General features: G+C 38.6%; 4 protein-coding genes across 4 annotated transcripts in view; 2 read left to right on the top strand and 2 right to left on the bottom strand.

Moving 5' to 3' along the window:
* Positions 1-22,250: 22,250 nt before the first annotated feature.
* LOC139738759 (acetylcholinesterase-like) lies at positions 22,251-30,868 on the top strand. The gene is made up of 10 exons (XM_071649400.1): positions 22,251-22,385; positions 22,694-22,870; positions 24,309-24,468; positions 25,496-25,573; positions 26,169-26,287; positions 26,459-26,626; positions 27,149-27,600; positions 27,998-28,192; positions 29,813-29,994; positions 30,753-30,868. The coding sequence occupies exons 1-10, from the start codon at positions 22,251-22,253 to the stop codon at positions 30,866-30,868; spliced, it is 1,782 nt and encodes a 593-aa protein (XP_071505501.1).
* Positions 30,869-33,556: 2,688 nt separating this feature from the next.
* On the top strand, positions 33,557-46,305 carry LOC139738760 (cholinesterase-like). Its single transcript, XM_071649401.1, has 10 exons — positions 33,557-33,718; positions 38,075-38,260; positions 39,756-39,915; positions 40,721-40,798; positions 41,335-41,453; positions 41,680-41,847; positions 42,397-42,883; positions 44,994-45,135; positions 45,447-45,592; positions 46,283-46,305. Exons 1-10 carry the CDS (start codon positions 33,557-33,559, stop codon positions 46,303-46,305), a joined length of 1,671 nt encoding a protein of 556 aa, XP_071505502.1.
* Positions 46,306-53,897: 7,592 nt separating this feature from the next.
* Positions 53,898-55,954, bottom strand: LOC139738761 (uncharacterized). Its single transcript, XM_071649402.1, has 2 exons — positions 54,922-55,954; positions 53,898-54,010 (listed from the first exon to the last, which is right to left on the bottom strand). Exons 1-2 carry the CDS (start codon positions 55,952-55,954, stop codon positions 53,898-53,900), a joined length of 1,146 nt encoding a protein of 381 aa, XP_071505503.1.
* An 8,294-nt stretch (positions 55,955-64,248) lies between these two features.
* LOC139738769 (uncharacterized) overlaps positions 64,249-72,089 on the bottom strand; it is an 8,070-nt gene continuing 229 nt past the window's right edge. The window contains exons 1-3 of the mRNA XM_071649409.1: positions 71,661-72,089; positions 65,869-66,103; positions 64,249-64,396 (exon numbers count right to left, since the gene is read on the bottom strand). The exon at positions 71,661-72,089 is cut by the window's right edge and continues 229 nt beyond it. Coding sequence (XP_071505510.1) covers positions 64,249-64,396; positions 65,869-66,103; positions 71,661-72,089 — 812 coding nt within the window. The remainder of the gene's footprint in view (positions 64,397-65,868; positions 66,104-71,660) is intronic.

The raw sequence follows: 72,089 nt of genomic DNA on the forward strand, positions 1-72,089 counted from the left end.
GTGCATGTAATTTTAAGAAGGATTCGACGTTTATTTGATGAAAATTTGTTTTCAAATAACTGAGATATCCAAAAAAGTGATAATAATAAAAGACTATAGGCCACGTCTATAGGATCTCTTTGTTTCACCTTGTTTTGGATATCTCAGCCATTTCAAAACCGATTTTCATCAAAAACTTTGGATACCCCTTAGAGTTGCATATTTTTTGACATCTCATAGAGTGGTTTCTGAATATCTCGCAAAACGTTAAAAGCTAAAGCCTCACCTCGACCGAACTGTACACACCCTTTAATGCCCTTTGAAGGCCAAATCTAGTGAGAACAATTTCAATCCGCTCAAATTTAAGGTTCAATAAAGGCGCAATATATGCTGTTTGCAGCTGGTTTTGACATGCTTTTACACTAAAAAATAAATCTTTCGGATGATACTTAGTTTGCTCTCTGTTCAACCCTTAATCTTCTATGAACAACTATCATCAACAATACACGTCACACCAAGTACCCTTCACAACTATAACACAAGTTTGAATTCCATCAGTGGAAGTAAGGGAAATAAAAAAATAAAATAAAAGCAACACTGCTGAATGATTTGACAATTCGCACAACATCAGGCGCTACCACTTTGATGATCTTTTCATGAAGATATCTAAATAAGACTTAGACGATAAGCTTGAAATGCAATATTCATGAATATTATCAAACCTTTTGCCATTGATAAATCAAATTACCATAATTGCCGACCATCACGATACGTGTAATCAGCTGCGCTATTACCATTGTCATTATTGCTACGATAATGCGCTTTGATGTCACTGCAATCAGTGGCGTATCTAGGGGGGGGGGGGGGCAAGGGGGGCACGTGCCCCGGGCGCCACTCCTTGGGGGCGCAAAAAAACGAGAAAACGAAAAAAAAAAAGAAAAAAAAAGAAAGAAGAAGAAGAAGAAGAAGGGAAAAAAAAAAAAAACTTGCCCGGACGGGGGAGGAGGAGGGGGGGGGGGGGGGGGGAGGGAGAAGGGGGCAGAAAACCAAATCAAACAAGATAAAAACAAAACATGATGATGACACGGACAAATAACAATGTTTATTGTGTTATTGTGTTAACACAAGAATTCCGAATTCCATGTTTTGTAAGCTGAAATACAAAAATTTTCGGCTCGCTCGCTGCGCTCGCCCGCCAAAAATTAACAACAACAAAAAAAGAAAGAACAAAACGTGATGATGACGCAGAAATATACAAATGTCGACTCATTACTCGCGCATACAAATTTAGAGTATTTTTCAAGCCCTCAGTCTGTTGGTATGAATCGTTATCTATAAGGCCGTCACTGTATCTTGATTAGAATTGTAAGATTTAATAAGCAAAAAAGACAAGAATTCCATGTTTTGTAAGCTGAAATACAAAAATTTTCGTCTCGCTCGCTGCGCTCGCTAGCCAAAATTTATCAAAAAAAGAAGATAAGAACAAAACGTGATGATGACGCGGAAATAAATAAATTTAGACTTACTCGCGCATACTAATTTAGAGTATTTTTTCAAGTCCTTAGTTTGTTGTATAAATCGTTATCTCTAAAGCCGTCACTATATCTTGATTAGAATTGTAAGATTTAATAAACAAAAAACAACAAGAATTCCATGTTTTGTAAGCTGAAATGCACAAGTTTTCGGCTCGCTCGCTGCGCTCGCCCGCCAAAAATTAACAACAACAACAAAAAAGAACAAAACGTGATGATGACGCAGAAATATACAAATGTCGACTCATTACTCGCGCATACAAATTTAGAGTATTTTTCAAGTCCTCAGTTTGTTGGTATGAATCGTTATCTATAAGGCCGTCACTGTATCTTGATTAGAATTGTAAGATTTAATAAGCAAAAAAGACAAGAATTCCATGTTTTGTAAGCTGAAATACAAAAATTTTCGGCTCGCTCGCCAAAATTTATCAAAAAAAGAAGAAGATAAGAACAAAACGTGATGATGACGCGGAAATAAACAAATTTCGACTTACTCGCGCATACTAATTTAGAGTAATTTTTCAAGTCCTTAGTTTGTTGTATAAATCGTTATCTCTAAAGCCGTCACTATATCTTGATTAGAATTGTAAGATTTAATAAGCAAAAAACAACAAGAATTCCATGTTTTGTAAGCTGAAATACACAAGTTTTCGGCTCGCTCGCTGCGCTCGCTCGCCAAAATTTATCAAAAAAAAGATAAGAACAAAACGTAATGATGACGCAGAAATATACAAATTTCGGCTGACTCGCGCATATATACTAATTTAGAGTATTTTTTCAAGTCCTTAGTTTGTTGGTATAAATCGTTATCTATAAGGCCGTCACCATATCTAGATTAGAATTTTAAGATTTAATAAGAAAAAATGACATGAATTCCATGTTTTGTAAGCTGAAATACAAAAATTTTCGGCTCGCTCGCTGTGCTCGCTCGCCTAAATTTATCAAAAAAAGAAGACGATAAGAACAAAACGTAATGATGACGCGGAAATAAACAAATTTCGACTTACTCGCGCATACTAATTTAGAGTATTTTTTTCAAGTCCTTAGTTTGTTGTATAAATCGTTATCTCTAAAGCCGTCACCATATCTTGATTAGAATTGTAAGATTTAATAAGCAAAAAAACAACAAGAATTCCATGTTTTGTAAGCTGAAATACACAAGTTTTCGGCTCGCTCGCCAAAATTTATCCAAAAAAAAAAAGATAAGAACAAAACGTAATGATGACGCGGAAATATACAAATTTCGGCTGACTCGCGCATATATACTAATTTAGAGTATTTTTTCAAGTCCTTAGTTTGTTGGTATAAATCGTTATCTATAAGGCCGTCACTATATCTAGATTAGAATTGTAAGATTTAATAAGAAAAAAATGACATGAATTCCATGTTTTGTAAGCTGAAATACAAAAAATTTCGGCTCGCTCGCTGTGCTCGCTCGCCTAAATTTATAAAAAAAAAGAAGAAGATAAGAACAAAACGTAATGATGACGCAGAAGTATACAAATTTCGGCTGACTCGCGCATACTAATTTAGAGTATTTCTTCAAGTCCTTAGTTTGTTGGTATAAATCGTTATCTATAAGGCCGTCACTATATCTAGATTAGAATTTTAAGATTTAATAAGAAAAAATGACATGAATTCCATGTTTTGTAAGCTGAAATACAAAAATTTTCGGCTCGCTCACTGCGCTCGCTCGCCAAAATGTATCAAAATTTATTTCATTTAAATCACCCTCAAAAGACCCCTCTTAGGTGCTTGAAAAAGCATATCATGCGGACCTTTTTTTAAAGTCCCTAATATACCGGGATCGGGTTGGGGTTGAACACTTTTTCAGAAATTAGGGGCGCAATTTTCGCGCTTGCCCCGGGCGCCGTTTTCCCTAGATACGCCACTGACTGCAATGTAGACAATTTTATCATTTTAATGCCTCCGTTGCAAAAGAAATGCGAAGAATCGCTGAGTTTTAAAGCACCACATAGTAGGGCCTACTGATATTTTGATTCCAGACCCTGTAGGACATCATAATTCGTAATAACAATTTGCCCAAAGCCATTCAATCATGTGTCAAAGGTCCATAAGGACTTCAGAATATCACAGAGAGAGTGGTTCACGAAGACTCAAAGAAAAAGGCTTTGTCAAGTGGGTAAATTTTGCTTCTCTTCAACACAGATTGTTTCTCACGAGGCGTTTGCCTTGCTGCATCATAACCATGATCTTAAATTCATACAGTTTTTCAGATCGAAGGTCTTTGAGCCGCTGTCCATGGATCACGAACGCCATCCCTCTGCTTTTGCACGTTACACTTTACAAATTGACCCACTTTAATGACTTTGTTGAGTGGGATGAATTCCGTTCTGTAAACACACAACAAATAATGGGATAGGCAAGTATCTATCAGATTTCTTATACGTCACAACAGTAAGACATCAGCGAAAGGATTTAAAGATTAGGTCCCGATCGATGTACCGTATAGATAGGATCGTCCGTAATGTGTTCTTTACGCATGATTTGAATCGCGTGTCTGTGGCGTAAAATATGAACATCTTGCACCACCAGCAGCCTAGATATATGGTCTTCAGCAGCCACAAGAAAATATCAGCAATCCATCCATCACCAAGCTTCGGGACGACCACCATCAGCACCAAGGGTAAGCTGATGCTAACGAACGATATCATCGTGTACAGGGCGATTGTCTTGGTTCCGCTGAGGTCGAGCCTTCGTTGACCCCTGCTTGTCGTTCCTTCTGTCGAAGGGCGCCCCATACGTTTCGCGAAGCGACGTGCCAGGACCAAAAGCGACGTATTTATAACGGCGTTTACGATCCCTGAAGTACCCACGCTGGCGATAACGAAGCTAATTACCACTTTCTTGTACGAAGACAACAAGTCCTCTCCACCACTTCGGCAGAGAATGCCGGTGCTGACAAAAGGAAGTCGTCCTACAGGGAGAAAGAGCGAAGACGCAAGAAGGGCCCAAGCCGCTGCCGTCACTACGAACGAGCCAGCTTTTACGCGCGTCAGGTACGCGCGGTAAGTGAGAGCATAAAAGATGATGACAAATTTACTCAAACTTAGTCCACTCAGCAGGAACGATGAAAACACGAACGCAGCGACTACCCCTGATAGAAAGCACTGGCAAGTGGTGTCAAGTCGACCATAAATCGATGTCACCTCCCCTAGCGAAAATAATGCAACGCTCATGATCCCGCCAAAAATGTCGCATATGGCAATCGCTCGAAAGAAGATGATTTCGACAACATGAAACTCCATCATGGCACTCCTCTTGAGGGCGACGAGTATTAACAGGTTAAAGACTACGATCGGTATGATCTCAAATAAGAATGACGTTTTGAACAGATACCTGTCCAAGTGACTGGAATCATCTGCGGCACCTTCCAGACCAAGATCATTATACGAGTCCGTAGAGTGTGTCATGGTTTCCTTACGTTCTGCACCATGCGCGAGCCTCCTAGATACTGGCCGAATATAGAATGAAATATTTTGATTTTATTCAACTAGGGCAAAGAAGAGCGTTCGACATATCACAGATGCCCCCTGCATGCAACTACTTGATTATCACAGTTGATTTTCGTTTGTTTGTTTGTTTTGTGATTATCGAAGTGCCTTTTAGTAGTGGCTTCTTTAACGCTACAGCCTTATAATGCACAAGCAACGGTACATTTCTAGTCACTGACAAACAAATTAACCTGTACATGTACATACACCTTAGTACTAAGTATGCGTGAAAGAAATACGTGTATTATCAGTACTGTTCAAAGACATACACTTGTAAGTGGTAGGGCCTATATGCTCGTGGCAATGCCCACTATGAAAAGATTTGCGAGCACATGCCAGAATCCTCGATCTGTCTCGTAAACGCTATATCTATATCTATAAATCATATATATATATATATATATATATATATATATAATCATGTTACTCTCTTGGAGGAGTCTGCGCCTTTATAAATGTTTCAACAACAAAGATGTGGCGCTATACAAATGCCGTGGATCATCATATAACAACTGCAAAAACTTGTAGGCTCTGAAAATCTTGCTCTTGACAGAATAAGTTAACGAACAAACAATCAAGTAAACAAACACAAAGCAATTTGGGTATTGATCACAACCCCGATCTTCTTGGAAAATACTGAATCACTTGTCTTGAATCCCATGTAACTGCGGAAATAACCTGATGATAATGCTGATACTTGCGGAGTCATAAAGAGGTTTAACAGTACTATAATAGGCCTACATGCGCACTTAAATAATGAACTTGCCAAGAGCCATTTCACGACAAAAATCAAGGCTGAAGTTCCCTGTATATGCATACCAACAATCGTACAATAATTCTCGATCCGGCCCCTGGTTGTTTTGCACCCAAACACCTCATAGTACTACAATGTATATCACCTACTCTCTTCTTCACCATTCACAGCCCTATACCCCATTGACGAGAAAGGAAAAGTGTTCAGTTTACTACAATAACTGTGCACATCTGACATTATGGCCACCCGATCACACATCCTACATCCTGAAGCAACAATTTGGATCAAAATACACATAAATCTTTGCTGGACAATACTTACAATCAGTACAATCTTCGGAAGATGTAGACGATTTTGATGCTCTCCACCTTTGACCGTTACTGCGGTGAGCCAGGAGCAATATCTTTTGTGAAAGTGAACATTAACGTCCAAGAGAGAGATTCCAAGAGTATACGTGCTGACGTTTGGTACCTTCGTAGTTATACATTATTATGATCTTAACCAGATCACCTCCATTGGCACTATATGCTTGAGCTTTATAGTCCCTAGCCATGCTTTCACTGAAGGCATCATTGTTACGTCACGACAAGATCTGTCAATTACATAGCAGCATTAAACAAAAGCGCCATGGGTGCAGGATTTTAAGCGAACAGTCCACTGTCGCTAATCCTGCAGGGTCCCATTCATTATAGTATGAGGATCCAAGCGATACGTTCCCGCAGGGTCCCCATTCATCAGGTTAATTGCAGTAGCCCTACTTGTATAACACTGATTTGCTCCCGTGACAATATCGCCTATCTAATAGGACTTAGGGTTAGGGTTGGGATTGAGATGGGATTTAAGGTTTAGTTTGATGGGAGGATTTGGGTTATAGCGTGAGGCTGGATTCACATAACGCTATTCGCTATTATACTCTATACACTCATGATACGGACGTGGCGGGTCACATAAGGTAGCACGCGTGTCCTACTTTATTCTTTTAGTATACTCCTATGTGAACACAGCCTGAGGGTAACGTTCACAATGGATGGACTTAATAATAATGTCAGACTCGCGGTGCAGATTATTTCGTAAGAGCAGATGTAGCAGGAGCAAATGTCATGGAATCCCAGCATGCATGGGTGTCACTAACCATATTCGTCTCTCAACGTTATAAAAGGGATTGAATCAAAATTACAGCCAATCTAGGTATTTTCATTCTGTATTCATTTTTTTTTTTAAGTAGGGACCTATAGGAGATATAAAGACATGGCACTTTACGATAATAGTCTGTGCAGACTAAAGGGTCACTCTAGAACTTCTCTTGCATTTGACTTGTACAGTAACCCAGGTATAGTTGCATAGGCCTATTATATTTGCCCTCCCCTTCCAAAATGAAAAAAAGGAATATAAAAGGGTGGGTATTCACGTAAAATGATATTATTTGTGAGTGTACTCGGTGAATTGAGGAATGTAGGACCGAAGAGGGAATATTATATTCTTTTCTACAAAAACAGTAAAGCCATTCATGTGCACCCATCCTGTCTGGTACATAACAACGTTGGTTGTTTCAAACTGCATTTCTTTTTTAAAGATTAACATTTTTTTTCGTTTTCCTCTACTTCATAACACATGTGCCTTAACAGTTACGTCTTGCTTCAGATCTTGTGATGCTGTTATGGTACTTGTCACAAAGGTCAAGCCATGAGTTATAGCTGGAATCGCCACATTAGTATTTTTGTCTTACACATCGTTTTTAAGTTTTTAATCAAGATTAAACTTGGCTGACTTAGCAAATTGAAATTTTAGCACGATGATAATATAAAGAAAAGAATGTTGTCTTTTTGTGTAATTTTCGTTGAAATTCGGTATTTGAATGTAAATTAAGAAAAACACTTTAATCATTCAGAATTAGTATGCCGCCTTAACCACGGGTATGAATTGATCTTTCCCTCGTATTCCCATTAGATTGCAGTGACCAGAAACCACGGAAGACCAGAAGTTATGATTATTGTCGAATCATGGACCACCCAGGTTTTCTGTCTTTGTAAGACATTTCTGTCAGTTGTATTTGGATATGATATCTATTTGTTTTGGAGACGAAAGTGAATAGGACGTTAATGTAAGTTGCCATGTTGTACGTCATAACTGTACGTCATGATTGTTTCTTCCTTTCAGGTTTTACTTGGCATCGAAGAGCTCCCTCTATTGTTTGGGATGCCCGTCATCGAGGAATTGTCGGACCAATCTTCGCTACTTACAACCTTACGGAATCATGAGGAAAAGGAATTGTCAGTGAAAGTCATGACCTTTTGGACAAACCGTCGGCGTTTTCACGAACCGACGCTATTTCGATTTTGGTCAAAATTTTCAAAATCGAGATATTGGTACCAAATGAAAGTGCTTTCAAAACTCTACCAAATCCCAAAATTTTAGATCACAAAATTAATTATTCTTAATTTTATCAAAGAAAGAAAAAAACGACGGTACTCGAAATATCGAGAAATTGAGAAAAAGGGGTTTCACGAACCGACGCAGTAAAGATACGCCGGTTCGTGAAACCCGAATTGCTAGGGTGAAGAGCAATGCGGGTTTTACGAACCGTCGCAGTTGCATTATTTTGAGCTTTGTTCAACTTACTGGCCTAGAATTAGGTTTTGGCCCTAATCCAGATCTCAGAGTGAGAACCAAATCATCTGAAAGATGAATGACGACCTAAGCCAGCCCACTGTCCACGAGTGAAGTGAATGGTAAGCTATAATCCTATTAAAATCATGCTCAAAATAACAGTTTCAGTTGGACTACCATAACCATTAATTGCGGTAGAGTGTAGTCCCATGTATTCAATCGCGTGATGCTTATGAAGCCTAGTCTGTAAACGCCATCCAATTTCAAATTAGATCCCAAATCATATTATTTATAGTTTCTTTTCAACTTATGTCGTTACTTCTGAGACTACTGAGTACTGTAGTCGTAACGTCTGTGTGCAAGACATGCAAGATGTCAAAGTCTCGAAGACACTCATGGCTATACCTTGACTTGAGTTGAAAATGAAATCATGAGATTGACAAAGTAGGCCTACTAAACTAAAAAAAAAGTAAAAAGTCTAAAAGTAAAACTCAAAGGAAGAGTAAAGAATAAAGTTAGACATGTTAGACTTTAACTTTCAAGTTTAACTATTAAGTCTAAGTTAAGACTTTACTTGTAATGCCAGTTACTAAAACTAAGATCAGCTGAAGTCTAAGACCAAGTCAAATTAACACAGAGTCTATAGTCTAGCTCTAGATCTACATCTAGACTAGTGGTAATAGTAGGTAGAGTCCACCCATTTTTTCCCCCAATTTTTACTTGTCCATTCCTGAAAAAGTTACTGGTCAATGTCCAACAGTGATTTTTCCTGGTCAGGGACCGTCAGACCAGTGCCAGTGTGCAGCGTTGGTGTAGATGTCATCTATGACATTATGTGGTCTAGTGATACTACCTAAACACTACGAGTAGTACTCTACAGGTTAGGTGGCTTTCCTGTACAGTGCAGTGTTATAGTATACTTGTGAATTCAGTCCTAGTACCCATACCGTACTGTGTGTAGATATGTGACATTATGTCTAACGTTAGTTCGAGTGGAGTACCTTTGAAGCACAGCGGTGGGGCTTTTTTTCACTAAAACTTGTGAATGCGGCCCAACCAAATGGCGTTTACATATTCACGCGTGATTGATAGTGATACAGTAGCGCTGTCGATTTCCACAGCATCCATACATAATCTTTTGTCCTTTCTTCTTTCCTTTTTTTCCCTTTGTTCTTTCACCCTTTTTATTCTTGGAATCGAAGGACTTCTAAGAAATGTCCCTCGACTGATTTAACCAGGACTCTTGAGTCCTGGTAAACCTAACCTAACCGAGTAACCGTTAACATTTGTTAGGCCTAACATAACAGTAACACTGACTTAGCCCTGTATTGACTTTGTCTTTGGCCGACTTACTGAGATGGCGAGTCTAACTCTTTAACGTTAGTCTAAACGTAGTCGTTAGATCTGTCAGTGTCAGTGTCACCGGTTATTGTATATGGTGCCATCTCTAACGTACGTTAACAAGTTGATGTTAGTTATCTATGTCAACTTACTGAGTCAGTAATAGTGGTACTGTCATCCTGTTGGATATCGCCGCAATATCATCCGTGACGTGTTAATTTCGTGTCACAAAGACAAAAGTTGCCAAGATCTAATAGTATTAGATGTCTAGATCTAGATGTAGTCTAGATCTATAATATAAATTTTGTGAACCACTGGTAACTTAAAAGTGAAAGGTCTAGACTTCACTTAGTCTATAATTAGACCAGACATTCATGAGGCAAAGGCCTATTTAGTAGATCTATTCTTATTCTATTTTAACGTCAATTCCTACTAACTCGCCACGTGTTATTCCTAAGGCCAAGGACTTCCGGGTTAGTGATTTTTTTTCTCATAAATACCAAACAGCAGACGTGTTTCATTTGCATTCTTGTGCAGACTTCATGAAAATATGTGCAGTATCAAAGAAATATGATGCACATGACAATGCCAGTGTTTTATAGGTGAATGGTTAATACCTTTAAAAGCTGAATGATAATGTAGAGTCTAGGTCTAATTAAGATGTTACAGTCTCTGATAAGAAACAGGTTTGATTGTCATAGACTGTTTCCCAAATGCAGGTACATGTAGTAATATTCAGCTATTTCAATGCAATGCCTTGTTTACAAATACATGTAGATTTATATTCATGTGAATGATAATTCAATTTCTACATGAGACATACCAAGTGCTAAACATAATATCTTGCATCAGTAAAATGTGTAAATGAAGAGACAATTTGAATATGCATCAAATACGAACAGCAGCATTTTTTGACATTCTTTGATCCTGCATAGGCCTACCATTTTGTTTTATGTTTAATATAAATAGAGCAAAATGATTTCAACTTCAGTTTTGTTGGCTGATTTTTTTTTTCTTCTCAAAATTAAAGTTGTATCTTGTGCCATGATGTTTGATTTTAATCAAAAGTTCTTAATTTCTTTCTTTTCTTTCAGATGACTGGTGCCATGTAGTAGCGAAGAACTGGACTGTCTCAGAAAAGAAAAGGAAAAGTACAGGGTCGTGTACATCACCAACGGATGTGAATACAATGGTAATGTAGAGTCTAGGTCTAATTAAGATGTTAAAGTCTCTGATAATAAACAAGTTTGATTGTCGTAGACTCTTTCCCAAATGCAATTAGTAATATTCAGCTTTTTCAAAGCAATGCCTTGTTTACAAGGACATGCAGATTTATTCATGTGAATAATAATTTAAATTCTACATGAGACTTACTAAGTGCTAGACATAAGATCTTGCATCATTAGAATATGTAAAAGGCGAGACAATTTGAATATGCATCAAAAACAGCAGTATTTTTTTGACATTCTTTGATCCTGTATACCGTTTTGTTTTATGTTTAATATAAATAGAGCAAAATAATTTCAACTACAGTTTAGTTGGCTGATTTCTTTTTCTCAAAATGAAAGTTGTATCTTGTATCATGATGTTTGATTTTAATTGAAAGTTCTTAATTTCTGTCTTTTCTTTCAGATGACTGATGCCATGCAGTAGCGAAGAGCTGGACTGTTTCAGAGAAGAAGAAAAGAGTACAGCATCGTGCTGATCATCAAGGAATGTGAATACAATGGCTTAGGAAAGAAGACAATCTACAGATAGGATAGAAGGGAGAAATTGGGATGAAGGGCGACAACATAAGGACGGTATATCTACAGTGAAATGTGATTGTAAAGTGGAAACATGAAAGGAGATCCTAAGATTGAAGGTGAAAACAAGGCATTCCATTCTGTGATGTCGTAATTACAATTTTGCTACACTTTAATAACACTACAGAGAGACATTTATATCAAGGAAAGCTTCATGTGGATATGGAATGTTAGATTTTTTTAAGTGTTCATTGGTATGTATTTCATGATAATAAATCTTGAAGGTTTTGTGTGGTAATCATAACCTTGTGATAAATCTTGATAGATTTCTAAGTGCACATTGGCAATATTTAGATGATGCTGTAATCAGATTAAGTTCTATTCTCCTTTATTCTTTTATTTATTATTTTGTTGTCTTCAACCCACTTTGAATGTGTCACGTATGATTCTTATAAACATGGGAACATGCACTCCATGTAAATGATAGGACTTATAACAAATTGACATAATTATTCAACCATCACTAGACAGTTCTGTTATAAGATGTTCTTTATCTAACTAAAATTGTAAATTATGATACGTGTATGTTCCCATGCAAACTCACAACAAAATACAGAAATTTGATTTCTTTTAATAATAATTCATTATGTTTCTAAATTTACAATTAAAGAAAGTGATTGCAATAGGGATGTCAAACATCGTATATTAAAATAATAGATTATTCACATGTCTCCATCCGTAGTAACGCACGCAACTGCAGTGTGCAGTTTGTAGGCTGCTGTGAAAAAAAAAAAAATCACAGGCAGCCCAAGCAGGATTCGAACCACGACCTCTGGATTACTAGACCAGCGTCATAACCACTAGACCACCGGAGTGCCCTGGCGCTACCTTTACACATGAAAAATTAAGTATAGAAGGGCTTGGGGGCGCTTCGAAGTTTACTGCTCTTATTAAATATGTACATGTCATTTGCAGCTCAACTAAAGATGATTAAACACACTGAAATTCTTACTTTAAATGATATTCATAATCTGTTTTTTTTTCTTTAATAGCTTGGGATGTACACTTTATACACTGTATCGGTCTACATTTCGCCTACAATATGGAATTCTTTACTTCGAGACGTTTGTTTTTAACAAACAAAAAATTAAGAGTCCTTTAAAGGTGCTGTAAAACAGTGGTGTTTGTTTGTTTGTTTTTTGGTGGGGGGGAGGGGAGTCAAATTAGCCTTGGCCCCTCTCCGCCGTCTTTTTTTTTTTTCCTTTAGCTGCATATTTTTCAGTCATCACATGAAAATTCGTCTGCATCCACCCCGTAGTTTTGCTGATGACCTTTCTTTTTAATTATTTTAGCCACACACAATTTTGGCTGAATTTCCCCAACCCTCTTGTGAATTTGCTAGTACATGTACTAAAACACATTCTCAGAATGTGTTTATAGTACTGGTGGATTAAGGATTCACAGGGAGGGGGGGGGGGGGGTCGGCCAAAATTTCTCTTTTCTCATATGTAACAAGCCTTCGGGGCGAAAGGCTGATATTATGGGCTTTCTACACACATTTTTAGATGCTAATTATTGGTTAACATGAGCATGATCATTTATGTTGTCATTAATTTGTTTCCTTATATATGTATGACTTCAATTAGAGACTTAATTGGCTTGGCACTCCTTACATCGACCTATTTTAGACACCCATTTCCCTCTCTCTCTCGTGCTTTTTCTCTACTGTCCTGTGAATAGTGTAACTACATGTACATGCAGTACCTCTTCTCTTTTGTATGATATACATCAAGTTTTTATCTGAGCCTATGGGTGTTGCAGCACTCTCAAGCTTCATGCATATGCAGCAACATCTTTGTGTGGTCATATACATACATGTAGTTATGCTTGATATATTAATTTGAGAATGTTATTCTTTCTCTTGTATATGTTCCGTCCGCACTCTATAGATGTAAATGTACGATGTAAGATTTGGTGTGCATGTTCGAACTGTGTTCCTCTTTTTGTGAACACACAAGAACTGATATAATAATGAACTTGAATTACACATATTCTTGAATCTTGATTCCATCTCCATTTGCCATTAGATATGTATTGATTTATGGAGCTCTTCCACAATTGTTATCCTTCCCATTGTCATTACTCATCTCTGAATAATTCAAATTTGATATTCTATTGAGGACCTATGTTTCTTCGATTACATAATGTACCTCTTCAATATATTGCTGCAAAAGGCATAATAAGACATGACCATTATTATATATTTAAAATGAAGCTTGAAATTCTGATAGTGTCGATATTCATGTATTTTTAGGAGTTTATCAGTTTCGAAGAGTGCATGCAGGATGAGTTTATGTTTTTATATGATCAGGTGCAGCTATCATAGAATCTGTTGAGCAGGAAAGAGAAAGATGGAAAATGAGGAATTATGAGTGAATTCGCATGCGAGCCAAATGACAATAATGACACTGATAAAAATTGTGACAAAGTAAATGTCACAAATATGTGGAATAATAAGAAATAAAGAAATTAATATATTATTTCAGAGAAAGAAATAACAGAGTGCATGCATGAGTATGAAAGATGAGTAAATACAAGTAATTATTATTGACTGGCACGTCTTTTTCCCAAGATTTAGCGGTATCCTTCATCTTAGAACAAACATTCATAATTATTATGAAAGAAGTGAACTGAATTTGAATTAAAAATAATGTGAAAAAATGAAAAAGTAAGTTAATTAAGTAAAAAAAAAAACAGTAAAAAGTAAAAAATATGAAACACAGTATACCGAATACATGTATTACCAAATGATAGATGTCCAAATGCAAAAGTGTTAAATAATAATATATCCACAAAAAAGGGGGGGCAAAGAAATCTTTGGAACGATCAACCACAGCTATAATAACAATACATGCGTGTACTAAATGAAGATGAAAACAATGACAACACTCTTTTTAGAACAATTAAGAGAAACTGGCTTGTATTATCATCTTAATTATCACTAAATGTATTGTAATCATCACAACAATCATTACATGACAATTAATTTCAATTAATAAGGTTATTGTTGATAAGCAGGTATAGCCCTAATAGTATTTGCATGTAAACACATACGAAAATGAAATAGCGACGGTTCGTAAATACACGCGTATTGCACGTTACCTATTGTACAGGCCCTACAGCGCGGGTCTCACGAACCGGCGTAATACAACTTACGTCGGTTCGTGAGACCCGCGCTTAAGTACATAACCTATGGTGCGCGCAAGAAACGATGGATTTACGAACCGACGCAGTGAGTTTGAAGACAGAAATATCGTAAATTTTTTGAATTCACACTAAAATTACACTATGGATAGGAAGAACAACTTCCACTCTCATCACCCTGTCAAAATTTTCACACACAAGACAGGAAAAGTCATTGAAAACGTTGTCTAAAACTTGTGAGATCTTTAAACGCGATTTTCTCAGAACTGCATTTTCGCTCAAAAACGAAATAGCGTCGGTTCGTGAAAACGCCGACGTGTCAAGACCGGGTATGAAGGTCTTATTGATTTAAGTTTGTTTGTTTTTGTTTGTTTTTGTTTGTTTTTGTCCTTGAATACATTTCATAGCAACAGCAACAACAACAAATGTATATTTCATCACTTTATTGATATACAAATCGAACAAAGGAATACATAAGTACAAAACATAGAAGCCCAGGACATAACTGGATAAACAGAATAAGCAGGGCATATACATAAATATCACACAATGTTACAGAAGATTTACGAATATAAATACACATAACTTTGACAGAATCCTACACATATTCAAAGTGTGAAAAATATTGTATAAGCAGGCAAAAGGATAAGAAATGAGACCAGAAAGATTAAGAGTAGAGAAAATGGAAACTAAGAAAGAAAAAGGAGAAAAGTAATATAGCATGAAGAAGAAGAAGAAGAAGAAGAAGAAGAAGAAGAAGAAAACTAGGACAAGTGTAGTACATACATGATACACTTTTCTCTTGACGGCATTTAACATACCTATTGAATATTAACAAACATTTGCATTAATTTATATTCCAGTGAGTCGATTATATAATAAAGTGTGACGATTCCGCATACATAAGTTATTCACAATGAGACACGGTCATTCATTCCGCGCCCCATTAACATAACAATAACAATAAATTACATAAATTAATATCACATGGGACGACTCCGCCCCGGGGAACCCGGGGAACCCGGGGAACCTAAACGTGTGTCGTTATTGATTGATATTGTTAAATTGAAATTAGTTACTAGGGGTCAATGGAACATAAAGGGGTAATAAACATTCTTAAAGGTACTTCTATACCATTGGGATCAATAAAGCCTAAAATAAATTTTGAGATATTAAAGATGGCAGCCCAAAATAATAGTATTTCCATCTTAATTGTGAACAATTGAAAACAATTGGTGGTTTTACCTTACTTCGAGGGTGCTGAATACAAATCTGGATGATGCATTTTTTTTTGTATGCAATAGTTGCATCATCCAGCACCCTCCCCCCCCCCCCCAAAAAAAAAAAGAAGAAAAAACAGGTTAAAGCTAAAAACATATGGTAAGACGGTAAAACAAGTTTATGCCAAAATCTGACTTTGGCACCAAAACGAAAAAAACAAAAAACAAAAAAACACCCTCCGATTTGAGGAGGTATGTGTGCTTCAATGACGCCAGAAATTTACTATACGTACAAAAAGCTTACAATTAGTCATAAAATAGCCATCTTCATTTTACTCTCTGAAAGAAAATTGCGGTAAATGTACTGCTAAACTCAATACATCTTATGTCTATCGCTCTGTCTATTCAATCATGTGAATGACTGAGTAAATGGAGTAAATACCCTCTCTGCCGACCTGTATGGTCAACCAGCCGACAGCGCAATGGGTCTTATTAGGGTAGCGAAGGCAAGCCTGACATCTGTAAAGCGTTTATATTAAAGTACTATACCCTACCAATGATGAACGTAATATATATATATATATATATATATATATATATTATATATATAGTGCATGAGGCTGAATGCACTATAACAATATAAGCACCGACAAATTCTGAATTTGCCCCGAAGGCCAGTTATATTCAATGAGGCCGCAGGCCGAATTGAATATAATTGCCTGCGGGCAAATTCAGAATTTGGAGGTGCTTGGTACTTGTTATAGTGCAATAAGATGTCATGCACTATGTGATATATAAAATAGCATACATTACATACCCAGGCAAGATAAGCCTAGATCATTTCTAACAGTTACACGTGTCTACACAAGCAATGATACCAGTTTCTTTGAACCTGTGTAGACAAAATCCTGAAGATCCAAATTCAACTATAGAGTCTAGGGTCTACGTGGTTAATATCTAACGTTTTCTAGGCCCTACGATAGGTTAGGTCTAGGGCCCTAGGGGCCCTGATCTACGTACACTGTACTGTACGTCACTTACGAGCGACAGAGCTCGTTAACACTTGACCCTACAATTATAGGTCTAACACTAGCTACCATGGATCTAATAGTAACACTAACAGTAACACGTTAGACGCCCTACTTACTGCACTGTGGGTCCAGGACCAGGACTAGATGATGTTTTGTAGGATTAGGGATCTACTGGATTTAAACGCAAGGCTCGTGCCAGGCCCCATTGCTGCACATGCGGATTCCGAGAGTGTGTTGTGAATGTTGTAGTAAAGTTCATACTCTGAATCATAGCGTAGCGTGATCAAAGAGCGCTTAGCGTATACTGTACACACCACACGCTGCCCATTTCCACGGCGCACTTCCGTGTAGAATGTACGGAGAAAGCGGCACAAATCTTGGGTTGACTTGCTCAGTAATATCCGTCGGATTGATTCCTTTTTCAGAACAGTAGGAGTCCAAAATTCGTAGGGCGTATTTGATGGCATCCTTTGTGTCCTTATTGTCTAAGATACTGTTTATATAGATCAGTCTCTCTAAAAGTAGCGAACCTGTTCATTTCAGCTTCCATGTTTAAATCTACCGCTGAAAGTCTAGTCCCATCACACAGATAAGTTGCTGGCATAGCCAGCCTGCGAGAATTGAGAATAACGATAATATCGAGCAAAACATATCGCGGTTGTGGCGCAATCGCGTTGATAAGGTGCGGGATTCAAGTACTCGATGAGGGAGCAAAAACCGATATCAAATCGATAGTGGGTTATCGTTTGCAATCGTTATATTTTGCGTGCACTATAACTTTTGTCGTGCACTGCCGGCCTGTATCGTAAGTATGTATGCTATTTTATATATATATATATATATATATATATATATATATATATATATACATACATAGTGTATGTGGGGATATGCTAATTATGCAGAGACATCAGCAGCGGAGGGGCGCCCCCATGTGGCAGGCACCTCTCTGCTTGCTGTTCACAGGTGAGTTGATGGAAATGAGAACGTCGCAAATTACACAAGAATTTCAGTGCTTAGATGTTATGGTGCTGTATTATCATTATTGGTAATTGTTATGAAGAGTTTTAGGGGCCAAATAGGCATATTATGTGTAGTGAGAGTGTTTGTCAGAATTTACATGAAGCCATTCTATTTGTCTCTGGTTGATGGTGGTTTTGTTCAGTGACACTGAATGCACGGTAACCTCTGTATGTACGTACCTGTGTTAAGTCGGTATATGGACGTGTGTTGTGTGTACGGGCGTATGTAGTTAATTGCGGCTGCCGTAGTCTTGTACGCACCATGTATTCGTAGTGCAGTAGTACAATGCAAGGGCTGCAGGCCTGCGTAGGTTTGTGTACGTGACCAATTACGGTATTGAACAGTGTATTGTGTAGCGCTGTGTAACAGTATAGGGCGTTTAGCGTGATTTGTGTACTCTGGTATTACCTGGTGCTGTGTAGTATGGGGCGCCTATAATAGTGTGAGAAGATGCTGAGTTGATGGTTTTTGATGGAAGCTAGCTATTTACCTTTATAAGATGGGTTCAAGAATGTAGCCAATAGGAAGCGCTGAAATGAGACACACCTCCTTCCTTTACTTCAGTACAACTGCACTGCCTGTAATCCTATGGTAGATTGCCGATCGTCTGTGCGCGCGGCGGCTCCTTTGATGAATTGCATGCATACGCGTACGCGCTGTCAATCCTGTAAACAACTTCGAGTTCGGGCTGCCGGCCGGCCGGCCTGTCTTCCCTTGTGCATAACATATGTGGCGTACGTACGTATACTGTACTATACGTACACTTTGTACAGTACAGTAGACCAAGCGTTATGGGACCGGACGCGTACATGGAGTCACTTTGAAGAGCAAATCCAACGATTTAGCAGGTTAATTCTCACGCCGTTTTCAGAGTATGTTGTCTAGTAGGCCTATATGAGGAGTCTATATCAAGTCTTTAAGGTAAAGGGTGCATATTCTATGTAAAATAAGTAAGTTTTCATGCGGGTGTCCGGAAACCCAACCCCCCATTATACTTATACACACTGTACTGTATGTGCGGGATTTCCGCGAGTGCGACGTGCGTAAAAGTTTGGGACGAACATCTTCGGACGTCTTGACCCACAAAGGTACGTGAAAAACGCTGAAAAATGATGTTAGTTTTCGAATTTTCGACCCATTTTATAAAACAAATGATGCACAGGATTATTTCGTGGCGTTAGTGTAGGCGTAGCTCACTCTCGGGTATTTACAATGTAGTGCAACATGCACTCGGCTTCGCCTCGTGCATGTTTCACAATTGTAAATACCCTCGAGTGCACTACGCCTACACTAACGCACTCTATCCTGTGCATCATTTGTATAAAACTACATTTTGGTAATGCATTTATGGTGATAGAGTTGAGAAGGATTGAAGTTTAACCATAGAGATGTGTAGCGTAGGCACATTATAGGCACGATGTTGTAACATTTGTAATGCATTTCAGGTGAAAGAGATGATAAGAATCAAAGTTGATCAGAAGAGATGTTCAGTGTAGTAAAAGGCACAATTTTGTACAATAAGGGTTGTACAGTAATTCAGCCGAGGTTTTAATTAATAGAGGGAACCTTTGTATTGCATTCCTTAATGATTTGTGATGGCTGTGTAGGTTGCAGTTATAGTGCTACAGCATAACTTATGTAGTAGGAGGGTCTCAGTGTAAGAAGTGATGTGAGTTAATTATTTCGGTGTATAGGCTACAACGAGCGGGTTAGAGGTGTGTGTATGTAGTGTCGATGGTAACATTTGTGTTATGTAGAGGCTATGGTAAAGAAGGAGTTTGATACAGGTGTCCCAGATGAGACATTCTTTCTTTTAAGGATCCCAATTGTTTTAGATGTGCATGAATATAATAATTATTTGATTAAGCCAGGGTACATTTGGATATACAGTAGTACCATAATTATATGTCTGACGCATCATATCATATACTTCTTATGTCATGTGATAATTCTCACAATACATTGCATGCAGTTCGATCCTTAACGTGGAAGGTTATGAAAGACTCAGTAGTAATGTTGGGGCGTGTTTTAATATTGCGCCTGTTTTATATGGTACTGTATGCATATGTTCGATCAGTTTGTGTGAATCATTGATACTGAGTTATGTAAAACAGTTGTGTCTAGTGAAATAACATAATGAGTTTCTAGGTCACACTCACCTGTTGATGGCAGATGCTTTCATTAGATATAAGATTATTGTTGATACCCCATTGTGGATTTATATAGTTACAGAGGCACTAACTCACTTGGTATCTGTGTGTTATTATGAATGAGTTGTTTTGGTGTTAAACATGTGCGGACTTGATGATGTGCACATACTGTTTTAAGACATCTCCTAAAGTGCCTTTTAGGAGCTGTTAATTGTGTTATGACTATATTATAAGTCAATAAAAGAGACCTCTCTGCTTGCTGTTCACAGGACTTCTGTTGAGTGCTTGTCTTTATTGACTGCACGACCTCCCACCCGAACCCACGTGCCGAATAACCATCTCCATCATATAGACACACATACACACATGCCGTCTTCACATCATCTCGCCATCTCCATTTCTCTCTCTCTCTCATTCGCCCCGCCCATTCGGCCCACCCCCTATATATATATATATATATATATATATATATATATATTATGTGATAATAATAATAATGATAATGATGATAACGATAATACTAACAACAGTAATAATTATAACAATGACACTGATAATAATAATAATAATAATAATAATGATAATCGTCATCATCAATATCCAGGATGGAGACGATAATCCAAATCACCAATAAGAATTATTGATTATCAATTTTATTATCTGTTCCTTGTGTCATTATCAACTTTTCTTGAAAATTTCATTCAAATCCGTTCACAACCCTTACTCTTAAGTTATTTTTCAAACAAACAAACAAACAAAAGCCGACAAAGAACATAAACTAGGAGGAAGGTAATGATTCAAATCAACTCCATAAAAAAGAAGAGCTTGATACATAACGACTGGAATAGAACATAACTGGTCGACCAGAAAAATGAAAAGATCAAGAACACAATAGAGAGTACTTTTAGGCAGTTCACTAGATTTCAGAAACGCCCAAAACCAATGGCAGTATGAAATTGATAATTGACTTTAAATATGTAGGCCTATTAACCTCCACCTAGGTTATGCTTTGGTCGGCATTGGTTTGGTTCTTTGACCGTTTTTTCTGTCTGTCTGTTTGCAAAATAACTAAAAAAGAAATGATCATGGTGGCTTTGAATGAGTTTGATAATGATACAATAATTATTTTCAGCAGGGTGTTTAACCCGTTGAAGTGTCCCAATCTGACTCGCTGAGAAGATGGCTGGATAATCATAATATTCATCTGCAATAGCTTGTCTTCCATATGGGGTCCATATGGCAGATGACGGGACCACTTCAAGGGGTTAAACACCGTTTGCGATGAATAAATGAAGAGCTGGGATCTTTTAGGCCCTACATGATTAGTCGTGACTCTCACACACGGGTACCTCCAATTTATGTCCTATCCAAGGGACAGAATGTTTAATTATATCAGTGTTTGTATGTGTTTTATTATGATGATTAGTGTTTGTATTATGATTACACACAACATTGCTCCACAAAGTGGACTCGGGAATTCAATTGGGGTCCTTTGGATCGTGAGGTAGACGCGCTCACCGACCGACTTACCATTATTATCGTATACCGAAACGTCAATGGATTCAATCGGATATGGACAGACTGACGTCAGGGCATTCATTGTGTTGACCTACCCATTCAATGGCGATTTCCCCTAATCACTTTTCACTAGCAACCAAGTGTCTTCCTATCATACATTTTCTCCATAACTGAACATGCTTCACTTCTATCGGAATAACGTATTGTTTGGGACCGAATGTGATTTGGAAGAAAAGCTTTGCTCAAAGGGCGTTTTTAATTCTCTGCCATTGAGCGACTGACCGGCAAATAATTTCATATGAATAAGTTCATAAACGATAAAAGATAGGATTTGAAGACGCCAAATAATGATTGAACAGCTTATCATTATTCAAATTTGTTTTAAAAGTACACGTGTTTTGGATTCACAGACATTGTGATGAAATAACCTTTGTACATACAAGCACGCCCTGTGTCGTACGGTATGATTTATGACGGCTGTTCTGATAACATATGTAACTTAGCGTGCCTTACAGTCGAACCTATAAAGTGCGAGTCCAAAAAACACATCTGCACTAGAGTTATGTTTGTGGGCAGACAGGGACGGAAAATGAACACCAGAACCTTCACTTCTTTTCTAGTCGTTCTCATAATGGAGATCTGCATTTGTAAGAGTGATGCAGACAACCCAAGAACGAAAGTGAGTGAAGGGATCGTGCTGGGAAAAACAGAACTGTTCACTGAAAATCAGTTCATCAATGTTAGCGCTGAGATAGACATCTATTTGGTAAGTGCACTCATGATTGTTCAAAGGCTTGCTAGTAGTTGAATAATATTGTTAAATAATTATACATGCCACTCATAAAGTTACACCGAGATGACGTATGTGAATACCACAAGCCATCAAATTTATACTGCTAATCGTTGATCAGGAACCCGATCGTCCCCTTGCAGGCAACATTATGGCTATCTCTAAATGATATCATTTTAAATGTTTTGCAAAGTAAAACAAATGAAAATCAAACCAAGAAACACAACACGAAGAAGTATGTGAGTATAGTATACACAATGCGTGTATCACCTGCTCTCACCCAGGGTATTCCGTATGCTGAGGTCCCAGTACGGTTCGAACCCCCTGTGAAGAAGATTCCGTGGGAAGGCGAATGGAATGCCACTTCCTTCACACCGAGCTGCTCGCAGGCACCGCATCTATACTACCCGCCATCAGACGAGGACTGCTTGTATCTTAACGTGTATTCTCCTCATCCCAAGGTTAGTAGAGAATACGTGTGGGGGGGGGGGGGGGGGGGGTCTCTCTGTCTGTGTGTATCAAAACTGAGTGTCATTTACGGAGGGTTTTTTTTTAATGCTGTCATAATACAATTCATAGTTATGTATCGTTACTTTTGCCACTTTATCTTCTTCTCGTACAAGTCGTATGGCGCAGTGTGATGAGTGGGAATATTTCTTGTTATAATTCTCTTCAGGCGTACCTCGAGGGGTCGGCATCATCAGTTATCATTTTACAACTGCACCTGATATCTATTGTTAGCATGGGGAAGAGAGGCGGACACTTCACCCTCAGAACTACGATAACCGACCAAAGTTTAAAGAGCAGACTTTAAAATCAAACTGTGTGAAAGTTAAGAATACTCAGCTGAGAGAAGAATTTTTCATGCTAATGAACATAGGCAGAAAATAGTTCGTGTGTCCCAGTATGCACTGCGTTGTTTGATGATTCCATCTAAGAATAAAGTGCAGATGAACCTTTACTACATTTTTTTTTTTTTTTTTTAGTTAACAGGAGTACATGTATCACTAGACACAGTGAAAGACTGTGCTAACCATTTTAAACTTTGGACCCATCCACAGTTTGGAACGGCCAAATTTGGGTATAGCAATTGGGAGATCTGGTGGGTCTTTGTTGTTGTTGTTGTTTTTGCTGTTTATTTGGGTTTTTTCACCGTTACTCGGGTGGAAAACTTTCGGTTTCTAGACTTTTTGTCAATAGTGGCTTTCAAGGCGAACAACTCGTCAACCAATAGCCGTGGAACATACTTCTACGGAACGATAATACCGGCGAGGAAATCAAGGAGTCCCGTTTTGTGTCCATTTTAATGGTATTGGGACATCCTCCTGTGGGCTATCTTGGGCCTAGTTCCTCTGACATGCCTGGGACCACCTCTGGGACCTCTAGGGCATCTGAGTCTGAAGATTTTTCTCTGGGAAGAGGAGTTGGAGGATCAATCACCTGGCTAGAGAAGGCTTTGGATCGCTGCCAAACGCACTCCCATTTCTTAGCTGGCTTTATGAAATGAAGTGCGATTGTTTTCCAAAAATAATAGTCTTTCGAGATGATGATGTTTCAAATGCGTAATTTTAAAACGAGCTTTGTTCATGGACGGAGCTTGGCCTTTCAGATGCAAACTGGATGCTGACATGCAGACGTGGGCGCAGTTCCCATGTTTTTTTTTTCCAGCTCAAATCGTTATTCATAAAAAGACTATACTTAGACGTTTGATGTTGGTTGCAGACATTTTCCAGACTTATTTGAACATTATTTATCATGTACCCTACGCACTTTCCCATGATAAAAAAAGAAAAGAAAAATAGATGGTCTCCGTCTGACACCGTCTGACTTGAACATTTAGGCATCGTTAAACGGGTATGGGACAGGGCCTTTGACTTGGATATAATTTTGACTCTCCAGCCTCTCAATACAGCCGTGATGGTGTGGATCCACGGTGGGTCATATATCATGGGTACCGCTATGACGTGGGACTTCTATGGACTACCATTGGTTGCTGTAGGTGACGTCATTCTTGTTACCCTAAATTACAGACTTGGGATATTTTCACAATTTACCACAGGTAAGTAAATATTTTGTTTTTAACAACCGATCATGCTGTTCAAGAGTATTTCAGACACTCACACCGTAGAGCTAGAAAAACAAACAAACGAACAAACAAACAAACATTACAGTTTCATATCTTTTTCATATCTTCCTTGGATTTGTCACATTGTATACGCTATCAATCCAAAAACTTGTCCAGAAAGAGAGAGCAGTAACCATTGACTAAAGGGAATTTGTCGGGGCGTCAGAAAATTAACAGTGTCCAATGGCAGATATCAATCGTTAGTCTTGCAGAAATCTAGAGGAATATGTATTTTACGTGTAATTATTTTGCTTTCAAAGAATTAAAAAAAAAGCGTAATGCATAACTATTTACTTTCAGTCAAAAACATGAAACAAAAAAGAAAAGATCAATTGCAACATTCAAAATGGGCACCTAGAGAGGTGCCATGTTTCTTTGTGTTCTACCATTGAAGTCGAAAAAAACCCAAAACAAACAGAAACAAGCAAAAACATAGACTGAAATTACTTTTAGAAAGGTCTGCCAATAGCCATCTGTATTTCGCTGTCTGTACTTGATTCCAGAGCATTTGCTTGACTCGTTTTATCTCATCGTAATTTTTTACCGCCTATACTTTGTCGTCACTGTTTTCCCCGTTGTAATTATTGTAATTATATCACATTTTCTTTATACTTTATGTCATTTTCGATTATGTACTGCAATAATCTTGGTATGCATAGTTATTGTCTTTATTAGTATACTTATTCTATAAAAGGATTTATTTTCCTGTTCTTTCATAATATAGTGATTTTACTCGAGATGTCTTAATTTTGTTGTAATAATTATGCATGGACTTGCCGTAAAAAAAAAGAACAGATGTTGCAGATAGGCATTTCGTCCGTGTATGAATAAGCAAACATACGTTCACACGCGTATAAACTACTGGGGAGGGAAAACGCTAGTTGCAATGTTTTCATTCCTCGCTTTTCCTCTTGTCGAGCCGTGTTTGACGTAAATAATTGAACGTGATATCCATCTACAGGAGATGACGAAGCACCAGGGAATTTTGGTATGCTTGACCAGCAAATGGCCTTAGAATGGGTCAAAGACAACATCAAAGGTAATATACTTCAGCACTATAGTTTGGCAATCTTTTTTTGTTGGAATATTTAATTTTTAGCATAAATGTGACTTCATTTCGTTTCTCATAAACTCACACTTCTTAATGATTGCACCTACCTCGTAGTGAGACGAGAATTGTGGATATAAATTAACTTGATTAGGACAGAGCTTTTACAGTAATCTCTATTTCCGTGTTTATAGTTTATCGAACATTTGCTAGATGTCTTGAAACAGGCAGAATATCGAATTGGCAAGCGACAGAATTGTTATCCTACAACATTGTAAAAACCAATGCAATGAAAAATATCTATTCTCAAAAGCCAACATTCTATTCTTTTTTTTTCCTGATCTTATCAAAATATTACAGACTAAGAATGACAACGGAAAGAGAGGTTCAATGTTCAAATCTATTTTGATTTTCATCAAATGAACAGAGAGAATCATATAAGCAGAACGTATTATATCATATTATTTGTTATAGTTGCAAAAATGGTTTTTCCTTTTCGAACGCTGCTTTTCAAATATTGAAAGAGAATTATGTATTTACAGCCGTGTTAGGCCAAGCGCATGTTTTCCCTTGATTTTATTGTCAGCATTTGGCGGTGATCCGAATAGAATAACCATATTTGGAGTGAGTGCCGGTTCATCGAGCGTCAACTACCACCTGTTGTCGAAAGAGAGCCGAGGGTTATTCAGCCAGGCCATAATGCAGGTTTGAGCTATGCCTAACATTTGTCTTAACTCTTAATTCGCTGTTTTTATCAATGCAACCACTATTCATTCTCGTATTTATCAACTGTTTGTTGCTACAATATGTATGACACAAAATTCGTTCAGTCTTGAATATACACACTTGCAATGTTTATTATACAATGTGCTACAGAGTGGAAGTGCGCTTGCGTTTTGGGCCTTCGGTAACGATACGACAAAGGAAAGAAATAAAGCCTCGAGCCTTGCACTAGCCATGGGATGTAATGTGACCAACTCGACTACCATGGTTGAGTGTCTGAGAGCCAAGCCTGCAGACGATCTACGACGTTCTGCTGATAAGGTAGCTATCAACATTTTTATGCAATGCACGTATCACTATCCATCGCACAAATTGCACTGTGTATACCCAATATAAACGGATTGAATTTTAGGACTTGTTTTCAGTGCATTCTCGCCACTTACCTACTTGTTAATGTTATACTGGTATAGGCCTACGATGTGAGATACGCTCTAAGATGATTCCCTCATTCTATGGCAACAGTCAGTTTTCTTTCACTTATGTACAACGCCCATGCTGTGAGGAACGGTAAAATGCCGAAAATCTTAGATGGGAAAGAGTACGATGCTTTCTTTGCTTTGTTTGTTTTTTTCCCTTTTTTAACTTGCACTTGAATCTCAGCAAATTCGTTTCTACACTTGTTGAAGAGAGAAAAAAACCACTTAAACTCGAATATGAGAGATGGGTCGGGAAAGTTGGGAGGTAAAAATAGAAAAGATCTAATACAATACATACATGTACTTTTCTCCCCATAAGTGTCGTAAATAACGATTTCTATATTCTCGTGATTATGTACATTGACAGATTTATGGTTCCTACACGATTTATGCTGATGGTCGATTCCTTGAGGCATCTCCGTCCACTCTCTACCAAGAAGCAGAGTTCGCTCACGTACCCATCATGACTGGTATCGGGAGAGATGAAGGAACTCTTCTACCCTACGAAGATTTACTGCAGTACCAAGGCAGTCCCATCCCTCCATACTTGAACGAGACTATGTTCGAATACTACATGACCTATTTCACGAACTCTTTAATGATTGCGACAGAAGACAAAGCCTTAGTGCAGGCAGCCATCTCACAGGAGTACGTCGACTGGTCGCACGCTGATGACGTCGGAGCAGACTACTTCACATCCATAGTCGACATGGCGGGCGACGTCATATTTGCTTGTGCCAATGACAGAGTCCTGCGGTTCCATTCTCAGGCTAATGACACTGTCTTCTTGTACTACATGACGCACAAACCGACTGCCACGTGAGTCATAGTCCTCAGTTCTAATGTTACATCAAATATATACAATCGGCAGGAAGTTCTCATGAAAACTAGATATTATTCAGAAGGGTGAAGGTTCAGGTGTGAGTTTCTTCAATTTGTCTCCCTCTACAAGGGGTTCATCGTGTCACTGCCGACAGCCAGGGACAGCCTGGTGGTAGTGTCTGTGCCCGGAAAGCAGTATAAAGATGACAGGTTCGAGTCCCACTGGTTCCTTTTACCCGACATGTTCGTAAATTCCAGATCAGCATTTGCGATCATAACAAATTCAATTTGTATAGAGGTAGACATACTGGAAGAAACTCACACCTGAAGAGGTTCTCATGTTCCAACAAGATTGCTGTGTAACCGCCACCTCGTCCTTCTTAATTGCACGCAGGAGCTACTCTCAGCGAGGTGACATCGTACCTTTCACACCATGGATAGGAGCCGGACACGGGGAAGAGCTCATGTTTGTGTTCGGAATGCCTTTCATCGAGCAGCTACGAGACATCCATGGACACAATATGACAGATGACGAAAAGGCCATGTCCGTCAGAGTCATGAAATTCTGGACAAACTTTGCAAAATATGGGTAAAATGTTGTTTATACGTTATACCTACTGTGTGATCCGGTTTATTTTTAATATCCCATTTTGTTTATACCTTGCTTTCACGCTTTTTCGTCAAATATTAGTGTGCCTTCAAACATTTTGATAATTTTATTTTGACACTGTAGAGAAAATTTCATTAACGGATATTTGTAGGTACACTTTTGGCCCAACGCAATTCCAGTTTACCCATTCAAAAAGTGCCCCCTCCTCTGCAAGTAATATCTTCCATTATTATCCATACAGAGGATTTTTAGAACCCAAATACAAGTGTTATTTTGTCGACCCACCTCATAACCTCCGACCCACTTAGAAAGTTTGTTGAACTCGACCAATGTTTTTTTTGCCGAGGCGACCAATATTTGAAATATTGGACGGCAAGAGGGGGATCCCCCAAAGTTTTTATAAACTGAACAGTGATTGGTTGAGATATATACGAGATGACCTGAAATATGAAGTAAAAACGTCTGTGATTGGTCAATCACGGATTAACTAAAATATCGTTTCTTCTAAAATTCTGTGCTTATACAAACAAATTTCTTATAATATCAATTGGTTGAAATTGTTTTTCATACAATTTTTCAAAATATCACTTTCATAACAGGAAATTGAATTTAGGTTTGATGAAAACAAGTTGCATTTTTTTTTTTTGTACGTGCAGGCGACGATTGATCAGCTCAGCGCTACTGCTAGATAGCCCGCGCGCGATATACATAGCCGGCCGCCGCTTGCATTTGCATGCGCGATATGCATATTACAGTTACTGTACGGACATGTACGTTATGTGTTACTTAGTATAGTAGGACTACAGTACTAGTAGCCTTATTCGATCTTTCACGATCTACGGTAGATGTGACGTGAATTGTTTCTCAGATCTCGGATACAAATACTAATTCTGGTCTAAATTAGCTAGATCTCGGCCTAACAGTAACATGACGGCTACCTTGGATACATAGATCACTGTTTTATCAGAGACTGAAGTGGATTAACTTGCACTGAAGAGTGTACATGTACCATACTCCAGTAGCAGACCATATACAGCACTCGGAGACAGAAAGGGTAGGCCTAAGTGTAGGCCTAAACATTTTTTGCTGAAATCCTCTGTAGGATAATAGGCCTAATGATGATGTTGGATGTCCCATTTTCGGTTAATACAAGGAAATATTGGACTCGCTAAGCAAAATATTGGACTCGTCTTCGACTCGTCCAATATTTGTGCATAGCTCGTCCAATATTTCCTGTAATCTCAAGGCCATCCAATATCATATAAATGTTCTGTGTATTGATGATTTACATTTTATGAGAATAAAGACAAAATGCGGACAGAATCATATATCTAGAGGTTAACAGTGAGACGTTCTACCGTTGACTAGCTAAGGTGAGCAAGCCAAACAGACCAACGTTTCTGTCAACCACAGCTATTTTGAGATCAATACAACCATGATAACGCCCAGATGGCAATGCACAAGTATGTTGGAAAATGCTCACGAATTCAAAATTCATTATGACATTGACATGTACCTAACTCCTTCTCATTAAAAGAAAAATACTCGAAGAAAGACACATTACAATGTATAAATCGGTATACGCCTTAATGCTTTCAGCGACCCGAGCCAGTCATCAGAAGACGGGAATCGAGGAGAGGGACCGGAAGGCTGGCCAGTCTTCACCATTCCCGAACTGCGTTACAAGGAAATCTCTCTGTCTATGGGGGATGGACGAGCAATACGGGCCAGACAATGTAACCTGTGGAATCATCACATCCCATCATTGTCTGCTTCTAATGGTCAGTTGAGTTTGTATTCAGGTATCTCGGTTGAAATGACCCACTTCATGTTAGCAATAATAAACGCTCATATAATACTACAACTGTATGCTATAATAATTTTACCATAGCAATATTTGACAAGAAATTAGCTAGGATACATCACATTGTTTTTAATGTGGTTTATTGCAATATACGCGTCGGTGCACGTCTCTATGTGGAATTTGTTTTTGACAAATTATCATTTGCTATTTATTGCTATGATCGAGGGACAAACTGCATTAGAAATTAGCCATTTATATTACGCGGTATTATGCCTTTTCAGAGGAGCGCTTTTAGTTGGTCCGCCTTGTTGCAACGCAGCCCAAAACCCTTACTCCCAGAATATTTCTATCTCTATCCTAAATTGCTTCAAAGATCGGTCATCCTTTCCGCTCATTTACAAGCAATCATTTCAGGAAAAAGATATTAAGTCATGTCATGGAATCGAGAAGTGAGACTGGACTTAACCATGTTCAATTAGCTAACTGTATTAGATAGTTCTATGCAGTTGATGGATGCGTCACAAAAGAGGTTTGACACATACAACGTGCATCAATCTACTTTACTGAATTTACTGTTAATTGTTGACAACGTCAATTGTTACCATGCTGCCAATATGAAATGTAGTTTTAAAAAGTGCATGTGATAAGAATTGCTGAAGGAATAATGTGAATGATGCCGTCATAATGAAATCAACTTGCACGTTTATACTCTCCCTTCAAACAAACTACAACAAGATCTCCTGGGCGAAGACGAAAGGGCATGGCGTGAGAGCTACGAGGCATGGCGACAGGAGATGGAGTCATGGCGAAGGGAATTCAAGAACTATCAGGATCAAACATTATGTCCTTGATTAGTCTTGACGTAGTGATCTTACAAGTACTTTACTTACTCGGGATACTTATTCTAAGAGAAAGTAAATGATCTTTTCAGGTCTTTTGGTGCAGAGAAAAAGTTTTTCTGTCTGACCGTCGTATTTCATTATAATTATTATAACAAAGACTTTTGATCTTCAGCTAACATGCATAGTTTTCTACATCGCAGTAGTTTAAGTTAGTCCCCGGACTCTTTTTGATAGGTGTAATCATAAAATGTATTAAAAGTAGCAATGATTTCAATACTCTGTTTCTGTGTTCACTCTCTATGGTCAACAATGCCTCGCAGCTATACCTAGTACATTTTGATCACTGCTCTCAGGCGATGGATTCAAGCATGACGTTGTGAAAGTAACTAATGATGTCTTCTGTCAGTACACTTGTAATTCATTTAGTTGAATGCGTTTTATCGCTTATAGTCTAACATCACAGTTTTTGTTTTTACTTTCAAAGCACTCCAAAAATAACAACCAATTTACAAAAATGGATAATTATTTATTTATTAACTCAGAGCAGGTATAGATTTAATTGCTCTTTGATCCAAAATGAGACCATTGTTATCTGTTGCGATTTTACTAATTCATTCAACATTTCAAAAATGGTATATTTATTCTGTGTTACGTGGTGAAGATTCTATTGTATCAATTCCCATCATGAATTGAATAGAATCAAAATTAGAATGATGAGTTTCTTAGATTGTCAAAGTGGTGTGGCTATAAAGAAATTGACTATGACAAGATGACATTGAATAATGTACCTTTTTTAACAGTAAGAACCTGTAACACTAGCAATGATCCCTAAAAGTATGATCAGATGATTAGATACTGAATAAGAAAACTTTGAGAAATGCTGGAGTATGTAATGAATCTTAAGCTATTACTATTTTACTCATAGCGATTTCGAATCCGTCTTATGAAGGTTTGATTTCATTCCATCTAAATTATTGTAATGCTGTATGGGCAAACACTCATATTATGTCAAACGTATATATACATTTATCCTTTAAGAAAATCAATATTGCCCAAATTTACATAAAACGAGCTCAAAGCACATGTCTGTGAAAAAGAATGCCTTTCACGTCTTTCAGCTGAGCAGGCGTAATATCAAAGGTATTGTTTACAATTGTTGCAGTGATTTAAAAAAAAATGAGATATCACATTTGATGCATATAATTGGGTAGGTCAGTTGTATCACAAACATCCTACCATGTAAAAAAATGTTGCAATAGAGCCTGAAATATGAGGAGATATCACAATTTTTCTCACTAAGCCATAACTGTGGACGGTTTAGTCTACAAACATTCTTATAACTATTATTTATATTTTATATATCTAACAATATAACATTGATTATACTAATTCAAATTTTTACATTGGTTGTTCCTATCGCTAACTCATATTTTAGTACTATTTTGAAGCAGTAAAGCTGGGTTTTTGTTTCACCTGCAAATGGTAAATAATGTCTTTAATTGTATATGTTTAAGCAGAAAAAGAGTTTATAACCTGACATGTGTTTTCTAGTTTGTTTATACATGACAAGGCTCCATTTCATAAAGCATGTCAGGATAGCAACTCTTGCTGGAACGGCAACTTCTCGTAGCAACAGCCAGTCAGGAAGCTGGATACTTGTTATTACCATGGTAATTGCCACTCTAGCAAGAGTTGCTATCATATCAGGTTTTTATGAAATTGGGCCCAGATGAACAGCTGCAAAACTAGATAAAGTAGTAAACATAATTTCTGTGACACCAGGCGTATATAATTTTACATTAAATACTGCATTTTGATAGGGACACAAAACGGGCCTTCATTGTGGATTTTGTGTTTTTTACCAGATATGATTGAGGCTCCCAAACTAATACCTACCAAGGACCTTAAAATATAATATACCCGTTCAACAAGTAGATCATAATATGGCATGATAACGATGTTAACTCTTGCATCTTTGTGATCTCGTTCTTGTCACAATTATTTTTATGTTTTGTTTTGTTTTGTTTTGTTTTGTTTTTGTAGTTTTGTGGGTAAGTGACATTTTGTAAATGGAGACTTCCAACGGATGGAAAGTTCAAAGCCATTCCGGTTCTTGTGTGTATCAGAAATTTGTTTTTCTTGTGGTTGTCTTTATTTTTCTTGTATTCTTGGTGTTGCTGTAGTGGATGAATGACTTTTGATTTTTTTTTTGTGGGTGTGTAAATGGAACGCTGTCTACGGATGGAAAAAGTTAGCAGTTATTCTTGTTTCAGCATGTTCCGGTAGACTGTCGATCGTCTTTAGTTTCCCTCAGATGATTTTAATATCATGACATGACATCGTAGCGTGATGCTTTAATAGCAGTAGACAACAAGCAGTTCTTCTTTACTTTTGGCAGTCCTCAAATAGATGTCTCTTCTCTTACGTAATTATCATGTTAGTGTCCAAACCCCTGAATACCTCAACTTGGACCTAACCTGTTTTGCTGAGTATGATTACAGGCTTTCTATACTATAAGCAGTCTCATTTTGTGTTAATGCTGCGTAACTGTTGATCCCGTAGTTTGATCTGCGCGAATTATTTTATTCTGCTTGCTAAGCAAAGCATCAGATATCTAGCATTGATAGCACTGCAGGACTTTGTACCTTCAAGAAAAGGACTATATTTTAGGCAAAACGGTGCGCCTAACGGACCACAATGCCTCTGGTGTTGATAGCGCTGATAGCGCTGATGTTGCTGACAGCAGCCCAAGCTCAAGGGCCGCAGGTGACGGTGCAACAAGGTGTGTTGCTTGGGAAAACAGAGCTCTTCCAAGATACCAAGTACGCCAATGTACCGAAGAACATAGATGTCTTCTTGGTGAGTTAGTTTTAGTAATCACGTCTGCATCACTTACTCTACACATGCAAGTAACTGTGGTCTATTCCATGGATGTCCTATATGCAGTGAAACAAAAAATGTGTATTGATCATTTCGTTCAAATTTGGAGGTTGGGTACGTGCATGTTTGCTTTTATCTGATACTAATTTACATTTGCAGCAAACAAATTATTAAGCATGGCAATATTGAATTTTACTATGATTTACATTCAAATAAAAAAGAACAAAGAAAATCAGATTTAATCTAGATTCGAAACCGAGAATTCGAGTTTAATAAACGCGAAGGTTAAGAGCATTTAGAATACAGGGACTCGGGAGCAAACAACTGTAGGGCCTTCCATACTTCTCTGGGTACGAGAACCGGACTAGCGATCCGGAGGTCTTGGGTTAAATTCCCAATCAAATCCCATTTTCTTTTCTCATTTTTCATGTATTACCTTTCTGCTGAGTTTCCCTTTGGTTACATTGATTCATATCAATCGGGACCTATCAAAGACTAGTCGAACAAGCCGACCGCAGTCGCGTCTTCGTCGCACGACCATGAAAGCCCATTGTTACGTCATAATAATTATCAACATAGATTTGAGAGAAGCAGCTACTGCTTAACCCTTTGTGTGCTCGAGTGTCGATTGACACAGAAAACCTCATAGCGTTGTACACACTGTCCAAAGTCCCTTGTACAGCAAGGGATAATAACTATAGGCATTTACGTACAGTACTTTTGTTATATTAGGTATATGCATAGTATTTAACATACCAAAGCAGCGATTAGGTGTGCACGTTGTTGTCAGAATTTCGACTGCTACTGCGACTTTGATGTCAGTTTGAGTTCATGTAGCACACATTCACGAGCATTTTTAGCTCACCTGAGCCAAAGGCTCAAGTGAGCTATTGCGATCGCCCTTCGTCCGGCGTCCGTCGTGCGTCGTGCGTCGTGCGTCGTGCGTCGTCCGTCGTCCGTCGTCCGTCGTCCGTCGTCCGTCGTCCGTCGTGCGTCGTGCGTAAACTTTTTACATTTTCATCTTCTTCTTGAAAACCCCAAGACCGATTTTCATCAAACTTGGCAGGTAGCATCCCTAGGGGGTTAGGAACTCAATTTGTTAAAATGGTCACCATGCCCCACCCAGGGGGCCCCCAGGGGGGCCCAAACCCCCCAAAATTAAGGAATCTGTAAAAATCTTCTTCTCTAGAACCAGAAGTGGTAGAGCTAAGTTGATACTATGAGTTAGTACATTGATGACTGTAGTTTCAAGTTTGTTCATGGCAGAATCAGGGATGCCCCCCTTGGGACCCAGGGGAGGGGGGTGGGGAGGGGTTCTAATGGGGCCTAAATTGTACATTTTCATCTTCTTCTTGAGAACCCCATGACCCATTTTCACCAAACTTGGCAGGTAGTATCCCTAGGGGGATAAGAACTCAATTTGTTAAAATGGTCACCATGCCCCACCCAGGGGGCCCCCAGGGGGGCCCAAACCCCCCAAAATTAAGGAATCTGTAAAAATCTTCTTCTCTAGAACCAGAAGTGGTAGAGCTAAGTTGATACTATGAGTTAGTACATTGATGACTGTAGTTTCAAGTTTGTTCATGGCAGAATCAGGGATGCCCCCCTTGGGACCCAGGGGAGGGGGGTGGGGAGGGGTTCTAATGGGGCCTAAATTGTACATTTTCATCTTCTTCTTGAGAACCCCATGACCCATTTTCACCAAACTTGGCAGGTAGTATCCCTAGGGGGATAAGAACTCAATTTGTTAAAATGGGCACCGTGCCCCACCCAGGGGGCCCCTAGGGGGCCCAAACCCCCCAAAATTAAGGAATCTGTAAAAATCTTCTTCTCTAGAACCAGAAGTTATAGAGCTAAGTTAATACTATGAGTTAGTACATTGATGACTGTAGTTTCAAGTTTGTTCATGGCAGAATCAAGGGTGCCCCCCTTGTGACCCAGGGGAGGGGGGTGAGGAGGGGTCCTAATGGGGCCTAAATTGTACATTTTTATCTTCTTCTTGAGAACCCCATTACCCATTTTCACCAAACTTGGCAGATAGCATCCCTAAGGGGTTAGGATCTCAATTTGTTAACATGGGCACCATGCCCCACCCAGGGGGCCCCCAGGGGGGCCCAAGCCCCCAAAATGAAGGAATCTTTAAAAAATCTTCTCTAGAATCAGAAGTTATAGAGCTAAGATAATACTATGAGTGAGTACATTAATGACTGTAGTTTCAAGTTTGTTCATAGGAGATCCAGGGGTGCCCCTTTTGGGGGTAGGGGTGGGTGGTTGGGAAGGTCCAAATGGGGGCCTGAATTGTACATTTTCATCTTCTTCCTGAAAACCTCATAATGAATTTTCGTCAAACTTGGCAGGTAGCATCCCTAGGGGGTCAGGATCTCAATTTATCAAAATGGGCACCATGCCCCACCCAGAGGGACCCAGAGGGCCCCAATCCCCCCAAATTAAGGAATCTTAAAAAAATTTGGGCCCTTATTGTACATTTTCATCTTCTACTTGAGAATGCCTGGTCAAATTTTGGTAGAGCTGTGAATAATTTAGATCAGTGACTGCGTGAAAGGTGAACTTGCGATACTCAGGTGAGCGCTAGACCCGCGGGTCTCTTGTTTTTTTTTGCATAAACATTGTCGATATGTCTATATCGTCTTTCTACAACACACTCAGAATATAAAGGCTCTCCTGTAAGATAGTGTGATTCAGATTTTGAATCTTCAATTCGCTAAGACATAGGAACCTACGCAATATCTTCCAACGTTCTTTTTCTGACTTACCTGAGACAATACAGGAGGTAAGTACTCCTATTGAATTGTTCTAAAATTTTAGTAATAAAGCAATAACTTCGTGCAGGGGCGTATAGGTTGTGGTTGCAAGTATTATTGGGCAAAGGAAACTTGGTACATGTAGCAATATCATGAGTACACTAACCTTGTAATTGTCAAGCGCTCAAAGATCAGTGCAGTATATCGCATTATAACGCATAGGGCCTATATGTAGAAAAAGTTTCACAAACAATGCATATTCATTCGTAATATACATGCTAAAGTTGATTTTAGTAAAGATGGTTTTAAATTGGATTTAGGTTAGTCCAATTTTCTGTCTTCATTATGATGGAGTGACAGGAAGAAAGACCATTCACAGGAGAGCTCAACATGTGTTCAGGGCCCAAGTTCCATGTTCTATTATTTGACAGTATATAAGCAGGCCAACGATTTAGAACGCATATTGTGGTTGATACTGTTTCAGGAAGTGTATAAGGGCAAAGCAATGCACACTACTAAGACCTGTTAACATAATGATGTCGACAGCAATTCACAGAATGATATCATAGATTAGTCTTTTATCCCCTTTAATTAAACATACTGGAGTGAATTGCTGCATAAAGATAAAATATGGAAGGAAAGGTATCATGTAACAAATTTCTTGTTGGTTGCTATTTACACACATATCGCGTGCAATATCCTTCTCAGGATTTCCCTCCCACAATAAAATTTCTAATCATATTTATCTCGTTTCGTTTTACCATGACCATGTATCTCTACTCTGAGTTCTTTGTAGGCATATTGATTCATTTTGCTTTTAGCATTCATTTGAAGTAATCTACTGTCACCCAAATAGCCTTATAGGTTGCGAAGAGGTTGTTACGTTGTTTCTGGACACGGCCCGTAGCGTTCTTCATGGCAAGACATGCATGTCCTCTACCGTTATACTCTATTAAATTAACACAATGTGCGAAAAATGGGTACAATTACATCGTAAATTACAATGAACCTGCAAAAATATTTGTTTTCTCTTTTAAACTACGTGCATTTCGCAAATGAAATTACATAAGCTATGATATTTCCCAATAGACACTATTACTGTACATGAATTAATGTCTTAAGAGAGTTATCAACTTCTACGCATGTAGTCTTTAGATTTATCAGAGAGCCCTTTTTGTTCTTACCCAGACTGGACGTCGGTGGTCATGATGACATCAAAGAAAGAAAGCATGTTTAAAATGCTAATGCAACAATTTTGAAAGAAACGGAAGCATTAATTAATAAAAACGACCGTCCATGATGTTTAGGCCTATAGTAGATCATGCTTTGACTCATAATGATTAAGTTATCAATCAGCTATCAGCTATAAATGTACAGTTTCTAAATTGAATCTTCTTTATAATGTATTTGGACAATGTAATTATGATTGCGTTGCAGGTGAATATTAGCAACTGTATAACGATTTCATCAAACGAGATTGATGTGAAAAGAGGAACTTTTCGTTTTCTCTGTGTTCTTCTTTGTCCCTGACAAGTTGCTCATGATCAAAAATAATTGTGCCATATCTGTTCAGGGCATACCTTTCGCTGATCCCCCGAATCGTTTTGAAGCTCCTGAAGCCAAGAGAAGCTGGCCAGGAGTATGGAACGCCACATACCACAGACCAGCCTGTATGCAGACACCCATCGCTTCGTTTTACTACCCTGCCTTCATGGACGAAGACTGTCTTTACCTGAATATATTCGTCCCCAGCTCAAAAGTAAAGTCCTGTACTTAGAAAATTCTATCCAAATACACAAGAGAGATTGATTTTACCGATATTGAGATTTTGTACTTTTCAATCTTAATGTGACAAACTTAAATACGTCTTTAGATCACTCCAGTACACGCTTTTCTTTGTTTTTCCTTCATATTTATTGATTTCATTCAAATCATTCATGAAGCAACCATAGCGATTCATGAATCACACACATGCTTTTTTTTGATAATTCTTTATTCGAATTTCCTTCAGTTTCATATAAAAAAGATCAGAAACGTTCACAGAACAAAACAAGACGTCGTACAAAAAGAGACTGCATTATACACAAACATAATACAAAATAAACATCAAATCACACCATATAAGGACAAAATGAAGTTATACCAACATTCTGCAAACTAATATCAAACTTACATTATAACTCTTTTAACCAAAAAAGAAACAAACAAAAAACAACGAAATCCGCTTTTTGTTTTGTTCACACATATTCTCGCAAAAGCCCGCAAAACAGGAACAACAGAGATAATTTGCTTTAAAAAAAAACCGGGCATATTTCATTGCTTCTCGAAAAAAAAAAAGAAAAAAAAGAGGCCATTTGCAAGAAAACATACACACATGCACACAGACTCACCCACCTAACACCAACGTGCCCCCCTTCCCCTCCCTCCCCCACCCTCCCCGCGCCTTCAGCCCTCAGGTTTAATTTACACTTGAATAAGTCTGCCGTTTAAGTTGCCATTTTATTTGTCATACAACATCCTATTCATTATGGAGATGATGTGGAAGGTGGAAGCAATAAAGAAAAAAAAAACAACAACAACGATGTGATAATAACTCGCGGATACGGCAAAATCAAGACAAAAAAATCATGTATCATCGGTATACATGATTTATATTCCCACTTTAACAAATGCATTCCAACTGTTCCTCTTTTACTCGCTATCTTATTTTCTTCTTCTTTACACATATTAAAATACTTCATAAAATCATTAAACTTCGGTACCTTCCCCTCTGATGTCGCTAAAAAATATAAAATGTGTTTAACCATGAATATAACATTATATAACATACGCACACGCACATACATGCACACACACACATACACACGCGTGCGTACGCAAATGCATAGAATCATATGCTTGTTCCTTTGTAACCTAAAGCTACTGAGTACAGGTTATGCCCTAAGGCAACACACAAACCCTTCTCCAGAGTGTTAAAGGTTTAACGTATTAATCCTTGTTGACCGCTCTTCTTCTCAGTTAATGTTGATGTTTTGGAACATTTGATTAATGTATATTGCATGGCCTAGTAAAATACAATTTGCATCGCTTATTCCCTTGTTCTTATTGTGATGACGTATTTCAAACTTCGGTGTCGTATCTTCCAAATCTCTCTCCCCCGTATCTCACCCCATCTACAATAATCTCTTAGTCAGCTTCATTTCCATTCAATTCACATCCTTTTCATTCTTGTATCGACTTGACTAACTGAATAGCCACAAAATGCTACAGTTATGGTGTGGATACATGGCGGAGGTTTCGAGACTGGGACTGCTATGACTTATGATTATTACGGTCTGCCATTGGCTGCTGTCGGTGACGTCATCATTGTTGTTCCCAATTATCGATTGGGGGTATTCGGCTTCCTGGCAACAGGTGTGAACTTTCTTAGTTCTTACATTGTTTGTTTGTTTGTTATTGGTGTTTTTCTTTTTTGCTTTACGTCGATAAAAATAAAAAAAAAACTTATCGCCCTAAAAATGTAGTGAAATACACACATTATGTTACATGGAGAAAAACAATTTTGCTATATATGATACAGATCTATGAAGGTAAAAGGGTTCTTTTTTTTTGATCCGTCGATGGGATGACAGTGTTGAATCAGGCCTGCTCTCTGAATTCTTGTGCTGATGTAATGGCTCTATTTAATTCATTTTAGTAGGTTAGCACATCCGCTATTTGTTACATTTAAAGAGTTGGTAAGTAAACCATAAATCGAATTGTTATCTTGATAGGTTTTGAGCAACCAGAAGAATCATTGCGGAGCACCAAGATTCCTGACACCAAGACATATCACTGTGGTGACGTGTTAGATCGTGTCTTACATTTGGCCTGTTGCAAGAAATTCAAGAATGTAATAAACAGAAACGAGGTTTTTCTTTTATTATCAAACAGCCGACTAAAAATGTGTAGTTAGACAACAATGCGTCAATCTTGTGATCCGTGTTTTGAAAGTTTGACCACTCATTTCAAATGGGAATTAGATAGATAGGCCTACATCAAGCAGTGCTGTTATTTGTTTTCTGGGATTACCATAAGATAAAAGGGTTTGGACAACAGTCATTCATCCACGAATGCACAAAACTTGCAAAATGATGTTCTTCCTAAAATTTATATGCTTGCTCTCGGCAACATGCGTGCCTTTTTTTTTTTCTCAATGCCCGTCGCTGGTATTATGCAGCTGATGACACTTACCCTGGGAACTACGGTATGCTGGATCAGGTGGCCGCCTTAGTCTGGGTGAAAGACAACATCGAAGGTATGGAGGCTCAGGCCGACATCTTAACTTCAACACATCTACAGTATGAGCGTTTTTGCCAGTATTTTTTTGATGGACTACGTAAGGATGTGTGACCTTAAGATAATGGCCATATATAACTGACCTACAACTACTAGTATGAATCTCACACTCCAGCGAGATAGCACATTAATGCTATGTACGCAATGAATCAGAAATCCAACAAGAGCAAGATATTGAGATGCGGAAAGAGAAGAATTAAAACACTTTCTCTTCTGAAAAGATTATAGCACTGCAAACCGTCGCATTTTAAAGTAGGTACACACGTGTAGGAAAAGAATGCTCTTTCGGGAATTGACAGTCAACGCGAGCACCATTAAATCCTGTAACTTAACACTTATTTTTTCTTGGCCATCACTTTGCATTTTAATGAAAGAAAATACTGAGTCTGTAGCACAGTAAGATCAAATAAGATATTACAATTTAAGTACAATACTGTTCGAATTCTGTAAGCAAAGCATCATCAGAAGACTTGGTTTGGTTGACAATCTTTTCAGCTTTTGGAGGAGACAAGAACCGCATCACGCTTTTCGGAGAAAGTGCAGGTGCTGCAAGTGTCAGCTTTCATCTACTTTCCAAGCTAAGTCGAGGCCTATTTCAGCAGGCAATACTTCAGGTATGCAGCTTGTCATTGCCACAAGTAAAGGTCTTGTCAGTCGATATTTTGCCCATCTCTGTCTGTCGGTCTGTCTGTTACATCTCTCTCTCTCTCTCTCTCTCTCTCCCACCCCCCTTTCTGTCTTGTTCCAACAGTCTCTCTGTTCCTCCCTTAAAACCACAAAACCACTTACAGTCCTGCTCATACATTTACTTTTGTGCCATTGTTTGCTGCTGATGTGTAGAGTGGCTCGGCCTTGTCGAATTTTGGCTTCCGGTCAGACCGACGAGTGGACTACCAGTCGGCCGAGAGTGTCGGGGAAGCTCTGGGTTGCAACAGGAGTACATCACTGGACATGGTTGCCTGCCTGAAGCAGGTCAATGCTGGGCGACTTCGTAGCGTCGCGGACAGTGTATGTTATCAAATAGAGAAAATAAAACATTGTTTGACATGTTCAATAATGTATATGACTGGTAATATGTAAAAAAAAACAAAAAAAAAACCGGCTGAGATATCTTTCTTTGATAATGTTGAATAATACGTGTAAAAACATGACGTCAACATGAGCTTCGCATGCATGGCTTAGTTAGGGAGCAGAATGTGCGTTGGAGAGAACATCTCTGACTTATCACTATCATCATATATTTGTTAACATGATGCTACTAAGACATCGATTTCAACACCAGATCTATTTTTTTTTTCATGTATGTTTTGTATGTGATAAGGGTTTTCAAATTCTTGTCTTTTCTTCCTTTTTAACTCACGTATGACATTTCACTTTATGAACTTGTAAGATTCAAACAGTAGTTGTTTTTTGTTGTTGCTTTGGATTTGTGTTATTTTTCTTATTTCTGGATATGAAATAGAAAATAAAAACCTTTAAGATTTCTACAATTACTAGAATGGACAACTATTAATTGTGATAATAATCTATTTGGATCGCATATTCTATATTCGGTAGGTTTACCCTGGGTATTCTGTATCGGTGGATGGCCACTTTCTCGAAGATACTCCTTACAATCTGTACGCAAAGGGCGACTTCCAACATGCAACAATCCTAACTGGATTTAATGAAGATGAGGGAACTATTCGAGTTTTCGGTGAGAACCTGCAGTATGCTGGTAGAGACACTGGTCCATCCATTAGTCTGGATGAACTTCGAGAGTCTGTCACAGCCTCAGCTACACGGTATGGTATTGGAGATGACATCCTTATTGAGGCCATCTTACACCAATACATAAACTGGACCAAAGCTGATGACGTGGATGCAGACTTCCTGCAAGAACTCATCAATTTCCATGGAGATTTCGACTTCATCTGCCCAACCAATGAGATCTCCAGACTCCACTCTGTTGTGGGTGATACCGTTTTCCAATACTACATGACTCATGACCCAAGCATGTACGTCACACAATTCTCATATTTTTTTCTTCTCACCATTACATTAAGTAAATTGTATCAGTCTTTCCAATATCTTGATAATTCCAAATGACTAGACTTCCAGGTCAAAGAAATAACGATATCATCAAACTTACTAACAAAAAATAAACATTGATTTGTAGACGAGGAGCCCGTTTCATACAGAGCTAAGATTACTCTTAGGCTTGATTTATTTAGTTTAACTCAGTGAATCGAGCGTAAGGTCGTTATTGATTGTAAGTCTGTTTATAAAGATACTTCCGCTTGATCTAAAGAGTAGGTGTGATAGCGTATGGAGGATAACTTTTTTTAATCAATTGCATAAATCGTGAGATCAATCTGAGGAATAATCTTACTTGAACGGGAACCCGCACATATAGGTCCTACGTGTATATCAATACAGCGCGCTCGTGTTATAATGAAATCCTCGGGACCGACAGTTTTTTTTTTCGTTGTACCGAAATTTCGTTAGGGCCGAACAATTATACAGTTTGCCGATATGATAAAAAGAGGCTTACCATGCGTATATTGTACGCTATTTGTTAAAAAACAAACAAACACACAAACTATACCATTATACGCCGGAAATCTATGTCAAACGTGATGCTATCTCATTATTAATTCGTTTACGTATTAGAGCATGAAATTGGTTTGTACTTTCATGCCCAGGTGAACACACATGTATAAAAAGTGATGATTAAGGATTCGGTTCTAGTTCGTTGTTCCGAAGGCTCCTTATTCCGAAGGTTGGCCATTTCCATGACAAATTCATTACTCAGAAGTTCGTTAATCCGAAAATGAAATAAGGTTTGGTATTCTGAAGCTTCATTCTTCCGAAGATTCGTTTTTCCTAAAGTTCGTAATTCCGAAAGTGGAATAAGATTCGTTGTTCTGAAGGTTAGTGAATCCGAAAATGAAATAAGGTTCGCCGTTCTGATGGCTAATTAATCAGAAAATGAGAAAGGTTCGATCATCCGAAGGTTCGCTGTTTGTAAGAATCGTTAATCCGAAAATGAAATAAAGTTCGTTATTCCAAAGGTCTGTTAATCCACAAAGGTTCGTTATTCGGAAGGTTCGCTTATCCGAAGACATCATAATGTTTGTAATTTCGAGTTTTGTTTGTGTACTCGCTTTTTTCACTTTTGGAGTAAAGAACCTTATTTCATGTTTTGATTAACGAACATTTGAAGTAACGAAGATTGCTATCATTTTCGTATTAACGAACCTTGTAAATAACCAACCTTCGGAATAACACCACAATGTTCGTAATAATGAACCCTATTTCATTTTCGAATTAATGAACATCTGGATATGTCAGAAATTGTGTGTTTCGTACTAACGAACCTTATTTCATTTCGGATTAATGAATTATGATCGTGCAAGTTCTCCTCAGAAACGGTGCGTGAAACAGGGAGCAAACGCAGGGTGATATGTGAAGCATCCGCCCATGCAGAGACGCTCTGTAAATGCTTGTTCCGATAAGCATTTTCGGAAGCGATCAGCATTTCGATACAATGGAGCACATTTCTTTTGCTTTTCTTTGTTGATGGCGCTCGGAAAAGAATTCGTCATACCGAAAATTTCGCTATAATCGTGTTCGTTATACGATGTTAGCGACTTTTGTACCACTGACTTTAATGACAATAATTTGGGGGGCCTGAATTCTTTCTTCGTTATGTCGAAGATTCGTTATAATCCTGTTCGTTGTAACGTAAGTGCACTGTAATTGGCAAAATATTGTGTGAGGTAGAAATACAAGTGCTGATAAATGTAATAAATCAAGTAGATAGGGCCTAGATATGAATATTCGAATGAATAAAACCACAGGTCGACAAGTACCATACATCGTAAAGCAGTCACCGTTTAAACCAAGTTAATGTAGAATAAACTTAAACTTCAGATAATACTATCCATGTGTAAGCTCACATCAATGTTACAAGCTTATGCATTTTAGATAGGGGATGTAGTAATAATACACGAAATTGTAGATATTGTGAAGATTACAAAAGCGAACCTCTGCCTTTGATCTTGAAATGAATAAAATTGCAATAAAGTGAAATCACAATCCCCTTCTCAATCTTGGTAGGAGCTATCTCCAGTATAGGAACCTTTTACCTTCAACTCAATGGCTGGGCGCAGGACATCTGGAGGAATTGACGTTCGTCTGGGGCCTTCCATTCATCAAGGAGCTTGATGGTGTTCATGTTTACAATCTCACTAGTGCCGAGAAAGCTCTCAGTGTCGACTTTATGACAATGTGGACAAATTTCGCAAAGACCGGGTAAATCTAGCTTGTTGCATCATAAAACAGTTACTTTGTAGAGTTTCTTGCATGTCATGTTTGACTAGCCTTCCTCTATGTTAATATTATAGACAGTTCGCCATGAAATGCTGCAATGCGCACTGGTTTCCATGACTCTTCTATTGATTTGATTTTTTTTTTAATCTTTTAATCTGGACTCTTTTTATTATCATTACGTACTTCATTTTATATTCTATTCGCAAAAGTTTGTTATGACTGGTTGATTCAGTCTTAATGAACAACTGTGATTACCTACGTGTTCTATTTTCCATTTTTTTTTTGGAACTCAGCAATCCATCCGAGACCTGGCCAAAATTTACATTACCTGAGCTGAGGTACAAAATCTTGTCTCCAAGGATGGGTGAAGGTAGAGCGGCAAGGGCCCAGCAATGTCACTTTTGGAGCCAGTATCTGCTACGCTTGCTGCCATTTACAGGTATATTCACTCGTCTAGTCTGGTCACATGGACAAATTTACATATTGTACAGTCTTTTGATTGAGCAGTTTTTTATAGGAATGCTTGTGTTTGTACAATTATTGTTAGATAATTTTGTATCGAGATAATTGCTGTCAAAGGAAGAAGCGAAAGAAGGGAAGAGGGGCATATCATTTCGTTTCTCGTTATTTTTTTTCACGTCTTTTTTTCTTCAAAACATTGCACCTGATAGAAGAGTGTATGTTATCCTAATTACAGAAAACAGGGGCATTTGGTCATGCTTATTTCATTCTTATTGCGCTACCCAGTGTCTTAATTGCATAATTGCTGATAACGATATATATAATTATATACACACACACTCACATATACATATACATATATATATGTATATATATATACATACAATAATATGTGTGTGTGAGTACGTGTGTGTGTGTGTGTGTGTGTGTGCGTATGTGTGTGCGCGTATACTAAGTAGGCATACATTTATGCAACACCAGTACACGTCGTGCCAAAACTCATAAAATGTCATTTGTAATTCTAAATTTGGAATCATGGAAACGACTTTAAATTACTTGTCAATGAAATTCTGTCACTGTTCTGTGAACGTTATATCAGACTTGTACACTCACATGTCCTCAAAGAGTTTGCGATAATGTTACCGTGTCCACTGTGTCCGTTTTGCAGACGCCGACATTAGGGAGCTTTAGATTTTCGACGCGCGGACGTTCAAAAGAAAAAAACATGTTCTGAGCTTGCGCAGTAGCGCGCGTAAAGTCAATCTATTTTTAGCTTGCGTCGCCTGAGTTGTTTACTACGCGTACTGGGCTATTTTCACGTCCGCACAGTTTGCGACGTAGAGAGCTTCTTCATGCACTGATCATATGGGGGCGCGATTTTATTTTTTATACGTTGCGTCCCAGCGTAATCTAAAGCTACTTTTCCACACGACGCAGGGAGAGAAGAACGTCCAGCGCAAGCGTCGGCTCAAACGTCCGCGCGTCAAAATCTAAAGCTCCCTATTGATGATGTACTACGTGAGTGGAACCTAGTGTACGAGTCCTGGAGGAATGACTTTTCAAATTGGCAACGAGAGTTCACGAACTACAAGGAAAACTCACAGTGCAAATTTGCACCCTAGTGTTTTCGGCTGCATAATGATGGAACGTATTAAGACGTGAAGATTCGTTCATAATTTAAGGCCAAGTAAAAAAACAAACCAGTTTCTCGTCCTCGCGCGCATCGATTTTGGCCGCCGCATCGATTTTTTTACTATTTACTATTTTCAAAATGGCGCTGAAAATGCCAAGAAATTCATAATTCTCGTCCCAGCCCGCTCCCCGCCCGCATCGATTTTCAGTTGCCGCATCGACTTTTTTGATATTTACTATTTTTTCGGCCGCCGAAAAAAGAAAAAAATCGACAATTCACCTACCAATCGAGATGTCTCATTTCTAATTACGCCTTGCGTCCTCTACTTAGCTGTAGAACAGCTGTATACAGTAGCTTCTGTAGTGCGTATGTAACGAGTGCATTTCACACTGCGAGCTCGGCAAGAAGTAATGACCCACAAAGCAGTCGAACTGTAGTTGGATGGGCGCGCGGGCCTGCGCCTGGGCTAGCTGTGATGTACAGCGCACTCGGTACGTCGTGAACGCGATAGCGGCAACATTTTTTGCGATCAATCGCTGATATTCCACGCATATTTCGCGCATTGTTCGTATTTTTCCCCGTTTCTCATATTTTAAGCGGATGAATTGTACTGTACAAATGCTTGTGAGGATTGTATCGAGTTTGTATACATTTTCATGTCATTGTGACTATGTGCATGTGTGTGCAGTGTCGGAAGGTACGGTGTCAGTGCAGTGGCCGTTTAGGCCACCACCGTATATTGGCAAAGTGTGCGTGTCTGTAGCTGTCCAGGGTCCCCATCCCCGCTCTGTCAGCTGTCTGCACGCACGCATGAACACATTCGAATGTGTAGAGGTCCGTACACTCTGCTCTGTAACGTTGCATCTGACGGCGATGTATTAATTTTGAAGAAAAAATGAATGTGCTTTTCCAGCAAATGTAGAATTATTAAATGGGTGTATCTACAAAATAAATAACTTTTCCACGGATTCTGGTTTGTCTCATATTTCTGCGGGATACTTTTCTTTACGATGTAAATTCACGGACACGGCCGTGAGTCGTATCATCTGTAGTGTGGTATATGCAATCATTCATCATCCAAATGGTGAGTGATTATCAACTGTCTTTTTAGAACATGAAGAAACATCTTTAAATGTTTAATGCTATAATGCCATATCAGTATAATTTTGACATCCATCTGCAATTGTACAAGCCAGTTTCCAGTTGAATGTGCTACAATTGTACTGTGAAGAAATGCAGATACTGTACATACCAGCTGTGTGGACACAAAAAGTCACAAACACCAATGATAAATAAAGCAGTGTTTTGAATATCATGGAATTTATTTCAGTCGAACATTTGTTGAAAGACATGTTTTATACCTGTTTCAATTAATAGCACAATACATCAGAATTGCAAGTAGGTTACCTGCACTGGTATCAGAAATGCCATTACAACACTAAATACCAGTAATAAGATGGTCATTTTCCTTTGACATCTGTAGTCACGTAGTGGAAAGAAAAAGCAAATGTTTATTTTTGCATGCATGAAGTTTCATTTCAAGTATGGTACATATATCTATTTGTTTGAAAATGCATAGAGTGCAGGCAAGACATACACTTGAGACCTGGTCTCTCATTTAACACAGCTACCAGTGATATTTCATTTCATAAATTGGATATAGAAAAAAGCCCTCTCTCGTTACCTTTCTCAGAATTACCGGACGAGAAACACATATTACTTTCATTTTGACAATCCTCGAAAAAATAGTAAGATATCAAATAGTAAGGACCTCCCTCATCGCCTTGCTCAAAAAACCCGGACGAGAAACTACTTTCTTTTTTTACTTGGCCTAATACAATTTCTCGACAAATGAAGGGAACGAAGTTGTTGTATGCCTCCTTGTTCTCATCGAATACGACATTTGAAGAACATCTCTAAAGACACCTAGTAGTGAGATGAGTGTATGTGTGGGTGTGTGTGTGTGTGTGTGTGCGATTGTGTCTGGATGTGTTATGTCACTTGTATTTCTTCAGTATTCAGACCATGACGCTACTATTAGTATGCAGTTCGACATTCATTGCCCATGCTCGGAGACAGATGGAATAGACTCCCTCAGTTGGCTTGCAGAATAATAATGAACATATCTTATTGATCTTTATGGAACAAATCAGTCAACAGTACTGAGCAAGCAAACATTAAAGGTTCTACCAATCCTAATAATCAGAAGGCTATTTCGAGATGAGAGTGGATTATCACTGCTGATCTTTAAACCGCCAATAACAGTCACAATAAGGAAATTACCCTGCGACGCCCGCACACACAAAAACCCTGACACACACACACACACACACACACAAACACACAAACACACGCATGCACGCGCTGTCTCTCTCTTCCGCGAGCATATTTGCGAAAGGAGATGAAACTCAAAAGATTGTTGTTGTATTTTTGTAGTTGTTTTCTTTTTCATACGAAAATGGCCTCCGAAGAATTGAATAAAAACCGTCGAATACACACTGGCAGTACCGAAGCGCAATATTGATTTCCACTACCTCACATCGTTCCTTACTCATCACTTGGTTTAGAAAGTTACTTTGTTGAAGTCTCTTTTCAATGTAGAGAAAGTTACAGGTATCTTTGCTTTCATTACAAAACCTTTTTATAATCATTGTGATACAACTCTCTTTACATTTCTCCGCCCTTAATGTTCAGGCAGATACATATTGTGAATGTCATACCGCCCCTGTATAGACGTCCATCAGGGACTCAATATCAATCGGTTATATATTTATGCATTTACTATCCTCCTGTCAATAACTTTTCAATTCTTAGTGAGATCCATCTTGCGAAAAGCGTTCCATTATGAAAACTAGTCTTCACCTAATGCAACAATCCAAAAGCTCATTATAGATAAAATCGATTGGCATTTGAATATGACATTGTGAAGGATGTCTAGGTATTGAATTGAGCTGCTGAAAGAAATTCTTCAGACCAGTTTTACCAATTCAGACCAGGTTTCCAATACCGTTTGGTGCACAAAGCTGTTTTCAGTTCTCATTAACTTGCTGCCATCTGGTATAAATAAGACATTTTGCTTAGATTTATTTTTTTCTTTTCGTCATGCATTGTTATGCACACCCCCATTACCTCGATCACATCAACTGCGATTCATGAAGTCACTTGATTTCATCGTATATCGAAGACAGTAGAGATCACAGAGCAAAAAAAAAAAAAAAAAAAAAAATCTGCCAAGGAATGGAATAGAGCGATTGCATTAACTGTCATATTTCTTAGATCGTTGCGACTTTTTCTATAACGTTTGGTGCACAAAAGCTCTTTCCAGTTCCAAAGATCTTGCAGCAGTTATGTATGTCATGATATCCTGAGAAAAAGAAAGCATAAAGCAAACAATATCTTTTGCAGCAGTTATATGAAATCACAAGCAGTGGTAGACCTAATATTATTGATTGTAGTGGTAAAGTACTGTAAAACAAATAGTGTACACTGCCTTGTCAAAAAGTTGCTCGGGGTTAGTCTTAATATCAAACTAACTTTTAACCGACTTACACCATGCCCAACCACACACAAAACAACATAAACATGAAATAAGCTACCCCCAGTCAGAAAAGTTCGTTTTAACGATGCGTTTGTACGAGTGTCCTTGTTAGTATGAATTCAGGAGTTCGTAGAGATTTCACGTAGATTTCACGACAGTGTCCGTACGTTTATTTCACATGAACATCTTAAGACCTTCAGAAACGAAGAGATTTTTGGTTGCAATTTCCTTACAGTTCGCATGTTTTTCGCAAGAATGCCTTCAATTTCCATTGTTCCATATATACGGCCATCTTACCATTTTTCGGGGTCGTAAGATAGTCCTAAGTGCAGCTCACGGCATTATCAAGTGATTAGTAATAAGATCTTACGAATTTTCGAATACTTTGCCCGGTTGGAAAAAACAAAAACAAAACAGTGCTTCCCTGTCCTGGCGAAAATTGTATGAGTATCTAAAGTTTGATACTGTCAATATTAGATTTTAGTGCCAATTGGTTTTATACTCCCTCAAACTCAACAATTGCACAAATTGTATACGTACTCCTTACGAGCAGCCTACAAACATCTTATGAACGCTATGAGTCGTACAATGTACGTATGAACGTTATACGAATCTCGTTCATAAGGTTTCTTGCGAACGTCGTAAAATCTGCGAACAATTTAAGGCGTACCTACGATCATAACAATTTGAGACTCCTAGAATTGTCTCGAGAACCTACGAAATCTACAAAAATATTGTGTGTTTTGTACGTTGTTCTTACGGCATTCGTACTAAAAGGGGATTCGCACGATGTGGAAACAAATTTTGGACAAGATCATCGACCAGCCTGCGAACTTACGAACCGTTTAAGAAAAATCTACGAACGCTGGTTTTAAGACGATCTTAAGAAATGGTCTAAAAATCGTTCTTATGGCGTTCATGGCAGTTTGTAAAGGCATTTGTGACCGAGCTTTTATAGCTCCACCCCAAAAACAAGATTCTCAAGCCGTTTCTCAAAATGAAAATAGAACATTATGATAACGACTCATTTTATCCATTTAATGTGCAAAACTAAACCCTTGAAATCTTCGGTACATACTTTTGTGCTCGTTTTCACTACGTTTCACACTTGCGCCTATATATTTATACAGAAAGGAAACGCAAAGTGAATGATACAAAAGAGAGCTGGCGTATAAACATTTAATCATAAACATTTTCCTCATATTGTCTTTTTATTGTAGGAAAATATCTTCCATGCTTATTGACATGGGCATACATGTGTTATGAATACACCTGCAAGACTACTTACGAAATCACGCAGCAAAGCGTCACATTATTACGGAGATTCGTTACTCAGAAAATGGTTAGAATTTCATTATTCCGAGGGTTTCTCAAAATATCAGAACAAGGAATAAGGCTCGGCTAAAAAAAAGAATCGGGAATTACAAACCTTATCATTTTTTTCGAAAACAAAAAACAAACAAATCATCGGAATAACTGACTTTTTCATTTTGTGTATTGACGAAACTTTGTAATGACGAACCTGATTTCATTTTCATATTTACGAGCATTTGGAATAACGAACTTTATTTCACATTCGGAATTACGAACTTTCTGAAAAGCAAACCTTCGGAAGAACGAACCTTCCGAATAACAAACCTCATTTCACTTTCGGAATTACGAACTTTGTAAATAATGAATCTTTGAAAGAACGAACCTTCGGAAACAAAGTCCTTCGGCAGTATTCGGAGTGACGAATCTTTTGAATAACAAACTGCAACCGAATCCCAACCCATATTTGTTTCTCTTTTTTTTTTATGAACATTTTCCCCCAAACTATCCACGAAAGTAGAAACAACTCTATACTGTCTCTTAAAATAATGTAAAATGTCAACGAAATTAATGAAATAGCATCGCAATTAACTTTGCTTTTCAACATAATATGATGAGATTTCAATAAAGAACGTGCAGTATGCGCATAGTTTGGGTATTTTCACCATACTGTATTTGTAAGGATATAACAAAACTTCAATATAACGAAACAAACTACAGGTCCCTAAAACTTCGTTATAACGGGAGTGCACAGTAGTGTAAACAATAGACACACAATGATGATTGTAAGAATTAAAAGTTACTATAAGCAATGATGAAGAAGATAGTAAAATGTGAAGCTATCTCTAGAAGCTCCAAATTTTAAAGTAATGCGAAAAACCCAACACTGCCATTTGATCCCTTTCACCTTACAACAAGTTTTATCATCAGACATCCTACACCTAGATGTAATCAAATGCATATCAGCATTTCTGCCACGATTACTGTAAGCATTTAGAACCTGTTCATCATTAGAGGATTTACGAATTTTAGTTAAAAATGTATTCTATAAACGAAACAGAACAGGGTGATACACTCTCTGCTACTGTTGTCGTGAAGAAAAGTTGCGTTCATACCTCTTTATCTGTAATTTTACCAAAAGAGCCAAAAAAGCAGGATAAAACTTCAAGTTTTTTCATGCTGTACTCTTGACCATAAAGCATACAGGCAACTATCAATACATGTTTTATATTGATTCTTTCATTTATCTATTTGATGCATTATTTGTGAATACAATGTATACATAGTTGACGAGTTGCACAGTTACACGTTATTCAACCAAGGTCACAAATTTTGCTACTTGTTTTGTTTCGTACGTTAGTCAGGGTTAGTGGCTCTTCATTATCTACCTATCACACAGAATATAACTATGAAAAGCAATGAACAGATTAAAGGGTGTGTACAGTTCTGGTCGAGGTGAGGATTTTGCTTTTAACGTTTTGCAAGATATTCAGAAACCACTCTATCATGATGTCAAAGAGCATGCAATTCTAAGGGGTATCAACAGTTTATTTGATGAAAATCAGTTCTGAAATGGCTGAGATATCCAAAAACAAGGTGAAACAAAGAGATCCTAATAAAAGGCGTGGCCTGTAGTCTTTTACTATTATCACTTCTTTGGATATCTCAGCCATTTGAAAACCAATTTTCATCAAATAAACGTTGAATCCTTCTTAAAATTACATGCTCTTTCATATTTCATAAGAGGTTTCTCATTATCTCACTTAGGAATGTTCACAACATGAATCCCCACCTCAACCAGTACTGTACAGCCCCTTTAAGAGTAGGCTTATCTACACAACTGTTAGATACAACTGCTACACAACCTGTTAAAATTCATTTTACAATGCCTTGAATGATACTTGAACACAAACAATGAGTATACTACTATGTCATTTAAAATTGCGTTAATCTGATGATTCATACAGTGAGTGCCAAAGAGTTTAAAATTCTCTCATTCTTCTACTCACAATAAAGGATAATTCATTGAGACAAACTCGTATAGACCTTTACCACTTCGAAAATGACAATTTCATATTTCATTCACACGGTTGACCAAATCGACGTGCACAATCATACCAAAAATTCAATCCTTTCTGACGTCTTGTAGATTTTGTGCAGCAAGATCAAATGTTTCAATGTATCAACCCAAGTTTCGCTGTACTTAGAGGAAAAGAAAACTATTCTTCACGCGTCCTATCAAAGCTACTCTTACAAGGTTATTGGACTTGGCTATAGGTATGACATGCAGGTGGTGATCTCTCAAATTTTAGATATTTTGGCACAGGAAAACAACAGCTTAAACGTTTCCCGAAATCTCTTGTTGATTCCCACATAGACGAAAATGTTCGTAATGTGAGTGAGATACAGTAAACCTCGGATAAGTCGACGTCGAGTGAGTCGAAAATCACTTAACTCGAAGCAAAATAAAAAGTCCCGATTTTTTCCTATTTATTTTCTCTAAGAAATATTTGGATAAGCCGAAGTACGAGAGTCGAATTTCGGCTGTGTCGAAGTAAAACATTCAGTCCCTTTTGTACAAAATACACGTAGTTTACATCACTTGAGCCGAAGAAGATTTGTCTGGCATTCTCATTACATTTAGAGGAGAACAAAAAAATGGGCATGTCGCAGAACCCCGTCCCTGGCCTGCTGCAGGAAAGCATGCACACTCACCGTACCGCTCTGCACGCATGTCAAATACATACACATGTATACATGTATACACACAGCACATCGATCCATATACTTTATCCATACACACAGCACATCCATACTTCACTGTACTTTATCCATGTCAAGCCAGAACTCCTTGGTCAACCAATCGCTGCTTTAATATTTTAGTGACAGGCCAAGTGGGCGGAGCTTGTTTGTGCGTGCCCGGCTGGCTGTATACTTTTGTTCAATGGAGGTGGGATGGGCCTGGGAGAGTGTTTGTCTCAGGGTAGGTTGACAGAGATGGCTACCTATGTTGCCCCATAGACATAGCACATGCACATTGCCACATTAGCGCAGACATTCTCAGAACTACGTTTAACTACTAGTATTGATACAAATTCCATGTTCAATTTAGAACAAAATAAGAACATTATCTTCAAGAACAGACAAATTTGAATGCAAACACACACACGCACGCACACACACACACACATGCATGCAAATGTACTATAATACATGTACATAACTGTGAGTCGAAAAAAAAAAATCGACTCTCGCGAGAGTCGAATTTCACTTAAGTCGACGCATTTTTGTCAGTCCCGAGAGCTTCGACTCATGCGAGGTTTACTGTACTTGATTTGATAGAGGAAGTATATGATGAAGGAGCCGTTCGGAATAGCAGAGCTGATGCGATTAATTTGTTGAAATGAGAGCTGATCAATGATGACATTAGGTAGCCAGAGGGAGAAAAATAAAACAGTAATAATGATCAGGGTCTGTGTTGTCCTGTGGTCAGATTGGCGGCGGACAAACGGCGACGTCGACGTCGACGTCGACGTCCGAAGTTGTCGAGAGGGGCTGTCCCTCCTCGACTTCTTGGGCTCGTAGCTTTGTTTGCTGGGAGAGACGCTTTCTGGGATCTCACATCTTTTCCATTTTTCATCAACGTTCTGGCAAGGAATGACTTCTGAGGTTGATAAGTGCGAACTGATAGAAGGAATGGACATGTGATCGACAGACTGATTTCTGGCTTTCGATTCATCACTTATCGTTCCTTTCATCATTTTCTGGCGAATAGTCTGATGATCTCGAATAAACTTGTATATATTACCGTAGAGAATCGTGATTGCCACCGCGGATAGACAGAAGACGGCTGCCTGAGTTTTAGCGTACAAATCTCGTCTCCACGCCACATTGCCGTACACGTTGCATGAGTAATCCCTACCCAACTTTCGAGAAGTGGTGATGAAAAAGAATGGGACGTGTTGTCCAAATACCACGACGAAGCATACGAGGGAGATCCATGCGGCTGCTCGGCGTCCGATGCGAGAACCAAACGGCTTACACACTGCCTGGTAACGATAAACTGCAATTGACATCGTAAGATAGAGTCCAGCATACAAAACGGATCTAGCAGCAATAACTTCGACAAAACACGCCCAAGGATGTTCATTGTGAAAGAAAACCATGACGATTTTGGAACCGTTCACCACACTGGCCACGAGATCAACCAAAGCAAGAGCAATGAAAGTGACATCGGTGGCGTTCCTTACTCCGATCTGCCTGAAAACTGCAATTGCTGCTGCGTTGCCAGGGATACCCAACACTACAGCCAAGCAGCCAATGATGAGGCGTAGGGTGTACTTCTGGCTTAGGACCATGCTGGTTCTACTCCTGCCCTAAGATTTTACGACGTACTGAAATAATGGTTGAATTTCGATACTGTAACGTAGACTATCAGTACGTCTACTAATTCACCTTCAGTGTGTTATATTCGTTGTAACAAGGAGCGCTGGATTAAAACTCCAGAAAATACTGATCACACTGCTTCGATACAACCCAAAAAGAAACAGAACTGGTATTAGAAAGATAGAAAATGCACTTTAAATGTTTGAGCAGTCGCCCATATTTTCCCTCAATACAAGAAAAAAAGACTAGTTTTATGCCGGTTTTTGTAGTCAAAACACGATCCTTTTCACGAATTGCCCGTTCGCTGATAATGACAAAGTAGTCCCGTATGGTGGTAGACTTTATACGAGTTAAATTTGTACTTGCAGCAACGTTTCACCCATAGATCGCGACACCACGTCATGTAGTCAGCGTTCCTGTTTTGACAAATGGTTACTTGTCAATAGAAACGATCTCTTTTATATGAATTCTGACATACATTTCCATAATGCAGCAGGGAATGGCTCCGCTGCACGCAGTTCATGTGAAGCGGGATGAGACGCCTATCACAGCAGATGGTCGGTACAATAGATCCCGAATTTAGAATCAACCAATGAGGGATTCATTTGGAATAGCAACTCACGATGTGGCAAACTAAATTAGATAGAGCGAAAAATCAGATCTTATCAGAGCTCATTGGGATGCAGCTTAAAATGGAAGTAGAAAATAATGTATCTGATCCATTGGCACTAACTATACCGATGAATAACACGAGGAGCTACAGCGACAAATGTTAATTGTGGCAACTTTCACTTAACATGTTTCCTGCCATGACTGCAGTATTTAGCCTTAGATCCTCACAATATTATACAAAGTAAGTATATTTAAATGTATTTGTATAATTGAACAATACAAAATCATTTTATCATAAAAGGTATGAAATTGAGACTGAATAATCAAAATACACCTGAGACCTCCAAAGAAGAAGAGAATCCGTGAATTAAGGTGGGACAAACGTACGTAATCAAGGAATTCAATCAAAGGAAAAGAAAAGGCGAAATACTGGCGAAATGGGTAACTTGTTCCTTGTGAGGAGAAACGGGCTACAGCCACAAACAAAGGAAACGCAATGAACCGTCGATCGGAACTAATTAATATTAAATGCCACCACAGTATTGGGAGGAAGAACACTGAATCCAAGCAATGCGGTGTATCCACCACCTCGTGCGATGGAGACCCAGTCCATTCGCCTGAAAATCTCCAAAAATGCATGCACGGAACGATCTAGAGAGGTATGTGTACTTTTGCTCGGCTGCCTTTGCATCGAGCCTTACAGTGTGTTCATAAAAAAAGGGTAACCGAAGTTCAAAGGTCAGCTATGTCAATAACACATGGTTTATTCTGGTGAAATGTTTACTACCATACGAAGTAACTCATCAGCTTTAATTTGACCCCTTGCTTGCGTCAACATTGTTGCGGATCACAAAGTTAGGGTTTTTCGAAAGAGAAGGATACAAAGCCTACTTTTTGCAAGTTTTGGTTTGTAAAGTACGAAACCAACTTTTTAATGCTTTTTTTTTTTTGGTTTCATCGTTTGTTTGTTTTTCACATCAAGTTTTAATGACATGCTATCCCCTCTGCTAACTTTTTGTAAGTGAATGTAAAGTTACATAACCAGTGTCTAGCAGGAATTTCTGTTGAGCACATTCTTTCCTACATTCATTTCATTGAATAAAAATGAGAGATGACTGGCATTGATTGCTACATTTTCATCCAGCAGGGTTATTACCCTCCTGCAATGTTAGGTTTGCATAACCTCCGCATTCTCCTGAAGGACTTACATTGTTTCATTGTCATTTTAAAACGGGGGTAAATTTCCAGCTGCAATGTCAGAAGAACACAGGCTCGCATTTTTCTTAAAGAATGGCATTGATTTGCTACATTGTCATGTAACAGCCCATTGCTCTAGCAGCAAGGTCAGTGGTGAGTACTCGATAACCACTTAGTTGTATAACCAATTGTGACAAGTGCAGTCTTAAACGTAACAGGAGACAGCAAATGATATCTGATTATGATGCAATTTACAGTTGAGCAAAGGACATATTTTATGGTGACATCATTTCACCGTACCGGTAGCATAATAGATACAAGGGAAGCATTCCGTTTGTGGTCCCCAGACAGAGATCCTCCATCCAGAAAGACTATCTGGGCGAATGGGCGCAAATGCCAACAATAGGGGACAACACTTAACCTTAACAGAAACAAGAGTAGTTCTGGCAGGCGGAGGAGTAGAAGATGCTCAGAAAACATTGAGGCTATCGGGGGACAACTAGAGGCCCATCCATCAGGGACCGCAACTGCACGCCGTAATGGCTTAGGGATATTTGAAGGCCAACAACTTTCCACCGTATAATCGCACGATAAGGTATAAAGTGCGATTGCACGCCTAACGAAACTTCTTCTTCTTCTTCTTCTGTAGTCTTTTCTATTTCTCACGTATCGCAATTCTCGGATGTCAGACCCTCTTACTGCTTGTCACGTACACTGAATCACCGCTACGAGTATAAAGAGTCCAGAAGCTAGACTAATTTTAGTGAAACGTTAGGCGTTTTCACATCACCCCGATGTTTCGAAATAGCGCGCTATTTTTCTGACTTGGGACATTAAAAAATATCTCGAGCTTGGATTTTTATCGGGCTGATGTGAAAACACCTAGTGTTTATGGGTATGTAGATTAACACATAGAAATGCAGGACCAGGAGTTTCGAGAGAATGAAGTCAAAACTCTCTTATTTCCTTTGAAGCCACGTTCGATACCACCACTCGAAAATATCTGAAGCATGTTCAAACTGGATCTGCGGCCGCGCAGGTAAAAAAAATAAAAATTGACTCGAGTCGCTTCATAATCGCCCACCACTTTCAAAAAAAGAAAAGAATGTCTTTGTAATGGTAATTACTTTCGCCATCCCTGCTTATAAGGCCGTGTCACACCTTTCCTGGCAAGCCTTACGTGCGACTTGCGAAAAAACAATTTTTACTACCCGGAGGTCCCCGCAGATGACCCGCACATGACAGTAACAAGCACGTATCTCACCCGTAGTCGCCCGGAGGTGCGCACGCAAATCTTTTAACCCGCAACCATGTATAGGCCCTGTCTCACCTTTCCGGGCAAGCTACGCGGGCTTGTTGCGTGTGGGGATTTTCAAGCATACTGGACAATTTCTGAGGGCGGACAAGGATTTAGGCGAGTCAGTGCATGTGTCTTACTTGCTGGACGCGTTCTACTTAAGTTCTACTTGCGGGTATACTGTCTGGCCTCTGTGCCAGGCGCGTGGGGACTGACAACTCAGTGAAGCAATTCCTCTGAAGGAATAGCAGAAGTCCCACAGAATGTCATTATCCTGGCCGCATACGGGGACTGCGAAGTACCTGCGTGGGAGTTGCCTGCGAGGTGCTGGCGCTAAGGGTCTCCTGTTGGTGTTGGTGCGTGGACCTCTTCGGGCAATCCCCGCGACTCACCCGTAAAAAGTTTTGGTCATGCTCTAAACTTGGCTGCGGGTAAATCGGACTTGCGTGCGCACCTCCGGGCAACTACGGGCGAGATACGCGCTAGGTACTGTCAGGTGCGGACCAACTGCGGAGAGCTCCGGGTAGCAAGTTTGTTTCCCCGCAAGTCAACCCGCAAAACTTCCCCAGATACAGTATGAGGCCTTGAGCATGCTCAAAACTTGTTCCGAGTGAGTCGCGGGGGTTCGCTCTCAGAGCAACGCAGTACCCGTAAGTCGCTCGTAACAGAAAACGGATCGGTTTCAAAGCTCTCACGCAGGTCACACGGAATACACGCAAGTAGAAGGTAAGTAGCACGCGTCTAGCAGGTAAGAGACAAGTGTGAAACTCGCAAAAATTCTTGTCCGCATGCGGAAAATTCCCATGCGTGCTGGAAAATCTCTACTCGCAACATGTCCGCGTAGCTTGCCCGGAAAGGTGTGACCACGGCCTTTAAAGATAAGTGATATACAATGCATTGTATAATGGTATAGACGCGGGAATGCGCGAATAGAAATTGAGCAAAAAAATGATGAAAAGAAAATGAAAATTACCAGACTAGGCATGCCCGGGCACTGATCTGATTCAATGGAAAGCATTATGCTTCAAGATTATTCCATATCAGTTTTATTTGTCAGAATTAAATGGAAAAGTTACAAAAACCGGTTTTCCAGGAGAGTATACAGATTTAAACACTTTTACATGATACAGGTCTGATTTACACTTTGCACATCTATCTGGACGGGATTGGCTTTTGCTTTATATGCTTTATCATCGAGTGAGAATTCATGTCATTCAATAAATAAACAAGCAATTAATAGATTATATAGCCGACATTATGTTAACGCTCAACATGAATCTTCAGCTTGCTCTGCAAGATGCGGCATCAAACCCCGATCATCGGAAGCACGACATGCATCTGTGGAATTCTTTTGTACATCAATGGAAAACTGACAACTGTTTGAATAATTACATCCAGTTGGAACTCCAACACTTAAACCTCCTTGGCAGGACACACAACGTATCGCCGTTAGCAGTGAGATTGCAAGTATACGTCTACAAATACTGTGTCCTTCTAACCAGACTGAGGGAGGTGAGAAGTCTCACCTTCCTGTTCAAACTTACTGCGAGCAGCGTCATATTGCTAGAGTTCAGTTCTTTCAGCCCTTGTCTGATATTAACGGCATATGAGCTAGAGATGTCGCTTTCCACGAGTACCGAACGTACAAGTATAATCTACGTTTATTAGAAACCTAACGCACGCATGACATCATGGGATGAAAAACACCAAAATCATCTGATTATAGAGGTTTTACAAGGATATACGATATTGCCTGTGTCTGATAGATGTGAATTCAATGACTTTAACCTACAAATACTTTAATTTGTTCGATATTGTAAACATCCATTTCAGGTTAAATGTTTTATTATGACATATTTTGGTGAAATGTAACGTGTGATGCTGACATGAGAAACATAGTGAGATTGCGGTGACACGAATTGTGATGTATGACATGCAGCTTGCTGCTGTGACAGTAGTGACAGGTGGCTATTAAATGAAAGTGTGGTGATATATTATGACGCGTATTGACGTGTGTTGACACCAAGTAATGGCGATATCCACTTTGACCAATATTACGATGTTGGTATTTGAAGAGTGACTTGTGGCTGCTAATGCTAATTAGTTCAGACACCTTACTTATACTTCTTACAAAATATCGTACCTGTAATCATTACTTTATTTAGTGGCTGCTTGCTTTATAGCGTAAATCTGCTTCAAGCTGTCAAACTTTAGACCAGATTTTGCTTTTGTTCTTAAGACTGTATTTGTGTTGTTGGATATTCTCAAAGGACTGACATCTTGCCTACTGAACACTGGGAATCTCTTTATCATCAATATGCCTTGTTCCCCTTCTAGAGAGCATGACACACTTTACCCTTGTCCTTGCGTCTAGTTGTATAGATTTCAAGATTGACTACCCTGCATAATCTTACACCTTTTACTACACAAAGGAGAGCATAATACTAACAATATAACCAGATAACAGTATCATGCATGTAAACACATGGCACATAATGTTTATTGCTTATGAAAAAAAAAGCTCCATAGAGTAAAAAGTACCTGTTCGAAGCTGCTGGTGCATCGATGAAACGTGACGATACTCTTGCAAATTCAGCCCATCGATGACTCATAATTTGTCGGTGTTTTACAATAGTGTTAAGTTTCCTTTAAGATTTGATTCGTGATTTGTTTGTTTGCTTAGCTTTTTATTTGTTGGTTCACATAAACACATAGGTCATATCACACACACACACACACACAAACACACACACACACACACACACACAAACACACACACACATGACCAATGTTGAAAGTAATAATTATTGTTAAACGTTGAAATGGCCAACGAAACTTTTCCCACAAACCTGGAAGAAATTGAAGGCAAACAGCTCTTATGACGTTAAGCTCAGTTAGATTGCACTAGAAGAAAAAAAAACAACAAAAAATGGTAATTCGTGACTTAAATTAAATATTCAGCAATTGGTGTCAATTTTTTATTGTTTCTACATTCTTAAGAAAACACTTGTTAAGATCCTGCAAGGAAAACGACAATGGTCGCAGATACCATTCACTGTTAGGTGACGTCAAGCTTCACATGAAGACCATAGTGTACAAGAGTAATAAGTAAGGACAACACTAACAATCATCATGGACATTAGGAGATCAAGTCGAAAACTGAAGACAAGTTGAACGCTTCCTGGAAGACAAGGGACTGAACATAAAAACGGAAAAGAATGATGTTCCTGTATAGTTTGTCCTACTCATGGAGAGACTATCGGTGGGTGACTCAATACTAGATCATCTTGTCCTGAATACATTCATCGCATGAACAATCAAGAGTACACATAACAATATTCCTAAAAAACAAGAAAATTTACCTCACACAGCACCACTGCAAAAGGATTAGACAAATTGCAAAGGTAAGCTCTGAATAAGAATGTTTCTGCATGGTCAAACAGGTGAGAGGGCTGAGGAACGTTGTAACTCCTCCATCAAAAACTTATAATCGTTTATATTCAATATTGGAACAACATTCAGTCACAAAGAAGACAAGACGAATTCTTTAGTTTTTTTATTCCAATTTACAGGAGGCAGCTTCGCAAAGCTTGTTCCAGCTCTATTTTCTATGTATGTATTTAGAAAAATCAGCCGTCATACCAATTCTACCAACTAAAATCTTGCCTATCCCACAAAGTGACATCATCTCTAAATCGTATCACGTAGTGTCACTTACGATCACTTACAATTTTCATATGCAGACATATAATGCAAAATATTATGACACTTTATCATTTGACGGTGTGCGGACAGAATCATAAGCGTGAAACAGCCCACAACCTCTGGTTATTTTATCAACACAAGTCATGTGGATTTGTCTGCAGGACTGAAGAGAAAAGAAAGAAAATAAACAGACCGAGATAAGAACAATTATTATAGTATAAATGTAATTATTACCTCTGAAGACAAGGTTATGCAATATATTGACAGGTGATAAAATTATATCGTTTATAACGCATGTTGTCCTTCAGCTAATATAACAATTTCAATTGCACACAAGCATGAAATATATAATTACTCATTTGTTATCAATGGAAGATATCAACCAAGTATTGCTGTTTTCATAATGTATGTGCAGAAATACCCGCAGGCCTAAATGAGCACACTTCCTATACACTTACATATACGTCAAATGCAAAGCCGTTTAGCAACGTTTATGATTTTAAATGATTCTACTTCTCTAGCGTAGTCTGTAAAGATAATGACTTTTGTGATAACCCGAACTTACAGCTGACTTCAGCATTCAAGGTTCAGAAATGGTTACTATTGAAAGATGACTTAATAGCCACAGCTGTGGCTATTCCCATAAACTCCGGTGAATACACATAATGCGAAGACTACGTGTGAGTCTGATTCGTTACTTTGAAAATAATTGATTTAACACGTTGGGAAAGAGACTTGAGTGCTGTTTTCAAAGCGCTAATACGTGTTAGATTGGTGACGACATTAATTGCCGCTGCTGTTGGGAATTCTAAATTTTTCCATCAGAACAGTCATTAATCATTTGTTAATCCATATCAATGAAGGAGGGGACATCATTCTAACATGTACTCTATGTATACGTATAGTATTGGCATACTGCGTATACATGACGTAGATGAATGATAGACGGAAAGAGTCAAAAAAATGTTTGTCACATGTCTATTATGTCATATTGATACATTAAAAACAAACGTTTAGGCAAAGCCATTGAGTACTCTAATATGAACAGTCAGATTACAAAAAAATATACTAAGATATAAGACCTGTTAATGTGCAAACAATTATGAAAGTAGCTTTTCAACATTCTAAAGTGATAGTTCTGAGCAATTTATGAATTTGGATACAGAAGATGGCTTCGCTTCTTCGTCTGTTTGTGAACGGATTCAAAAAGTGCTGACTGATTTTCCTTTTTTTTTCTAGAGCTGCTAAGGAAAAGCATGGGGGTACGGGGTCCAAAGAAATATTGTTCAAACGCTGATCTATCAACTTCTTTTATTTATTTACTTTTTGTTTTATTTGTTTGTTTGTTTTTTGCCTTCTCAGAGCTATGATCCAAATACTCAATTGACATTGTGGACAAACTGACTGCCTATCGCAATGGCAGCACGAACTTAATGTAAAGCAGACACTGGCTTGTCAGCGGAAAGTGGAATGCAGCACCGGCGCAACGCCCGGTATCCCATGCGCTGGCACGGTGGTTGGGCAGTAACAACACGGAGCGCAGAGACCCGTAAAGGCGGGTGAAAATCCACACATACTACCGGGCGTTGGAAGACCAAGGTTTCTGTATGGATGTAACAACATGATCATGATTTTATGATAGCAGCACCAAAATGACACTTTGACATTCATTTTTCAAAACTTTCATTATCCATCATCAGTGAGTAAAAAGCTAATCTGAAAAATATAAGGCCTGGGTAAATACCATGTATTGAAATGATTCACTGATCCCAATAGCAACGCAAGAATGCTAGGTGAGTGATTTTCACGTAAAGACGGGGTGGTCATAAACAAGAGGAATTTCTCAACATAATTGAAAAAAAAAAGTAAAGGAAGTTTCCCTCAGAGCATCATGCGAAGAGTGTATATCACTGCATGCTACAAATCTTTCTTCAAATAAATAATGAGTGAAATAATACTATCATTCAAGGATACGTGCGACAGGAGCGGGGTTGAGGATTTGAAGACGCATGCGTATTTCGAGGGAATGATTGTTTCCTTCGCCATTATAGTCATACAGAAAAATAAGGTCGTTGTCTTATACTTATCGGATGATTGAATAAAAAAAAGTCAACCAACAAATGGATGCGGTATTGCTGTAAAGCATGCACCTCTCGGATTACGGCAGGAGATCATGATGCCGTTTATAAGGACTAGACTCCAGGGATTGGACGGATTCTCGTCATAGTGTCAATCGACTCGATACAAGGTGAGATAACAGAGAGGATAGTACTCTATGTCAGTAATTCTTACAATTATCTTCCATATACATTCTACCAGTAAATGCCCCTGCATGTAACCTCCAAGAATATTTGATCTAACCCCAAGTGTTCACCTAGTTTCAATACGTGAGATATACGAGACCAATTACATTATGACAATTACATCTTTCCAAAAAGAGTTATTTTTTTTTATTTCATCCAGGTGATGTATCACGTACATGTAGATATACCTTCTGTGCTTGTCCACTCCCGTGTTATATGATACATAAAAAGCTTTAGTGAAGACGCCGTGTAAAAAGTTATTCCTACTCTAGAGAAATGCGATTGTTTTTTTTTTTTTATGAGTACAATCAACAAGAACGTAGTTCTTTTAATAATTATTGTGGTTCTTTTATGTCTACCGAAGAAAAGTCATGTAGATAAATGTAAGGTATTCAAGGTAAGGTAAAGGAATTAAAAGCAAATAGAAGATATTCAATCTTTGTGGTATACAGTGGATAAGGCTCTTGACTTTGATATGGAAGGTCCTTAGTTCGAGACCTGCCGAGTGCTTGACGTCCTTAGACAAGATTTTTTTTTCTTTATCCCATAATGTCCCTCTCGACCCAGGTGTGAAAATGAATACCTGCCAATGCTGGAGGTAATAACAATGGCAGGGCTCCTTTGGCAGAACATTTCGTACATTGAAGAAGCTACATAAGTAAGACCGCACAATTTTTATCATTATAATGACGATCATAAATTTCATGGGTTTAATGAGTCTTGTATTTCCCCTGTAGATCTTTTCATATATTTCCCTTCGTAATCTCCTCACCTGTATTGTTGGTCGATCTGAGCTTTTTCAATTCGCTTGTCCTTTGCCCTTCTGTTCTGAAACCAGATCTTTATCTGTGTCTCAGTCAGGCTCAGCATTTCAGCGAGTTCCACTCTGCGCATGCGCGTGATGTACTCCGTCCTATGGTACTCCATCTCCAGTTTGATGGTTTGGTCACTGGTGAAGGTTGTTCGCTGCCGCCGCTGCCGGTTTTCCTTTCGTCTCTTTCTTCCAACTGTGATCAAAGTTGTAAAATAAACGAGAATCTTACAATACTGAGGTTGGTCATTCTAATCGATTTCATATGATCTTTTTCATAAGAATATTAGATTACAGGTAGTGGAGGTAAGAAAGTTAAAGGGGAATGAAACCTAAAAATATGCAGGTGCATTAAGTGAATGCAGCACTATCATTAGCAAACATCATTAAAGTTTGAGGAAAATCGTTAGAGAGTTACAAATTTTGAAGTTTTGGTGGAGCCATTGCTGAATGAGAAGACTACGACAATTTTTAATGCCACGTATGTAAATAGACATAAAGAGAATAAAGGAAATTCAACAACACTTCAGAAAAGTGCATTCCCTCAACTTCTTACCGATCTATTTCCTTTGGATTCTGAAAGAGATAAGTCAAGTGCTTTTTCATTATGCAAGAAGAGTGAAAAATATGTCTATTTTTATATTTTCTTATTTTATGTTCCATACGTGACGTCACAAAGTGCTGTTGCCTTCTCATCCAACGACGGCCGCACCAAACTTTACAAATTCATAACTTTTTTAGACGGAATGTCCGATCATCCTCGAATTTCACAGGTGTTTTCAACCAGCACTGCTGCATTCCCTCATTTTAAATTTTATACTTGGGTTTCATTCTCGATTAATTGTTTGTTTCACTTTTTCCATCGCACTTTTTGGCATTCTTATTTCCACTCGATAGATGTTAACAACAGGTGATGACAAATCACTTGGTTTATTAGGAAAGAAAGCTTACATTAGTTTTAGGATTTGCGAAGCAGAAACGGGATTAATAACTACGTTTGACGGTCGTCTGATCTGAAAAGGGTCTTCAAACTCTAAGCAAGGACAGATACAAAGGCGCACGACTATGAATAATTGCTCAGCTACCTGCCTGTTTCCCCCAAGAGCAAGTTATTGTACTGGAGTGCAGGTGATCCTGTAAATAAATGGGATCCAGTCATATTCATTTACTTTCTAATTGCCGGATAAAATACGACCAGAGAACTCAACGCTTTTTGTTCCCTTTGAAGAAACTGAACCTAGAAATAACTAATTGATGTCTCCTATTTCTAGACAGCTACGAATGGCCTAGAGAGAATGATTAAATATGGATCAGGGCTAAAGCGTACGTCGCTCTAATTGCCTGAAGGAAGAAAAAGCTTGATCAGACGAAACATGTTCAATGTGCATCATCTCGTCCTCAACAATCAATTACGCTTTATAAAAGCAGATTGTTATTCCAATCAATTAATCATTTTCAATTAGATGATTTGCGATTGACACACACGCACACACACAAAATAAAGGGTGATATCCTTGCTTGCAGGAATTGTGCGACCTCCCCCTCCTCCCCCACCCCTTTCTGCCCTTTGCTGTAGCCATCGGCAATGTCTTTTGCAAATATGACAAAATCTTAACTGGCCTTAAACGGGCAAACATCATAGAGCATGTAAGTGTTTGTGTATTGTGTTTTTTTTTTCATCTTGAGTCTTCTATCTCTCCCCTTCTATCCCCTGTATCACCCCCTCCCCCCCTTTCTCTCTCTCTCTCTCTCTCTCTCTCTCTCTGGCGCCTGCAGGGTAGATTACCCAGAGGTCGCTTTGAAAGACGAAATTACTTGTCAGGATTAGAAGCAAATGGTTATCGTTTTTCGATTAAGAGAGGCTCGAAAACACCTGTTCTGAGCAATCTGATATAAAACAAGGCAGAGAAATAATTCTGGGTGCAACAAGATAATTGAATCTTCATTACTCACAGGAAACGCCCTCAGCGATCAAAGGGGGATTCTTTTTTTTTCAATGTCTTTTTTTCCGGCGGGAATACCAAGAAGACTTTGATTGTGGACTCATTCTTTCCTCAACTTCACTCTAAAACCATTATACTGACGTTAATGCTCTATTAAGCCTACAATTTGGGCAATCATAACCCATGAAACCTTTATCGATGTAAAAATATTTTGAAAAAATCCCTCTTTTCCCCACCCGTTTTCAAGTAATAAAAATGATTTTCAAAATTCTTCGTTATATCATTTTTTTTCGAATCACAAGTAATACGGTACAACACACACACACACACACACACACACACACACAAAACCCCATTGAAGTCACGCTATAAAAAGAATGATTTTTTTATCTGGTGTCCCTGACATGGGCGATTGATAAATGAAGAGTCTCCAGACTGAAGTGGATATCACGTTGCTTCTCTAAGTATCCTTATTTTTTTCTTGTTAAGTCAAGCAATGTTACAGCCAGGAGCACAGGAGTGATGAAGTCGTATGAGTATTGTGTAATGAATGACTAATCCTTTTTTTCTCAACGATCTTACCACAATAGTTTCAGAACAAGCCAAGATATATTACTTAGCATAAACATCTTACAAAGAAGTCTGTGTAATTCAAATCATTACCAGAATTCGAATGTGCATGTTATCCCCCCCCCCCCCCCCCCCACAAAAAAAAAAAACACCACACAACAACAACCAACATGATGGTCTTCTCCATTCGGGGTAGCCTAGTGCCTAGTGTTTTCACTGCCCTACCAGAGGCCCTATATCATGGGGCTGCCGTTATCTATACTCTAGCGTTGTCAGGTACCCATGAAAAGCTTTACACCCGTATTGAGAGGCACATACTAATATGGCGGATAAAAAATCATCTTGTCCAAGGCACTTGTTGGGGTTCAGACTTGGGACTTCCGACTGAAAGTGAAGAGTGTGATCCGTACCGCCATCCACTTTAAACACCTATTGTGCATTCTGAGCAATGTCATTGAGTAAAAAGATAAATTGGAATCCAAGACCACAAGAGCATCATAAAAAAACCCACCAAGTCATATACGAGTAAAGAGAAAAACGAGAGAATTCAGCAATGGAAATAACGCATGATGTAAGCTGTTTTACAAAATTAGATAAAGACCAGCTATGTGAGAGTGAGGGGAAGACATGTAACGTTGTGTCAAAACGGTGCTTGAAGGAGCGCTGATATTGACTTAACAGGCCACTCTATGAAGGACATATTTTTCTTTTACTTGTAGATATTGGTTGAAGTGCAGGACATCAGCTGTAGTGTATTGTTGTTGTTTATATAACGTGTGTATGTGTGTGTGTGTGTGTGTGTGTGTGTATGTGTGTGTGTGTGTGTGTGTGTGTGTGTATGTGGGGTGATATGGGGTGGGTAGGGGCGATAACAACGCTATACCACCACGGCCGCACTTTCAGACTATTAGAACAGCCTTTTTAATCGTGCATAAACACATAACCTTACAGATCGTTTGCTTCGTTCTGTCGCCTACCCAAAGTTCGTCCGTTTGGTCATAACACGTTTTTCTTTCACAAGTTTTTCTGCTATTAACATCATCCTGTAATGCTTCACAATAAGAGCGTCGATCAATTGATAAATGAAGTTGATATGGTAATTATCAAAATAATCAATGTGTTTATCTAAGTTGGCACAGCGAGCAGGAAATACCCCTCGAGTTTCCCCATCGCTAGTTTACAAGGAATCCCTCAGCTCTACAGGTTTATTGTCGTTACGGTTGTCATCATTCGAAATATTTGGCAATAGTAGTGGCCTTTCGGTATAAACTCCTCAAAATAAGTTCTGCAATTAAAGTTTGATATATCATATTTCTCTTATCCCGGCGTTATCTTAATTACATATGACATCATAAGAAAGCCTGATTAATTATCTTTAAAATGATACCTCACTTGCTATGATTGGGTGTTCTTGGAATGTGCAAAACAGCTGAGTATGGCAACAGATCAAAAGTGAAAAGTCGCAACAATTCTGCTATTGATAACGTACAGTTTTGATGAAAAAAGGCTACTGGAATCAGCAATGCTGAAATGAGAGCACTTTCAAAAACTCCCATTTTCTAGACTTGAGATGACTGTTTGGTCAACCTTTATGTTTAATTTTAATCTGTAGATACAGTTTTTGATTCATGGATGAGGCCTAAAATCTAATGATAATCTCGCAATGCATTCTTTTCAAGCACATTCCTTCCCTGAATTGACAAAGCAAATGGGAATTACTGTTTGACATAACACGTTTGCTCTATTTTGCAACATTTCACATTTGACCTTTCCTCATACTCAGTCGTACTGTGCATTCCAGGAATGCATAATGTAAACAAGCGAGTTGTCGTTGTAAAGAAAATTAATCAGGCTTTCTTTTCGATGTCACATTTGAATGAAATGATGTAGTTTTAAGAGAAACATGATACATCAAATTGGAATTGCAGGACTTTTTTGAGGAGTTATATGAAAAGGAAGGTAGTACAGGCCTAAATACTGTACGTGATGCACCAGAAAGTTTCACCGTCAGGTGTTCAGAGGCCAATTACCAACAAGGTGTATAGTATGCCACTACCACGAGGCCTATGGGTGTCGAGAAAACTGTAACATATATTCAAAGGTCTTATTGTAATAAAATGTTTCTGATTCTTGACTTCTCCTGTATATTGTCCTTCTTTACCAGTGTCACCTGATTTGGGGGATATTTGTAGTCATCGATTGAAATTCTTCAATTTGAATTATTTGAGGTATTTCAGTGTGATGTGTAATTTATTCCTCAGCTTTTGGAGGTGACCATCTTTTCTTTATGCAGTGATATATCCATATTCAGTATTCCAGCTACCCATATAGCATAAAAGCCACTGTGATTTCATTCTAACTACTGTTGCGAAGTTAGCTATGATGAATCATGAATTAATGTGTATGTTTTATTAAGTGATTTGTTGATTTGTATGCCATCATGCAGGAAACAATTAATGAAATGAAATGACATTTTCTGTTTAATCAACCTACTGGACGAGGACGACAGTAAATGAAACCTCATAATTCTATCAGATTTCAGCAGTATGGACGATATATCATTCAGAAAAAACACAACATAATCGTAGACATGGTAGAACTAGGATAACACGTTGAAAAAGAAACAAAATGGAGCAACATATTCGCTGATATTAGTAATATTGTTTAAATCTGAAAAGGGTCACTGATGGAATCCTATTTGTGCGGCTAACTACGTGAAAAAACATTGTGTCAACATGGTCTGAACAATTAAACGTAAGTTTTGTTTTAGCAGTGCTCAATAAATATTATGCACATAATCAAACTGTACATTTTCCTATTCAAACGTTTATCATGCATCGTAAACGATTAACATCAATGCTATCTATGAAAATGGTGAATGTGTTCATTTGATATCAAAATATCTACGTGTGAAAGACTAATCATACGAGGTTCATTCCATTTTGATTGGCACGTTGCAAATTATATACAGTCTGTGGAAGGTCCCTATTCATCACAAAAGACACTCGGGTCACATATATAAATATGGATAGCTATACTTATCGCAAGCACTGGAACAAACGAAACTTTGTAGACAATCAAATACCAGCCGATTCATCGCACCATCCTCATCAAGTCGGGTCATACAAATAAATGCGCAACAGCATGCATCATGATATCAAATCATATCGTTATCAATTTAGATTTATACTGCTCTCTCACTTCATGTTTGGAATTTTTTCCTCATCCATTTCTACTTACGTAATGCGCCAGGGGGCCCAAGTGGTAGCCTTGCTCCAGCAGAAAAGGACAAGCGATGAAGACCGGCGAACGGGAAAGCTGGCCCGCCCAAGGAGATTGGGGGAGGAGGAGGGGGCTCACCAGCAGAGTCTAGCTTGGAGTACAGCCGAAGTCCGGCGCCGGGATGGTGGGCCGCGCTCATGTGGTGGTGGTACGTGGTTAGGTTCGGAACTGTGAGAGCCGATGACACCGGGCTTACCGGCGTCGACGACGTTGATGTTGCGATAGCAGCAGCTGAGATGTTATCGTCGTTTGGAGAAAGGACTTCTGACGTAAGCCTATGTCCGTTTGTGTGGAAATCTAGATGTTGACTTGACTGTGGACTCGAGCTGACGGCTGTAAATGCCGAGAGACGAGCCCCGCAACCATGGGACCACGAACCGACGAGAT

Source organism: Diadema antillarum, unplaced genomic scaffold (genome assembly GCF_040938485.1).
Source record: "Diadema antillarum isolate AM-2024a unplaced genomic scaffold, OU_Dant_1.0 seq00000767_RagTag, whole genome shotgun sequence".
Classification (NCBI taxonomy): Eukaryota; Metazoa; Echinodermata; class Echinoidea; order Diadematoida; family Diadematidae; genus Diadema; species Diadema antillarum.

Bases quoted from the DNA above. Each gene is read 5' to 3' on its own strand.
- LOC139738759 (XM_071649400.1), top strand. From the start codon at position 22,251: ATGGAGATCTGCATTTGTAAGAGTGATGCAGACAACCCAAGAACGAAA. The intron at 24,469-25,495 runs GTAAGTAAATAT...ATCCATCTACAG, and splicing joins ATTTTCACAATTTACCACAG to GAGATGACGAAGCACCAGGG. The intron at 25,574-26,168 runs GTAATATACTTC...TTTTATTGTCAG, and splicing joins GGTCAAAGACAACATCAAAG to CATTTGGCGGTGATCCGAAT.
- LOC139738761 (XM_071649402.1), bottom strand. From the start codon at position 55,954: ATGGTCCTAAGCCAGAAGTACACCCTACGCCTCATCATTGGCTGCTTG. The intron at 54,011-54,921 runs GTAAACCTCGCA...GACTTATCCGAG, and splicing joins CCTCTATCAAATCAAGTACA to GTTTACTGTATCTCACTCAC.
- LOC139738760 (XM_071649401.1), top strand. From the start codon at position 33,557: ATGCCTCTGGTGTTGATAGCGCTGATAGCGCTGATGTTGCTGACAGCA. The intron at 33,719-38,074 runs GTGAGTTAGTTT...ATATCTGTTCAG, and splicing joins AGAACATAGATGTCTTCTTG to GGCATACCTTTCGCTGATCC. The intron at 45,593-46,282 runs GTATATTCACTC...TCCGTTTTGCAG, and splicing joins ACGCTTGCTGCCATTTACAG to ACGCCGACATTAGGGAGCTT.